Source organism: Thalia democratica, chromosome 4, assembly GCF_965202585.1.
Source record: "Thalia democratica chromosome 4, ktThaDemo2.hap1.1, whole genome shotgun sequence".
Taxonomy (NCBI): domain Eukaryota; kingdom Metazoa; phylum Chordata; class Thaliacea; order Salpida; family Salpidae; genus Thalia; species Thalia democratica.
Window position 1 is genome coordinate 71,272,540 of NC_139168.1, and position 72,089 is coordinate 71,344,628.

Consider the following 72,089-nt stretch of genomic DNA (forward strand, 5'->3'; position numbering starts at 1 on the left):
TTACATTCACAAAGCTTCAGAAAGCATTTTTAGTTTTACATTAATTATTTTCTTCTGTATAAATATAAAATAAACTAAATAAATGAATATAGATATGAATAGCATTAACACAGATATATGAAGTCTATTGTAAACTTAACGTAATGCTTAAAGGTTTAACTTAATCTATGTGTATTTAGATTTAAGTTTTAATTTATTATTTATTTAACAAACCGACTGACAAACTACCATGTTCAGTGGTTCAACATTCTTGCATTTTTATTTTTAGTAAGGTAGGTCGGGATGAGACTTTATGAGTATCTCGTGTTACGATTTACTAGATTTGTCTGATAAGAAAGTAATACAACATTAGAAACTAAAACGGTACACTTAAGTAAAACCATGCTATAAAGCTCGTATACATTTAGTAGATCAGTATGATTTGCATATTTACTGAGTTAGCAATAAAAGAAATTCAGTTTTTTTTACTTTTAATAATTAAAGCTTAGTTTTTCTATTAAGTTTTAATATGACTAAGCTAGTTTGGTTAAAAGTAAACTGTACAAAAAAAAAAACTTTTTAGAAGTTTGCTGACTCAGCAAACAAGCAAATCAGAGAACCATTTAAGTATACTTTTAATGGTTTATTAATTTTACGACATTGAAACCTGTTGATGACAATCAGAGTAAAAAAGTGTTATGAATCTAAATCATTAAAACACCTGCATATAACGCGAAAAAAGGTTTAACTTAACTGATTAATATACTTTATTTAACCTACACCAAATTTATCAAGTTATTAAAAACATTGGGAGTGTATAACAATTTTTTTAATAATTTTATTTTCAACTTACGTTAATACATCGATATTATAACCCGTGTAGGTACGCACTTAATCTTAAAAGTTAGTGAAATAAATAAAAAACTTTGAATTTTTTTATAAAAGAAATAAATCAAATGAACAAAACATTATCTTTATATAACTAAAGCAAATAGTCTTTTTAGATTTTCGTTTACCAAAAAATAAGCATATATTAACTATTTTTTTATATAAAAACTATATATCAAGTATCCTAAAACATAGGGATTTTAGTCCTGGTTTTGAACGCGAAAACCGATGTCCCTAACTCCCTACTGTAATAATTAACTTCAAAAATATTCATTATAAAAACTATAATAATTAATTTTACTGCCAATATTTTACATAGGTTTTGATAAAGGCCCATTTTGTATGTCAGTTTTTATTCAAGTTTTTTTGTTATCGTCCTACTTACTGTATATAAAACTAATATTGTACAAAATTATATTTTAATTAGCCAAAGTTTTGTTTCAAACTCATTGTTTATAAATTTTAATTAAATAATAACGTCTTTTTTGTAAAGGTAATGCTCTTATAGACATTACTGGAAAATTACGATCACAGATGATGTTAATTACAGTACTTTAACTACACTACGTTTATCAACGTTTTAGTTATATATTTTAAAATATCTTTAACAGTCAAAGTTTGGTAATTTAAGTTTTTTTAACTCCGTTGACTTTAATTTTATTTCAAGTTTCTGGTTTTAAACTATAGACAAAAATAAACGTTATTAATTTTAATAATTTTCTAGGTTTTTAAGTTACACGTTAAAAAAAATCTATATACGTTAAATTTACAATTTTTTTGAACTAAAAAAATGTTAAGTAATTTATAGACTATAAACAAAAAGAAACTGTATTTAAACTGTGAGCTTTACTTATAATTTCTTTAATTATGTCTTAGTATAAAAACTCTTAGACTCTTAAATGATTCTTAAATAATAAGGTAAAGTATTTATTGTTATATTATTAATAAGTATATGCAAGAATACAATAAAAATATTACAAATTTTTAAATACTTCGTACTTAACATCATTTTATTTTGCGTTCAAATCTAGACTTTTATTTGATATTTTGATTTCTTTATATTTATAAATTAAGTACCACAGTTATATAAAAAAAAACTATAAATTCAGACAAAGACTTGTTTTAGTTTTACAATTACTTTCAATTACAGTTTTAGTTATTCTTATTTAAACGAGTTGCAAGTAAAAGTTTTACAAACAAACTTTAAGTTAGTAGAGTGGTTTTAACATAAAAAGGCTTATGTTTGAAAATTTATATTAAAATAAACTACAATAAATTTGCTTGAAAAAAAAATAATAATTTACAAAGTAGTATCTTCTAAAGAGATTATACAAAAGCAATATACTGTTGATTAATATTGTTTTATTCAACAGTGTTTTCTAAAGGTTACATTTAGTTTTAAATTTCAATGAAGTATTTAAACAAAACTACATTTTTATCATTAAAAATATACATTTTCTATTATGAAATCATCTTTTACTTTTATCAAAGTGTGTTTGCAAAGTTTAAAAATTAAACATAAGTAATAGTAAATATCTAACTTAGTAAAAGTTTGCTTGATAGTTTATTGTGCGAAAGTTTAACTTTTGTTGATTTATAACGTTTTAAAATTTATTGTGCAAAAGTTTAATTTTTATTGATTGATTGTTATATTTCACATAATTCCTGCAGATACTTGACCAAATATTTTAGCGTCATTTTTAGTATTCACTAAACTAGACAGTTAAGAAATAAACTAGAAAGTTGTTTGACATAGTTTTAACTAATGTTTTTGTTCAAACAATAATATTTCTGTATATATGTTGCAAAATATTTTCTTAAGTTTTTATCTGTAGATTGAATGAATACCTTTAGTTAAACTCTTGATGATAACAAATAAATCACATATAAAATGTGATAATCAGAGTTTCTCTAACTTTTTCATAAGCCCCCTTGAAATAAAACTGAAAAAGCAATGACCCCTTCAAGTAGATTTCTATAAAAACTACCATGAGACTTTTATTTTTTTCTTCAACACCAGCTCAAAAATATCTAGTGTTAGTTTAAAATTATAACCCTCTATGGCCCCTTTTTTAGCCTACAGCTATCTAACTTCTGAAACTGTCCATCCAAAGAACCACTTTGTATTTTTATTACATTTCATATGATTTTGAAGCAGGATTTCGCAAAGTCATTTCGGTAATAGCTATTTTGGGTAAAAATTAAAAAACAGTTGCCCAATTTTCTTATAAATCAACCATTCAATAATTTTTTTTTCTTGGTTTTTATCTTCCCTTACTATTAAAAACCCATAGTAGCACAGATTATCCCTAAATAGAAAATTTTACAACCTAAAAAAACAGTTTTAAATTAATTTTTACTCATATTCTAAATACTTTACAATAAGGTTTAAATGATTATTTTATATTAAGGTAAAAATTTAACTTTGGATGGTTTACAGCATAATTTGTAAGGTGGATAACAAATAGTCACTAGCAGAAAACATTTAGTCTACTAAAAATAAAGTGCAAGAATTTTCAATAACTCATCCGAACTACAAAGATTTTCCTATGAGTTTATAGGAAAGGAAGAAGAAAAAATAAAAAAGGAAACAGAGAGAGATGATGTTAGTGACATTGCTGAAGAAATTGAAAACTTTTTATCTATGACGTTGTGAGCTTTAAAAAGTTTGTCATACCTGATTCTAAATACAAATTGGAATCTTTAGACAGTAAAGATTTTGATTACAAAGTTTTAGAAACAGCGATTACTTCAAATGATGACAAACAAAATATATATTTGCCCTCGGTTATTAAATCTTTACGAAACAAAACAAGTGTAAATTTGAAAATATACAGAGTCGTTTCAAATGACAATGTTTTAACGAAATCAAGTGCTTCTGATTGCTCTAAAGTTCTTTTGCTTCATGGAACCAAAGCACCCAACGTAAAAGGTATCTTGAAAACAAGATTCAAACTTTCAGAAAAGGGATCGTACGGGTGTGGTGTCTACCATACAAACAGTGTTAGTTATGCTTCTAAATACAGTTCATTCTTTGCTCAGGAAGAAGGAATCATAAAGAAATTCAGTTACATTTTTGTAAACGAACGGTCGGGATTCACTCATGAAGTAACCAAAGAACAATTGCAAAACGGCATAGAACTGGGTCTTAGCCGCACTACATCCCAACGACAGATTTCCGCAGGTTTAAGCTACTGCAAAACAGACTATAAAGTCAAAAAGCTGTCTTTTGTGTTTTTCGCAATTGTGTAAAAAAGCGTTCGATATTGAAGCGAAAGACTAAATTGACCAGTGAAGATCAGTGAAGATTGCAGAGGAAGCTTTTTTGAAACGTTCCCGTTAAACGGTAGCTATTTCAATGCGGAACGTTCTGTACCCGCATGTTTGGTCGTGTTTGAAGTTGAAGAAGAAGTAAGTAAAATAAACTAGTGATTTTTATGTTTTTACCTGTTATGTCTTGCATTACTATTTTATTTTGTACAATTATAAGTTATATACGTTGTGTTCTTATAGTTGATTTGCATTTAGTTTTCTCCCTTAGTTTATAAATAAACAATGACAAAATACATATGCAACATTATATTTTTGTCTATGTTTTAATGAATGAGTAAGTTTTATATTTCTTGCAAAATAAAAAACTTAGAGTCTTATTTTTTAATTTTTTGACAAAGTCGGATTTTTTCCATTTGAAATCGGCAAACAAATTAAATGGTTAGTTTCCATTTTTATAATGTTTAAGTATAAGTATATTGATAAAAGCACTTGTGCTTAACTACACACAACTAAAGGTTCCTCTTAATTGACAAAAAAATATTTATAAAATAAGGTTTTTTTAATGTTTTCATAGCAGTTTGATAATTTTTTTACATTTATATATTGAATAAAAGCGAAAAATTTCAACTTTTTTTGGTTCAAGTACTGTGATACGTAAAAAGACCTCTCGGTCTTCATACTCAACTTAATCAAAATTTAATTGAGCTACAATTAAAATTAAATAAAAAATTTACACTCTATATGTTCATGCTCTTTAAATTAAAACAAAAAGTTTTAATAAATTTCATTAAGCACAAACAAGTTTTCGGGCGTTGACTTATCTTAGCTCTTCATTATAAAAACTTAGTGGATAAAGTGTACTATTTGTTAAATGGCTTCCATTCAAGAACTTTTGTTTTGGTATGACGTTCCAATTTTAAGATGTAAGTTATAGTTAATTATGGAAAAATCTTTAAGATGTTACGAAATCTACGTCATGTTTTAAAAATCTTGTAAATATATTTTAGTTAAATTTATTATTTTAAGATTGCAGAGTTAATTTTAAAATGTTTAAGTTAAAAGGAAGTATTTTTAAAATACTAAATTAAAAAAATGCATTGGATTACCTATTCAAGTTCTTTAATACCCAGTAATTAAAGTTAATTGTAATTTCTAATAAAATCACCTAATACTTATATATTTATTTCATTTTGTAGCTTCTAAAAAAAAACAAATATGTTTTCACAATAAACTAAGGAAATAATACTTTTGTGTAAACAAAATAAGTAATAAAATTTTTAGGAAATATACTTTGCTCAAATATTGTAGTATATATCTATATCATATATGTATATAGTTTCTAAAACAACAATTTGTATAAAAAAGCTGAGTATTTACTTTGCAAAGATAATTTTCAAAATGTGAACATATAATATTTTATAGTTTTAGATCAATCACAAAAATATAAACAGAAAAAACTATTTAAGAATTAAAAAATAATTGAAATGTAAAGATTCTGAAACCTAAGAATTTGAAAACCAAATGAAAATGAATTGTTAAAACTTATACCCATAAACGTTTGCCTTGTATAAGTTGGAACTTTATTAAAATTACTTAACATTGTATTGCAGAGATTAGAGTAGAAAAATGAAATAAAACTAAAATAAAAAATAAACTATTTTAATATCAAAGGGAGTTACAAGCAATCCCCAAACAACTTATATTTATATAGTTACTTTTTTGGTTATTTATTATTTAATCTGTACTTTTTTTTTTGTTTTAAATATTAGCAATAAAATAATTTATATGATAAAAATATAGCTACTAAATTAATAGCTGAGTATATATATTTAAAAGATTGAAATTTTGCATTCAGTTATTTCTAATATCTCTAAACTACAAGGGTTGTTTAAGCCTTAAACACAGAATTTTTATAAGAAATTAAAATTTAGTTAAGGGTTTTAAGGGACACCTTTTTATAGTTTATTGAATAAAAAAAAGTGCTCAAAATATTTGGTCCTAAGACCTGGTGCCCAAAAAACCTTTTGGTTGTAGAGTCACACCTCATGGAAACCTTTTAATATCTTGTCCAGGACACCTCAGTATACTACTTGAATTACTTCTCTAGTTATGATTTCTTTTTCAAACACTTACATTGTAAAAATGTTGAAAATGAAACTTAAAATAATTATTTTAAACTGATAAATATTTTTTAAATAATAACTTAGCCCTAACTATTAAAGGATCAGTTTGTAGGAACACTCTGTAGCAAACATAACACTTAAAAACTATTTCACATAAAACCACAACTTTTGTACAAATAATAAATTTATTTATAGGGTGGCCACTGGTTTTTTTATAATTTGCTTGAGGTTTTATAGCATTAGTTTTACTGTATTTTTGAGAAGAAATTAAAATGAAGGTGAAGAGTTTTTTAATTGCATAAAATTATTGTTTTGAGAAAATTCTTATTTTCAGTTTTTTAACGGTATATAAAGAATATTTATCATTTAATATAAATTTCCTCATATCAAAATTCAGGATTTCAGAACTTTTGTTCAAAGTTCCACAGATTGTTCTGATAAAACAGCCTGGGCGACCAAAACCTAGCATGAGTTCGATTTAGTTTTTAAAATAATTGTTAAGAAAAATTAACAATAGTCTAAAACTGAATACATATTCCATAAGTAAAGCATAAGTACCCAAAACTACTAAAATAATAACACAAGGACTTATAAAACTACATTTTTTTTATCTCAGGCTAGTTTGTATTTTTAAAACTATTTTTCTAATTAATTGAGATTTTATAAAGTTCTTTTTTTAAGGCCATAGGGGGAAAAATATAATTTTGCAAAAAAAAAAGTTGCTGCCCAAAAGCTGTAAAATATGTGATTTTTGGGGTTGAAATCAGTTTTTTGGGCAGCAATTTTTTTTTTGCAAAATTATATATTTTTCTTGGTTTTTTAACTAAGAAAAAACACATCCGAGTCATATTTACTAATTTTAAGTTTACAATATGACCAAAAAAAATGTGCTGTATTCCCTACCCCTACATTTTACATTCAAATATTGCACATCTAGGGTGATTATGACAAAATAATTCATCAAAAGCAGGTGATATGTCTTTAAATATATGTCAATAAGTATAAGCTTTCATTTAAAACATAAATTATAAGTCTAGGACATGTATAAGTGGTTTTATTACTGTTTAAGTCAACAAATCAAAAAGTATGTGAATTTTGAAGTTGAAATTAGTTTTTTTGGGCTGCAAGCATACTTTTTTTTGAATTTATTTTTTTAAGATGCTTCTTAATCAAGCAAAAACACATCCAAATCATATGGAATTGAATAGATATTACAATATGACCAAAAAATATGCTGTACTCCCTACCCCTAAAATATAATAAGTAATTAATTAAATAATGCCATAGGGGGTTTTAAAATTGTATCTTCAGATAAATTAGTTTTAGACCTTATACAAAAGCCCAAATTTTACGCTATTACATACTTTTGAAAGAATAAAAATTATTTTATAAGTATTGAGATATTTTCAGTTGTGTAAAAAATTTTTATACAAATGTATGGTGGAAATATTTATCATTGCTGACTTTCTCTGAATTTTGGAAAAATACTAAAAGTCTATCTTTTCCTTCATTTTTGATTAATTAACCTAAAGTTTTCAGGAAATGCTCTTTGCATTAATCTTAAAACTATTATTGTAACAATTAACATGAATAAAAAATAGATTCAGACAAAAATAAATAAAATAATCACTTTTTACTAATGCAAGACTTTAAAAAAAGTTACAAAATAAATGTTTTTTATTTACTTAAGATTAATGTAAGAAAGTTTCACAACAACAGCTTGAAAATTGTAGGAAAAGATAAATTTTTAATGAGTATTTATTGTCTATTAATTTTGGTCCTCCCTTGAGGAACCTATTGAGCTCTCCTATTTGTTCTCATATATCAAAAACTAGTTTGAATATAGAAAAATGGTAAAAAGCAACTTCTAGCTAAATTAAAGATCTTTAAGTATGTTCAAAATAAAAATTGACTTTCTTCCTATGGCTTTGGCAAAATTGATGCAAAGTTTTTACAAAGTATAAATGTAAATTATTTATTACATATGTTTTTGCTAAATTTTAGGGTTACCCTTAAGTACAAGTTAAAGATGTTTGTTTATAAAAGTTTATAAACTTTAAAACATTGTGTTCGATTAATTTATTTACCAAGACTTTTTGATGCTTAAATAAAATTAAATTAAACATATGATTAGCAAAGCTATTTTAATTAAACGTCATAATCCAATTTTGAACAAACAACTAACTAAACCGGTATTACCCACACACTAAGAATTTTTGACTAGTTATTTATATTTTTTCTTTTAACAGTTTATAAAAACTTATATAATTGATAATTGTACTGTTATCTTTTAATTTTTAATTTTGTTATATAATTGGTAGATATATAATTTATTAATTTAGTTTTCTTGTACATTTAGTTTTAACTTTAATTTTTAGTTACTAAAAACATGTGGTTTGATATGTATGAAAATGTTTGGGTTAGGGATAAGTCTACAAAATATTTTTTAAACTTTAAATAACTTAATTGCATTACATTACTTGAATATATTAGGTAAATGAGTTTCTAAGTAAACATGGTTAGTAAAGTGAACAGTTATGTAAACAAAATTTTAATTAAACTGAAAATTTTGGTTAAAAGTTCTTATGAAAGCAATTAAATCCCAAAATCACTTAAGGATGACTGAATTTTGTAAATTGTTGTTTTAAAATATTTTCGAAACTTATACAAACAAAGATGTTTTTTTAAAATTTGTTATTTGAAAAAGCATAAAACTTTTAGAAATTTAGAATTTATTTTTCCATTTCTTTTTTAAAATATTTATTTCAAGATTTACTGCAAATATCTCATGGTACATCTACAACATTTAAGTGTTTTGAAACACATAATTATGCTTAGTAATTTAAAGACACAAAAGATTGTTCTAACATGTTTTACTATTAGTAATGTTTGCTCTAGAACAGGGGTTGGCAAACTTTGCTGGCCAATCACGGCCCTCAAAGCTAAAATCTGCGGCCCGCAAGGTACTTTTTAGCTAAAAACATACTTTTATAAAAACATAAAAATAAAACATTTTGTGGTACAAACTTACAATTAGGCTGTTAATTCTACAAATATTCTGTCCTTTTCCTATCATATTTATGGTTTAAATTAGTATTTTAATACTGATTGTTACATTTATTTTATAATAATTGCAGCCCTCAAATACTTTTTTCTTACTAGTGTGGCCCCCAAGTTACAAAAGGCTTCCAACCCCTGCTCTAGAATGAAACTTTTAAGAAAACTAAATAGTAAAAAGAGTTAGTTTCTATAAAAAATATTTCCTTTTAACATGTAGTCAAGGTTTTCTATAAAAACTATTTTATATAAACCTGTAAACTGCAATTTTTTGTTTTCAAATTTCTAAAATTAGGAAATTAATAAAATCTTACTGATTTTTTTGATTAAAGACCTTAATGTTTCTTTCTATGTATAGAAAAATTAGTCAGAAAGTTCTTAAGTAGAAAAATAAAAATTATATGATCATAAAATAAAAAAAGTTTGTTATAAACTGATTAAAAATTAAATATTCCTTCTAACAATATTTTAGTTAACTTCATAAAAAAAAAGACTGAGAAAGATTTCTGAGCCAACTTAAACAAAAACAACAAATAAAAGTGTCTCCCATATTTGACTATTGTTTGGAATGATATTTAGAATGTAGAATCAGTCATAATAAATTGTTTGTACAGAGCTTTAAACTTTCCTAATTAAAATAAAAACAAATAAAAATGGCTGACATTTTCGGAGACGAACCAGTGCAGTTAGAGGAGCCAGTAGCCACAACTGCTGATGATCAGTTGTTCGAAGCTGAAGCGCTTAAGGGTCAGGAGGCAGTTGATCCTGCTGCGGAGTTCCTTGCTCAGCAGCAAGACGATTTGCAAGGTATGCAGTTATACATGTTTGAAATAAGATTTTACCAAGATATTTTACTTTTTCCTTATATATTATATAAGGCCTTTACAGTATATAATCAAATAAAAATTTCCAAGGCATATAGTTTTATAATTTTCCAAATAGCTTATGTTCATGTATGGAAGGTTAGATTTCAATAATTTTTTAGCATACTTTAACATGCAGTTGCATTTAATGACCCAAGGTGATTGATTTAAAATTATAAACTTTATTTAGCATTAACTTACAACAACAAGTTACATTTTCAGTTGAGATTAAATTGTCTCTAAATGATTAATTTTCTTTCATAGCAAAATTGTAGGGATATGTTTGTGTAAAATTAAAGCAAAAATGATTTTGATAATATTTAATAAAACAGAGTTAGAGTTTATTAATAAACTTTTAAGAATAGATTTTTACAAGATATATGTTCATTTTGATAATTGAGTGGTAACACAAAAGTTTATTTGTTTTTCCATACAACTTTGTGACTATACACAAGGTTTAAGATAATAAAAATAGTTTTATTAAGTTTTTGAATGTTATGGCCATGTAAGTTATGGTTTGTAAAATCAATGTGACCAGTACTAACTGTGGTATTTGAAACTATGATTTTACAAAAAGGTATTTAATTATTTATTATAAAAATATAGATATAATAGAAAATCAGGAAGAAATGCAAGGTTTGTTCGTATTTTCTGCTTACATTCACAAAAAATTACGTTCAAAATAATTACAATAATTATTTGTTCAACATCAAAAGTGTTTTGTTTTCTGTTTGGATTAATCAAAAAATTTAATTTATAATTTTAATACTACTACATTTTTTTATAAGTTGTTCTCATAAAATAAATTTTTGGCTAGGTTTCAACTAATCAAAAAAAAAGCAAAATTAATTTGTTATTTATATACAAAAACTAATTTTGAACGGTTGTTTTATTATTTTTGATGCAATAATATATTAAGAATACAGAAAAAAATTGTGTTTTATTAATTTTTGTGGATTAAATTTTTTATAAAAGTTTAACCTCTTCAAAATTTGTTGATTCACATTAGTTTTTCAATTTCATTTATTTATAACAATGACTTTCAACGTTATCACATTGGTTAAAATCACTTTTAGTTCAATTTTCAATAAAAACTATACTAAATTACTAAACACCAACACATTAAGTTTTCATTGAAATTCTATTCATATAACACAGTTTGTATTTTTTAGAACTGTTTTCTAATTAGGTGAATTAAAAAATATTTGTTGGTTTTAAAGTATTTAAAACCATTCTTTTGTATAGCTAGGAACTAGTTTTATTATCGGAAAGCTTTTATTAAAGGCATTTTAATCAACAAGTATAATGTTATGCTTTGGGTTGTAAGGAAAAAGACTAAAATAAGCTTGCAGCTTAAATAAACTTTCTATTTTTGAAATAGCAAAAGTTTTGTAATACATTTTTTCAAAGTACATGATATTTTTTTTACAATATAAACTTAATATCTACTTTTACCTAAAACTGTAACAAACATTACTGAAAGTATTATCATGTTTTTATACTGTTATGTGTGTTTTGACCTGATTTTAAATAATTGAACATATTGAATTAGCATTTAATGAGCATAGTATGGTGTTTTAAAGATATTAACAATATATAATATTTTACAAGTTTATTATAAATATATTTGTTTGGAAACTTTAAAATCTAATAATCTGTTTAAAAATATGATACAATAATAACAATTTTATAAGTCTAATATAAAGTATTGTTAAAACAAAACAATATGCAGGGGTGCCATAAAACCTTGAAAACTGTAAAAAACTTGAATTTGATAATTTTGGAAAAAAAAAGCTGGAAAACCTTATTATTTTAGAACGAAAACTACTATAAAACTTGGAAAACTTAGAATGAAAAAAAAATACATGTAAAATATTAAATTTGCTTTTATTTGCTTAAAAAATCTTTGATATCCAATAAAATTTTCTCTGTGTCATTTAGAGATCTATTTTTTATAATACTTTTTAAGTGGTTTTACTGTACCTCTTCAATATTTTTAAACCATTAAAAAAATTTTATAATTTTAATAAAATTTAGTTTGTACTTGTTGGACCAAAAAGTTATACTCTCAAAAGCTGAAAAAAATCAAACAAATTGCAAAATTTTTCAAAAAATCCTATGGCAACCCTGAATATGTCTTATTTGTTACTTATGTTATTAAACATTAACACTAGTTCTGTGTAGAAATTGAAGTGCAGATTATGCTATAATTGATATGAAATAAACATACTAGGTGCTTCTTTAAGCATTTTTTTATTAATTTCTTTTCAATGTCTAGTATAGTTTTTAACTTTTATACAATTCATCAGAACTTAACAGCTAAATTTTTAATATTTATAATTTATTTCTATGATATATCTAATGTTGTCCGTGTATTTATGATGTTAACAATATATACAGGGTGGCCAAAAAACCTGGAAAACCTGGAATTCGGTAATTTAGGTTAAAAAACCTAGAAAAACCTAGAATTTTGAACAAAAATCACTAAAAACCTGGATTTTTAAACAATTTTTATATGTTAACAGTGAAATTTTGATTAAAAAAAAAATCTATCATATAAATAAAAGTTATTGACATCATCAAAATGTCTATTATTAAAAAACGCATTTAAAGTAGCTTTACAGTATCTTTTCAATATTGTTATAATATTTAACACAGTTTTTCACCTTAAGCTTAGTTTTAAACTTAAAATAAGCCCAAAAACTTGTACTTTAAAAAACCCGAAAAAAACTCTTAAAACCTTAAAGATGTTTCTCAAAAACAGTTGGTGACCCTATATATATATATCAATATTTCAAAAACTGTATTGTATTATCATTAGGTTTGAAATGCAACTATATTTTTTATAAATTTTATTCTCATGTATTTGATTATTTATATATATTTTTAGACTTGGAAAACGAGCTCGGTGGTGAAGTTGTGCAGAATGGAGTTGAAAATCATGAGGGAGGAGGTAAGTAGAAAATCAATTATTAATAGTATACTGAATAAAAATATAAAGTTAGTTTTTAAATAATAAGTAATAAAGTCTATACATAGAAAAATGACTAGGAATGAAATTAAGTGTAAAATGAAAATCAAAGCAGAGATAAATGTTTAATAAAATAAAATTATAATATCAAAAGAATAAAATAGTTAAAAAATACAATTATCAAAAATTAAGAAGTAAATAAATAGAAAAATAACTAACAATATAATTAGTATTATTAATATTCTAAAATAACTGACAATAAATAAACCAAAATTAAAAAAAAAATCTATTGTGCTATGTTTATGTTGTCCTGGTTTTTCGAAGTTAGATGCATCTTAAATATATATTTACAATTGAATAACAAAGTTATTAGTTATGTTTATTATGACTTGGTTTTATATATAATAGTTCAACAAATTAAAAGTTCTTGAATTTTTTTGAAGTTTAAGGTAAAATAAAATTTGTATTAGGTTTAAATTTTGAAGAATGTTTTTGTTTTAACTCATCTATATATTTTGTAAGCTTCATTCTTTATTTATAAATACTAAATAAAAATAAATATTATTGAAATAAATGTTTAATAGTTTTATTCATCTTTAAATTCAGCGAGTTTAGTTGAGAATGTGTTACAACATTATTATTTGTTGAATATGTCCATTTAAGTTCCACTGTACTTTAAACAATTTGTTATTTTAGGTACTTAAACTTTTGAAATGTCAAGTGTTGAATTACCAATTGTTTTGTTTTCATATGGTGTGTAATTACGTAATGTATATTTTTAAACTTTGATTAAGTTAGTTTTCAACTATAAACACTAAGTATATTGATTGTTGAATATTTAACACTCTTACATACTGGTAACTTTCATACTCTTTTAAAAATCAAGTAGTTTTTTTTAGTCTGTTTTAAAGTGTTTCTTATTTTTGACTTAATTTGAATAGAAGGTTATTCAAATACAGAATTTGAATGTCTTATAAGTCAATATATCAAAAAAAGAAATTATTTTTTCTTCTTTTATCTGTAAAACATTTCTTTACTCTTGATATTTTAAAGAATTTCTAAGTTTATAAGTAGAAGTATTTGTTAGGTTTACTTATTTATAAAAATTGATATTAGTTATACTATCTATTGATTACAAATAAGTGGCATAACTATTTAAAAATGAAATGCATGCAACCTTGGTAAATTTGTCATGTTCCTTAAATAAGACAATTTTTTTTGCAGCTAATTTACATAAAATTATTCAAAGTCTGCCTTTTTACTACCAGACATCTTTATAAGCTCTTATTGTTGTGCATACATAACTTAATTGTGACTTGAAAGTCCTGTAAATCCTTTAATCTAAATTTAATTTTCGAATGTATTATCTGATTGGATATTAAACGAATAATTTCAAGCTATAATATCACTAACTACCACATACAGTAGTTTTATTTATATAAACCTTTAGTTTTATTTATATAAACATTTTCACAAAATGCTCATAGACTGTTTGTGCCTGTTGTTAGAAATTACTAAGTCAGAGTTTCACAATTGCATTGCACATAATAAAGTACCTTAATTTTTTTTGCACTTATGGTTTTTAACAAACCACAACCAATTTTTTTATTTAATTTCAGACTTCCTGAACGGTGGCATGGAAATAGCAACCGATATGAACGGCGACATCCAGCAGCCGGACGAGCCACTTGAAGGCGCTAATGAGGTTGTCGATGAGATGGATCCCTCGCAGGCGTATGCTGCGATCGCTGCTGCAGACGCCAGGTTGGTTTTGAAATAACAATGAAAAATATATAACAAATATCATTAACCAAACTAGATAGAACAGTTAAAATTTGGTAAGCTGCCGCAGATGGCAGATTCTAAAGAAGTTTAAAACATTTTGATCAGTAGTACAAATAATATTTAAATATAACAACATTGCGTATTTGTAATAAAAAAAAATAAGATTACTGCAATTTCAATGCAAAGTTTGAACAATATTATAAGTAGTAGATACTTATGTTTTGAGAGTTTGCAGCAACCAGATTCAGCAGTGTTGTATATATTGTGATGTATATAACTACGTCATAACATATGTAACAATTTAAAACTCTAAATTTCTGAAAAACATGTTTGATAAATTAAAGCTTTACTCTGGAATATATGAGATAGAAATGTCTCATATATGAAACAGCTGTATAAAACCATTGTTTATTATATGATTAAATATACAGTATTATGTATCAATTATACAAATTATTAAAATTTTATTAGATAATAAAAATGGCTATTTTAAAAGGTTGGAACAGTTGAAGCTGGAACCTGAAAAGATCAGAATTTGGAGAGAAGAGAACAACAAGAGACTTGCTGAGAAAGGTAAATAAATAATTATGAAAATATATATAAAAAAAGTAGCATAATGATAACATGCATGTAACTAGATAAAACAACAATAGTTTGGCTGAAAAAGGTATTTAAAAAATTTTATCTTATAAAAGCCATAGTGTATTTTAACAAAATCAGTATCTAAATACGTTCCAAAACAACTAATAATGTAAAATGTTTAAGTTCCTTTATATATTAGTAATAAAAAAGTCATTGTTTAATTATGTCAATGAAAAAATATAAGTGTTGAAAGAAAAAAAAACAGCTGCTCTTAAATTATTAATAAACCTTAAACGAAATCAATACTAATTAATTAGGTCAGTTTCAATTATATTAAATTGGCTGTATATTGATACTTTGGATGCTAATTTACCCATAGTAAACTAGAAAGATGGCTTCTCCTTTCACTATAGTTATATTACGCTTCGAAAAATATTTTGTCCTTTAAGTCTTAACCAGTTAATTGAATAAATAGAAATCTTATATCCAGGTATTAACTTACATTCCTTTAAAGTTTCATTACAGAAAGCTGAGAAAGTTTCAAACTACTTCAGTTCATATGTATGTTTATTTTAAAACTCATGAAGAGAAATAAATTTATAAGTAGGAACTAATTGCGCACACACCTAAAGCTATTTTACGCTTTTATCATTTAAAAAGAAGTTTTATTACTGTCATGAATTATTGATTAAATCATCAGATCACCTTTTGTACTTATTTCAATAGTAATTATTAACTTTAATCTCATTGGAGTAAGGCAAAACAAAATACTTTGTTTACAACTATAACTAAATAAGCTATTCCTTTATTCTTAATGGCTGTTTAAACCTTATATATTTATTGATATTGAAAATGCTTGTTAATGTTGGACAATGTATAAATCTTTGTAATTTGAATAAGTAGTAGTTTGTATGGTTTTAGCTATATTTAAAATGTTATGTTGTGTCAGCTCTTTATACTATTTAATTAATACTAGATAAAAGCCTAAAAAATATAAATAAAAGGATAAAATTATTTGAAAAAAGGTAAATCCATACCAAATTAAACTTGTACTTTAATTTAAGCTTCTCAAACTTGACCACTATAAAAAAATTGAACAAAAACTAATAAATATGTTTTATGCTATAATATATAACTAAATCTATACTTTTAAAAATGTTTAAAAAATAAAATTTAAAACTTACTTAAAAACTAATAAGACCTGTTTTTAGTATTAAGTTTAATTGTTAAGATATAGTTTTGTAATGAGTTTTAATTAAAGTAAATACTAGAATACATTAAAATTCTAAACTTTATTATTAACCACTTGAACATGACAATTGTTATATTGTTTGTAAATTTTTTTATTTAAACTAATTTGAATTGTGGGTACTACTTATATTCATATTAATTACAAAATAATGATTATGTATATTCAACTAGAACAGTTAATGTTCCGGTAAATATTTTTGCACTTCATGCAAATATTTCTGAATGTTACTTCATTTAAGTAACAATCAACCTTTTTGTAACATGAAACAACAATTTGTTTTGCTTTTTGTATTTTGAAATTTTTTTTCAGTACTGAAATGCCTTGTTTTCTTAAAATTTTAAAAAAGGAACTGTTTACACAAAACTTAACTAGCCCCATTTTGAATTAAAAAAGTATTGAAGTGTGCAAACAGTTAGCTAAAAATATATTACAAGACATATTTTAAACAACGCAAGAAGTTTTTTATAGAATTTATTATCAAAAAAAGATTTCAATAAACCTCATTAGCCAACATAGTTTTTCGTAATTTGTTGGTTTTTAAAATGTTAATAAAAAAAGAAACATAAATAAAATTTAGATCAGTTTCACTGTGCTACAACTAAACAAGTGTTTCCATTGTTTGTTGAAAATTAAGACTGTATGACGTCACAATTGTAACACAGACTAGGTAGCGGAAAAGGAGAAAGGGGAATGGCTGGCACGAGCCTATATATTTAATTAACGATACTTAATAATAACTAAATTTATTTAATTAGTCTGTAAATAATTGTTACTTAAAATTTTCAGACGAGGAATATGAAAGAACATACATGAATATCATTTAATGATTTAAATTGTGTTGAAATTTATGTAATACAAACTAGTTAATTATTTTTTTAAGACGAAGCTGCAAAGAAGGAGAAAGAAGAATATACATAAATTACATTTATATTCTAAAATGTGTTAACGTTTATATTATACATTTTAAATAAATTGTTTTTTTTATAGATGAGGCAGCAGAGAAAGAGAAAGAAGAATGGCTGGCACAAGCCAAGAAGGAACTGGAAGATTGGGACAAAAGCAGGCAGGAACAACTTGCTAAAACTAAAGAAGCTAACAGGTTGGTTAATTAGAAAAATATTATGTAAATTGAAAAAGTTTATTTGTAGCGTATCTGTGATATAAAACAATTTGTTTTAAAATAAAAAAATATATTTATAGGGTGTCTGTATTCAAGTTGTATATTTCGAAGTGTATTTTTTCTGTTATTGTAAAATTATCTATAATATAGGGAAAAAAGAATTGAAAAAAAAAAACTAAAATGTAATAAAATGCTAATTACAAATGAACCAAGTTGTTGTATTCTGTATACTTAAAAAATCACATAATTTTTGTTGATTTATTTTTTTCTTAATTTTTAAACTGAATTATTCAGTCAAAATGTAAGTGTCTAGTTTTAAAATTCAGTTTACATTGTTTATTGTTAAACTTAATATTATCCTTGATAGTTTGAAATTATAAAAATACAGACCTTAACTTTTGTAACCACAATCAAAATAAATTCTCATATAAAAATAAAAAGTAGTTTAATTGTTACTAAAACTGTTCCATCATATTGAATTAATATATACATTATACATTTATATTAATCGTGCACTTATTTATGAACATTTTAAAGAAACCAATTTTATTGAAAAGAGATCTAACTACCTTATCTACAGAGGAAACAAATCTTTATAGATAAAAGTTTATAAAACCCTTTGGGCTTTGCTGCCGCCATATAAATATTACTAGTGCTTACAATTGAGACTAATTTTCTAGGTATGAATATTTAATATTTAATATATTTAATATAAAATATTTTGATATAATAAATATTATAAATAAATAATTTAATATAAATATTTAAATCATTTATACTAGAAAATTGGCTGGCTAATTTGTTTCTAGAATCTTCTGTAATAAACAAGTAAAAACCTTCGCCTATAAAAGTCAATAAGTTGTAATTTAATTTTTTTACTGAACCCAGTATAAATTTTCATAGCAACAGCTTTTTGTCGATTTTACAGTTATAAATTTTGTTCAAAACATTAAAGTTATTTTATTGATCAGTACAATTTTTTTTTTGGGTTTTAAACATATTTTTTGTCACTATGCATAGCTGCAACTTGACCACAATTTTCAATTTTAACAGAATCACCCATTACAAATATTTTAGAGTCAAACCATTTAAATTCCTGCAACGCATTAGTACAAATGTTTATTGATTTTCAACTTGGTAACTGCGAGCAATGCATTATTGAAAAGTCCCCTTGAGAGTTTAAATCGATTAGTCTAGTGTCTAGATCAAAAGCACAGCTAAATTTAACAATTTTTTGCACAAATCAAAAAGACCAACTAAGTAAAAGTTAACGAAACTTATAGTATTGACATAAAATCAAAAGCAGCTATGTTAAACAACAATACTTTACTTGATCACAGATTAAAAATAGCTAAAGTTCTCAATATTTTGTTCAAATTAAGAGCTAAAATTTAAGATTTACAAAACCTAAAATAATTGATATAAATCTTTAACAAAAACTAAGTTTAGCAACAATTAATTTGGCAGAGATCAAACACTGATAAAAATTTGAAATTTAAGTTTATTAAACAATTATATTTTTATTCATTTTAGCTTTTTGATAATTGTAAGAATATTTTAAGGTAACAAAATATATCATTCACTTTATTAAACAGCCAAGTGTTAGTATTAAAGTAAAAAGAATAGGTTTCAACAATAAAACTTGAGTGTTCACAATACTTCTGTTTGTAGGGATTAAAACCAGCAACTGAACGTTTTATTCTTTAACAACACTTAACTTTTCCATTTACATTCAGAGATGAATAGCTATTGATGTTTTAATTTACTAATTGAAGCCAATGCACAGACGGATATTTGATTAATTAAACTAAGTCGTACTTTTGATGTGGTTACTTTAATGTAGTTTGTGACAAATGTACATTTGAAAATTTAACATTTTAAATGTTAACAATAATTTAAGTATCTGCTTTTGTTTATAAGTACTTTTACTGGTATATATTGATGTTAAATGACTTATTAGGTTTCAACTATTTACCAAAAAGATATTTTATACCTATATACATAATAAAGCTTTAATTTAACAGTTGTATCCTGCACTTTAAATGTTCAAACTAAACAAAAATGTTAATACTACAGGTTTACTTAGTATGCAACAAAATGTTCTCTACTATTACAGATTCAAAGTTTTAATTCAAACAAGACACAATTTTTTCCTCGAATATTTATCAATAACTGTAAAAAAATTATCTTAACAATTTTATAAAACAAATTACACATTTGTAACACGAAAATACTGTGTTAAAAAATTTCCTTTAACGAAATACTAATTCCTAACATTAATCATTGTCGTAAAATGCAACAAAATATTCACTACTGTTACAGATTCAAAATTTTAATACATACAAATTGTTTTTTCTAACAAGACACAATTGTTTCCCCTTGAATATTCATCAATAGCTGTAAAAATTTTCCCTGAAAGTTTTTATAAAATAAATTATGTAAAGTACGTTTGTAACACGAATATACTGTGTACAAAATTTCCTTCTACAAAATACTCTTCCTAAACATTCATCATTGTCGTAATACTCACGTTTTGTAAAAACTACGTGCTTAACAATTTAACAAACTGTTTATTGATGTTATAGTGTGACTCATCTTAATTTTATTATGAACTGCAGTTAGTTCTACGAATTCTACTATAAAAAATTTATAGTTTTTGTTGCTGCTTATTTATATTTTTGATAATTTCGCTATATTTGTAAATAAAAAACAAATACTTATGCTTATTTATTTTTTTGTTAATATTTATTTCTTAGTGTCTGTGTTTTTGTTCTTTTTCATTTTGTGTTTTTAACTTCAATAACTGGACATATTAAAAAAAAATTAGTCTACCTTCTAAATACATTATTTAAAAAATATTAGTATTTGATACAGATTTAGCCTTGTTGATGACTGATTAATTATACTGTCAAACCATTTATTAGTTGAACCCAGTTTAAAGGTGTGAGTTAAATGATCTGTGTGTGTAACTAAATGTAATACTCTTATAAATATAAAAATAAAATATGTTATAAATTCTATTAATATTCTATTGGATTTGTATTTTTTTACTGGAAGATATAAAATGATAAGTGTGTAAAAAATAGTTGTCAATAAATCTGTATAAAAATATTTGAGTTCTAGAAATATTTTAATACCATATTATTTTGTACGGATTCTACCTTAATTAAGAATTAAAAAATGAAAGTAATATTTTAGTATGTAAGTACCGTATGGTTTTTAGTGTATTTACATTGTACAGTTGTTATTATTATATAAAAAAAAAGGTTGGAAAATGAGATAATAGTGAAAAACTTGGAACAATCTTCAGTTGGATACACTAATGAGTATGTTAAGTAGTGTAGAGTGACACATACGTTTGATGTGTTACATAGTCACGCATATTTGTGGATGTGCACAAGTGTTTGATAAGTGTGTGTATCATGTTTACATGCATTTTTGATTGTAGGTGTTTTTTCGGTGTTTTTTGTGGTGACGGTGTAATCACTTACAACAACCTAGTTTAGAACTTAGTAGCTTTTCAATTATTTCCATGGTTTAATTTAGATTCCAGTAAAATCTTAGCTAAAGTTATTTTTAGTCATATCTAGCTTTCTATTAGTTAGCTTTTAGCTTTACTACACATGTGTGTAAATAGTCATACACTCATACATATACGCTTGTATATTGGTAATATAGAGTTGCATTTGTGTGTAGTCATCACACATGCACATCAAATATTAGTTAATATGTGTGTGAATTATTACATATAAGCATAGTTGTGTATCATATGAACTTGTTTGTAGTGATGGTGTTATCACTAACTTAGAGTTTTATGATTTTCCCGTTATAATTGAGATATATGTAGGAGCTTTGGAAGCTATCTGGTGTATAGTTTTGTGTAGTTATAAATAGTTGGCTACTTAGACAACTTGTAAGTAACTTAGATACAAACACATAGGTGTTAGGTATGTACTTTAAGTTCTAGTAAAATGTATATGTGATTAAATATTTATTGTTTTTATTTATTTTTTGGTGTTAATTTTTTGGTAATAGAAAATAATGGTGTTCCTAATCACTTACTAATTTTTTTACTTTTATAAAATAGTATTATTTCTTTTCATACCCTATACTACATATGTTAGTACTAGAATTTTATAGAAATAAGTTTATATACGTAACAAAAACTTATTATATTTATCAACTTGTAAGCTTAAATTTATATGAATTAATAAAAATACAAAGATACTTGCAAGATTTTTATAATGGTAACTTATTATTATATTAATCACTCATACTCTTTTTTATAGTGGTTTTACATTGTTACATAGGTAAGTTAAAATAAGCATTTGATTAGTAAATATCCTATAAATAATAGTAGCCTGTGCTATATAAAAGTTAGTTCTATAAATAATTGGCTTTGATTCAATTTAAAGTTAGCTTTAGATTAGTGTAATATAGATTTTGCATAGTGTATAGTTTATTAGTTAGTGAAATAGCATTATGATTTTTAACTTTAGAATAATTTAAAACAGCTACTTACTTTCAAGTACTAAAAAGCTCTTAACTAGTTAACTAAGTTTTTAGGTTATTTTACGTTGAGAAATTCAATCATTTTTTTTTCATTGCCTTTATACTGTTAACTGATTCTAGCTGCAAATATGGCGTCTTGAATAAAAGTTATTTTTCTTGAGTCTAAACTTGATTAGGTGATAAAATCTACTAAATTTAATAAGTAGTATTCCTAATTTTGTGCTATTTAGAGAAGTAATGCTTTTATAGTTCTGTTTAGTAATTTATTTAATACTTTTTAAGAAATACCTATTTAAGTTTATTGTTGTATTGATTGGTTTAAGTTATTTATTAAGATTTAGCATTTTCAAGAAAGACAAATCAAACGATAAGTGGAAAATAGTTGTGAAAAACTTAATTTGTATATAAACTTTACATTTTCCACAAAAAAAAAGTTAAAAATAAGTTTAAGTAAAAAGAAGTACTAAAAAAAGGTTTAAAACTAGTCAGAAGGTTAATCACTTTCCCAGTTGAGCTAATTACATACACGTCAAGACAATTAAGCAATTAAAAACTGATTTGAAACAAAACCAATCAGTCAAAATAAAAGTGTGTCTAAAGTTTAAGTTTTATCATTATAATGTTTTACACGCACTAAAAGCTAAGATAAAATGATAAAATATTTTCACAAAAATTTCCCAAACAATTTTCAATGCACTTTTTTCAACTTACGCAATTTTGCCTTAGGCTATTTCAACGTTCAATATGCAAAGTTGAGTAGCTTTTAAAGTGTTTCAAATTGAAACTTGAAAAAAAAAATATCAAGTAAATATATTTAAATTTGAATACATGGCAAGTACACAGTATTAAAATACATTTTTGAAAATTTTTGTTTTTTTTATAGTTATTGTAAAAATTAAAACAGTAAAAGGTAGTTGTGAAGTTTAAATACATGAAATATAAACAAAAATAAGTTTATATACAAAACATATCTTATCTTAACATAACATTTATATCTTTTTGTAAAACTAGTGTTGAACCATTTATTATAAAGCTTGTTATATACTTTTGTATTTAAAAGCATATCATGTTTCATTTGTTTTTATGATGTTTTATATGGAATGTTAAAATATTTTTATTTTAAAAATAGTCACTAAATTTCAATATCATGTAGTGACTATTAAAATGACTTCTAAAGTATAAAGAACTAAAAAGTTTTTAAAAAATTATTATTCGTCATATTAAATTAATTATATAAATTAAAACATTTAAAGGTAAGTTGTCAAACTTTAACAGATCTTAAAATACTTTTATGTTAGAAATAACAGTACAAAAATAAATCCAACTGTGATTAAAAGAGCTGCATATGTTGACTTTGTATTCATAGCTGAGTAGGATTAATAAACTTACAAAAAAAACTTAACTAAAGTTTAAACTAGTACAAAAAGCTGCTAGTAAATATTGAAAAGTATAACTAATTTCCACCTACTCAATATAAAAGAGGATTTTTTGTAAAACTAGTATACATCCTAACCATAAGGCATTTTGTCAACTTTTTTTGGTCATTTTTGTATAAAAAAGCAAATTAGAGTTTCTTTGTTTTTATAAACTACTGTTTATATATTTTTTTGTTGATTTTGTTTTTAACTTAATCATTTCTATCATTTAAATGTTAAATTTTTCACAAAGTTTGATACTTGCTTCTAAATTGTTAAAAAATTCATTATGTGTTAAACAAATCATGTTTTTATTATGTTTTGAATGTTTGTTATATAAAGTTGCAATATTTTTTGTATATGTGTTGTTATATTCACTAAGTCATACCAATTGATTATTTTGCAGAATTTTTACAATCAGCTATGTATCAACGTTATTTACTTTTGAGTAAAATCATTATGTGTCAAAAATATCATACTTGTCTGTTTTTTTTTCATTTATCATGTTTTATTTATAGTTTACTACACTGGTAAATCTTTTTCTGTTGTTAGTAGAAAGTAGTTATATGTTTTGCTGCTCAAACCATGTTTTTAATTACATAGAGTAACGAATTAATTTTAATGTTAAACTTATTTTGAATTCCTTTTCTGTTTATAAACAAAACTCAAGTGGTTTTAATGAATTTATTAAAAACTTGGTTGAAAATTGTTTTATGTAAAATAAAAGTTTCTGTGTTTGAAATAACTACTCTTTGCTTATGTAACTTGTGTATTATTCTAGCTTCGATCTATTTAGTTCATTAAAAAAAAGTTGAAGTGTATTATTTTATGATAAAAAAACATCTTGTTTTTGTTCTTAACAGTTACTTAAAAGTTTAATCAATCAATTTTATGTCATACTAAATTTAATTCTTTAACTAATAAGTTAAACTAATATTGAAACATGAGTATACATAAACATTCCAACACAACTAGTTTTGTTTTCAGTAAAATATGTTTTGCTTGATTAGCAATAAAAACACGCTCAACCAATTCCAACGTAAAAAGTTTTTCCGAGCGAAAAAAAATGAGCAAAGTAAATTGACCAACAAATAAAATAACAACCAAAAATTTTCGTTTTATTTGTTTACCAAGCCCAATCTATTTCAACAGTTTGAATTTCTCATTAGCTTAACTCTCTCATATTTGTTGGTTTTTTTCTTATTCTCTCGTTTTTTAAAAGTTGTAGTTTGACTGCTCGAAAGTTATTTTTGTCACTTTTCTGGTTATTTTACGTGGCTCTAATGCTTAAAAAGTGTGGTTCTCTGGTTAATTAATTTTTAATGTTTTTGAAGCTGAAATTTAAGACACAAAAAAATGATTTAAAAAACGTGTATGCATCTCAGTCTTTAATTTTAGTAGTTTTATTTTAAACATCAATATTTAGTTGAAAATAAAAAAAATAAAAAAGTTTATTAAATCAGCATAATTTTAAAGCTCAACTTTAAATTCTTAACTGAAGAAAAAAAAAGCTTTTTAATGAAAAAATTAGGCTTGAGTATAGAAAATTGTGGTTAAATATTTATAAAAAGTTGAAAAAGTTTCATTTTCCCTTCAGCGCCTAAAAGTGTTGAAATTCACTTTTTTTTTATTGATTATTTTTCTTTCATTTTTTCCGCTGCTTACAGCGCACAGTGGTACCGATTACAAAGCGAATGAGCATAAAAAGTTTGATGTAATATATTTCTTTTAGAAACATTTTTGCTATTTCACATGTTGTACTTATGAAAGTTATGAAGAGTATGACCAAAATAAATTAACTATTTAAATTTACTTATCAATATCCTTATTACTTATATCAATATTTATTGATTTTGTTTATAACAACATATTTCGTTCTTGAACACTTGATTACTCTTTGCTAGTTTGTTTCTAAGCTGTAAAAAAAAATATTTTTAGACAAATTGTTGAACATACACTACTTTTTAAGCAATTAAAGTTTAGAATTTATTTTGCCTTACATGCAAATAGTTCCGTTTTGCTTGTCCAATTTTAAATCAATCAAGTTTAGCAGTTTTATTTTGAAGTTACATGCAAATAAGACCAGGTTTTTTTTTTCCTTTCTACCAGTATAGTTCTAAAAAAGATAATATAACAGTAGTTTAATTTCACATCTTTCCTATTAAAGTTTATTTAGTTTATAACTCAGATTTTTAAAATAAATCCTGTTTTCAACTGCCAATAAATTAAGCGGTAATATCTTTTAGATTCAATTAGTTAAACTAAATATAGCTGAAGGCATAAAATTTAAGTTATATATTGTTTGTTTAAAATTTTATGTAAAAGTTAAAAGTAGAGATGCTGTTCAACATTTTCATAAAATAAAAATATTTCTAAAATATCTCAATTTATATTTTTTTTTCGTTTCTTAACACAAACTTTATGTATTTTTGAAATGCATGAAGAACATCACACGGTTTTCAAATATATTGATTTTTTTGATAAAAGTTCATCATATTGTTGTTGTTGTTCTAAATGTCGTTGAGTTTCAATAATAAAGTTTTTTTTTGTTTTTTTGTTGAACTACCACCAAATTAAACTATTAGCTGCAATTTTTGATCTCAAATTTGTAGATTTAAATAGAGTAGAAGTAATTTTAAGTAGAGCTAGTTATTTCAGATTATAAATTCTGTATTTTTTAAAGTTTTTTGATTTAATTTTGGTGACTCAAATTGTGGTGAGCTACTTGATTTACTAATAAGGGTAATTTATTTTGTGAATTTTTAAAAACTTAATAACTAACAATGTTAATCAATTAAAAATAAAAGTTTGAAACTACTTGAAAAAAAAAAACTGGTTAATATATTAAATTACGTTGTTTTTATAAAGTTTTAAACTTTTAAAAAGTTCTCGCACTATTAAAAAATTAAGTTCATATTTTTAATGATAAACAACTACGACTTTAATACTTTCTGTATATCAAAAGTTTTCTAAATTAAAAAAATAAAAAATACTTGATTTTGTAAAGTTTTGTCACTTTCATTAGTGTTATTGTTACGTCACACAGATCGGCTGAAGATGAGTTCGTGAAAGACAGGGACAACGTCGTGCCAGGGTCTGAGTGGGAGAGAGTCACTAAACTTTGCGATTTCAATCCCAAAGCTACTAAAGGAGGTTTGTATATTGAATATTAGTTAATAAATTTATTTATTGAAAGAGTCACTAAACTTTGCGATTTCAATCCAAAAGCTACTAAAGGAGGTTTGTATATTGAATATTAGTTAATAAATTTATTTATTGAAAGAGTCACTAAACTTTGCGATTTCAATCCAAAAGATACTAAAGGACGTTTGTAATATTATATATTAGTTAATATATTTAATTATTAATTGAGAGAGTCACTAAACTTTGCGATTTCAATCCTAAGGCTACTAAGGAGGTTTGTGTATTATATATTAGTTAATAAATTTATTTAATAATTGAGAGAGTAACCAAACTTTCAAATCAAAAGCTATTAAGGGAGGTTAGAATAAGAAATATTTGTTGAGAAAGTTACTAAATTGTGTGATTTCAACCCAAAAGCTGTAAAAAATGTTTAGCACAAAAAAAGGGACTTCCCCCAATTAAAGGCCGTACCTACTCCAGGCCTAGGAATACAAAGCTACTCAAGAGAAAGATATAAGAATGTTTTAATTTATTCAGTTTTGTTCTTGGATTCTTATAGAAAAATTAATAAATCTGTGTAAGTACTAACAAAAGTGTTTACTCGTTATTAATTTGAGAAATCATTCATTTTAACAGTCAATATTTTATTTCCTATACCAGTCCAAAGTTTACTAAGAAAACATTTTAAAATTGTTATTTAATCCAAAGGGATGTTTTATGTTAAATATATATCGTGGTAAAATAAGTTATTAGGAGTTTTTTATCTTTTTAACCAATCCAAAAAGTACTAAGAAAGACAATTTTGTATGAAATTTTAGTAAATGCTCAGCATTTAGTGAATATAATTTAACTTTAAATAAAAATAAAATCAATGATGGCAAACAAACTTACTTGCGTTCTTAAAATGATTTTAAAAGGTTTTAACTTGACATTAAGTTTGAATTTGAGAATAAGTTATTTACAAATAGGATGAAGTGTTATTTTGTTTTGAACAGTTCATTATGGTTATAATTATCATGATATTGATATAACTAAATGTAAAATAGTTTTTATGAAAGTTTATGTTATAATATGTTTTTCTTAATTATAAAAATAGGTGCATCTGCTAAATAAAGCAAAATTGAAAAGTTTTTTTTAACATTTCAAATGGTAAGGTTATATCCTAACATTTGCATGCAAAAAGAAATGTATAAGATAATTTTACCATGAAATATCACTTGTGTTAAGTGACAACTTTTCAAAATTTTTAAATAATAGTTTTATCTAAAAACAATTCTTGTATTTTTACTTACATATTTATAGTATAACACGCATTTCAAGTTATTTTATATGCTAATTAATTTAACTTGATAAATTATATAAAAAGTCAAAATATTAGTGTATTAAAGGTATGCTTTTCACTAAACTTTGCAAAAAATTGTTTTTTTGCAATTATTTAAGTTCTTAAGACATATGAATTTAAATTTGAATACTTTAATTCTTATCAATACCTCATCATATCATGGTTGCTTTTTATTTTATAGTTGTTTTAGAAATTTTAAAGCACTTCTAAAATCTAAAAATTGTAGTTTTTGAATCTATTAAAATAGCTCTGATAGTAGTATGAGAATCAGACAGTTTTGTTATTTGGCCACTATAACATTGTTAAGTATAACTTGTTTTTAAAGCGATTGTAAATAAATATTAACAGTTCTAATTGTATATAAATATATTTAAGGTATATGTTTTTTTAATTATATAACTAACTGTAGTCTTACACAGCCGTTTCGTATAAGAGATATTTCTATCTCATATATTCCTCAGCAAAGGTGAAGTTTAATATAAAACGGCTGTATAGTATAAAACTGTAGTTTGTTATAAAATTAGATATGTGTTTAGCTCCAATTTAACTTGTCGAGCACTATTAACCAAAACTTTCTAGAAGCTATTAGTGTTTTAGATATATATACGTATAATTACTATACTTATTCAAAATTAACAAATTGTGGTAAAAGTAAAAACTCAAGCAATTATAAATGCTAGATTTAAATAAAAATATTCAGACAAACTTATGACAAGTCTATTCTTATTCATGTAGTTCTGTTTAAAAGTCTAACATTTTACTTTAACACCCTAAATTTACTGATACCGAATAGTTTTCACAACCTCTATCTTGTCTGCATCTTGTAATTCTACTATAAAAATCAAAAACAACATTTAGTATATTAAATTTACTGATGCCTAAAAGTTTACTCTATCCTGTGTGCTGTTTTATATATCTGCATGTTATCGCTTATCTTTTAAAATAATTTTTATACTTTTCAACAGGCAAGGACTTGTCCCGCATGCGCCAGTGTCTTCTCTTCTTGAAGCAGAACCCCCGACCCATCGCCAACTCCCTCCCACAGTAATTGTGACGTCATAGCAACATCTCTTCCTTCAGTCGTGATGTCACCTTCTACAAAAGTGACGTCATCAACTTCACGCTGATTTTCAAGTCAGGAAAATTTCACCGACCCTTGGCAAAGTAGTTAAAACGTTTCTATGTTCAAATATATACTTCATGGTTGTTTTAGAAAATTCCGTTGTTTTAAGAAAATATAACTATTTTCCTCATAAAAAGTTTTAATATACCTTCTTTCTGTTTAAAAAACTTTTCTTCCTCTAAAATCCCCCTTCCTTTTTCTGTCGTCGAAAGTAGATTAGTTTTGGTCATTGTTTCGTCATGAAAAATAATTGTTGCGTCATGATTAATATTTTTGTTGTTACGTCACGAAACGTTTAACTTCTACATCACAGTGCAATTTTCCTGCATTTTGAGTGAAAAAATAATGAAATTAAAAAGGTAAAAATTTAAATAGCGAAACGTTTAGCTTTTTGAACTAAAACAACGGACCAATTTTAGTTAAAAATAAAAAGTATATGAATATGTATGTTTTTTATGGCTACTTTTCATCATTTTATGTGTATCGTAATGTTTCTTTGCTTCTTTTTTGCAAAGGTTTTTATTTTTCTGAGAAACAGAGCAATTAATGCTGCGATGATAAAAATAAAATAATGATGATTTGAAAAAAATTCTTTTTATTTTCTGTTAGTACGTTTTCACACTTTACATATTATTATAATCTTTACATATTTATTTCTCTATTTTTGTATATTTATATAACTAGATCCGTTCTTTTTAAATTTGTTTTATTAATTTAACTTAACTAATTTAATTCCATTTTGTTTTAGATCATTTCAGGCTATTTCTATTTTCACAACTACTATACTTTTGCTAGTAAAAAGTTTTATTTTTCTCATAAAATTATTAAATTTTTATAAAAGCTCGTTTTTTATGAGGAGCTTTTTTCTTATCATTGCGTTTAAAATTGCTGAAAAAATCTCTGGTGGTTTGAAAGTAATAATTGTAAAATAAACATTATTTTGATATCGAATATTGTGTTTTTCGTTAAGTATAAGTACAATATTGTATAGTATGTTATAATTTTATATTGACTTATTACAAAAAGTATAATATATTGTCTTCAAAAAGCCATGTCAGTAGTTATTTTAAAACTTACCAACTAATTTCATAATAATTCATGAACCCTTGTATCTAAGATTTAACATTTAATAGTTATATTATGAAGCTAGTAGATTTAAAAAAAAAATTTGATTTTAGACCAGTTTTTAAAGGATATCGCAAATTTCACAGAGATATAACAAAGTCTACCTTTTATTTTGAAAAACGGTATGTAGTTTTCATTGTAATACGAACCGGCTAAAACATTATTGCTGTATGTCATATTGGCAAAGTAAACAGAGTTTTGTTTGTTTTACTCTTATTGTATTTATGGAAAAGGTAGTTATACCTTCTATATTTTATAAAGTTCAGTTGATTTAAATGCTTTTGAGATTGTATCAAGTTCTATAACTGATTTTCTTGGTTTTATATTTCAAAGTAATAAGAAAACTTTGATCTATTAACCACATACACATTGTTATTATTGTTAGACGTTATATTCTTGTTTTTAACATAATCAGTGCAAATGTGTTTTATGATCGAAATAAGGTACTTATGTAGGTTTAACTAAAACCTTAATAAACTTGACCTACATAAGCGAAATGTTAAACCTTATAACTTTGTTCTAATATCATCAAGATGACTTTTTGAAATTGCAAACTGTCAAACCCACAATTTCACAAATAACTTGATACAACCAAACACTGTATGCATCAGTTAATATTTGATTAAATGTTTGCACAAAAATTATTATCATTTTCACTAACGGCCTTCAATACAATATTACGTGCACAAATGTTCTGTTGTTTACATGAGTATTTGTTTGTGTAAACTGAAAATTTGAAAGAAGTTTTGTGATGTGCGTTATTTTATTTAGGTTAATATTTTTATTTTAATTATAAGCATTTTCATTGTGTTGGTCTGTAGAATTAGTTTAAGATCTGCACTAAACATACTGAATAATTGTTTTAAAGCTTCACTAAAATATTCATTTCCTGGCCTTATATTTAGAAATGATTTTACCAATCAGATGGAATAAGTTTTCCTACTTTTTTTAGTTTCAAATGAATAATAGTTTCTAAAAATACATTGAAGTACATTTAAAATTTGTACATTATATTCAACATGAAAAACATTAAAAATGTTTTTTAATTTGCATATATCTGCAGTAGAGTTTAATAATCAGTAGAGATACATTAAAAAGTTGAAATACGAATGTCGTGGAAAATTCATTGCTTTTAACAGCTAATCGCACAGTGCAAATACTTGGACCTGGATAAATAATGAATATCTAAGAAAAAATAATAGTTAGTGTGAAAGTTACAGTTATATAGTCCTGTCCTGTAAAGTTCTGTCTTATTTTATACAAAATGTGCTTCTACCATTATTATTTCAAAAATTTAAGGAAAGTCAACTTTTCTAAGCTCTAAAATTTTTTTTACAAAAACTTACATGAAATACCTTAAATATTCACTCACAACATATTTGTTGGAGAGTTTGAAACAGCTTTAAATTTAACTCGTTATTATACTCACCGCCTCTGTAGAAACTTAAAAGTAATTGAATCTATTTATTAGATATGACTCCTGCGCTACTTAAACTATTTCTACTACTTAATATATTTTTCGTCTCCTTTTAATCAAAGCCCCCTGGTAGAACGTGTCTGATTAGCCAAGTTATTTGGTTTTCATAAAGTTTTATATAAAACAAAAATTTATTCACGAAGAGAATTTATGTAATAATATAAAAACAAAATAAGCAGCATGATTTACTTCACCTAAAAACATATTTTAAAACTTATATTTCAAATAGTTTAAACTATTTCTTATAATATTAGAACTTGAGCTAAAAATTACTTCCGAGCCAGAAACTTGCACTTTGAAAACGCAGTTTTTCGACTCTTGTTTTGTAACAGCCACTCTTCAAAATTTGCAATATCAACTTGCTTATTAAAATTGCACAGTTTTGTCACATCCTGAAAATAAAAAATCTTTAAAAATTTGCATGTGATCTGCATAGTGACGTATTCACAAAAAAAGTTGCAAACGTTTTGTAGAGTTTTATAAATTCAAACAAGTTGCCAGTTAACAATTCAACATCAACATTTGAGCATCATTATATGTAGGTCAACAAATTGTTGACTATTAACTGTATACTCTAATATTTAATTCTGAAGCAATCATTTTTATTCGGACTTCAATAGAACTTAACTTCAATTAATAAATAACTTACGTAATAACATTATTACTTGATGTAGATCAAAAATATAAACATTTTACCAAAAACCTTACCTTTGAAATGAATGGAAAAGTTAGTTTCGTGCGAACTTATTTAGGTTGAACAATTTTGTTTGGTGAACGAAAAGTAATTAAACAGCAATGTAACTAGAAATGAAATTGAAACTTTTATAGCTTAATAACTTTAGATAAAAACTGACTATTTTTTTCGTTATGTGTAAGAATTAAGACTGTTTTAAACTGCATGTGTTTGTAAATATCAACTATTGTATTACAATAATAATATAGAACAATTATAATAGTAACATAAGTATATAGTACTAAGTTTAATCTTATAAATAAACGTACATTTTAATAATTTAGTAAAACTGTTTACATATTCAGAAATAGCAACTTTATTTTCACTTGCTTTCTGAGGACTGTTTTAAAAATACTTTAAGGAATAATAACGAATTTAAAATAAAAGCTTAGTTGCTTTTTTAAGTATGATTCTTAATATATTAAATATTATCGACATAAAAAACAAATAACGGTTAACATGCCAGGTGGATAATTTGTAAAACTTAAATAGTTCTATATTATTACTGTAATACAATAGTTGATATTCACAAATACATACAGTTTAAAACAGTCTTAATTCTCACACGTAATGAAAAAAAACAGTCAGTTTTTATCTAAAGACATTTAGCTATAAAAGTTTGAATTTCATTTCTAGTTACGTTGTTATTCAATTACTATTCGTTTACCAAACGAAATTGTTCAACCTAAATAAGTTCGCACCAAACTAATTTTTCCATTAATTTCAAAGGTAAAATGTTTATATTTTTGATCTACATCAAATAATAATGTTATTACATAAATTATTGATTAATTGAAACAAACTTCTATTAAAGTCCGAATAAATGTGATTGTTTAAGTACTAATATTGGATTATACAGTTAATAGTCAACAATATGTTGACTTACAAATAATGATGCTCAAATGTTGATGTTTTGTTCTGATCTGGCAACTTGTTTGAATTTATACAATTCTACAAAACATTTGTAACTTTTTTTGTGAATACGTCACTATGCAGGTCACATGCAATCGTATTTTGATTATAAATCAAATTTTTAATGATTTTCTATTTTTAAAATGTGATTAATTTTTTACTTCTGTCTACATGCGTTAAATTTGTACATTAGATTCAACATGAAATGCATAAAAAATGTTTTTTAATTCGCATATATCTGCAGCAGAGTATAATAATCAGTAGAGATACATTAAAAAGTTGAAATACAAATGTTGTGAAAAATTTATTACTTTCAACAGCTAATCATACAATGTATATATGTAGTTGGACCTGGTAGTTAAGAACTAATGAACATTTAACAACAAATAGTAATTAGTGTGAAAAGTGCAGTTATATAGTTTTGTTTTTAACAAAAAAGCTCTTAAAAGTTCTGTCTTTATTTTATACAAAATGTGCTTCTACCATTATTGCTCCAAAACTTTAAAGGAAAGTCAACTTTTCTAAAATCTAAAATTTTTCTTTACAAAAACTTGCATGAAATAACTTAAATATTCACTCATAACGTATTTTTTTGGAGAGTTTGAAACAGCTTTAACCTTAACTCGTTTTTACACTCACCGCCTTTGTAGAAATTTAAAATGATCAATTTATTAGATATGACTCCTGCGCTACTTAAATTATTTTTACTACTTAATATATTTTTTGTCTCCTTTCTAATCAAAGCCACCTGGTAGAACGTATCTGATTAGCCAAGTTATGTAGTTTTTATAAAGTTTCATATAAAGCAAAAGTTTATTCACGAAGAGAATTTATGTAATAATATAAAAACAAAATAAGCAGCATGATTTACTTCACCTAAGAAAAACGTATTTTGCAATTTATATTTTGAATAACTTAAAAACTATTTTTTCTATAATATTAGAACGTAAGCTAAAAATAACTTCAAAGCCAGAAACTTGTACTTTGAGAACGCAGTTTTTCGACTCTTGTTTCATAACAGCCGTTCTTTAAATTTGTTATAAAAAATGCTCGTTAAAACTGTACAGTTTTGTCACATTTTGAATTAGAAAAAATTAAAAGTTTGACATATTTTCAAAATACGAAGATGTTCATGTGATCTGCATAGTGACGTATTCACAAAAAATAGTTGCAATTTTTTTTTGTTGAGTTGTATAAATTTACACAAGTTGCTAGATCACAACTCAACATCAACATTTTAGCATCATTATTTGTAAGTCAACATATTGTTGACTAATAACTGTTTATTCTAATATTTAGTTCTAAAGCAATCTCTCTTATTCGGAATTCAATAGAACTTAACTTAAATTAATCAATATCTTATGTAATAACAATATTATTTGATGTAGATCAAAAATATAAACATTTTACCAAACATCTTACCTTTGAAATTAATGGAAAAATTAGTTTGGTGCGAACTTAATTATGTTGAACAATTTCGTTTGGTAAACCAATAGTAATAAATAACGATGAAACTAGAAATGAAACTCAAACTTTCATAGCTAAATAACTTTAGATAAAAACTGACTATTTTTTGTTGTGTATAAGAATTAAGACTGTTTTAAACCGCTTGTGTTTATAAATATCAACTATTGTATTACAGTAATAATATAGAACTATTTAAGTTTTACAAATTATCCACCTAGCAGGTTAACCGTTATTATTTTTTGTCGGTAAAATTTAATATATAAAGAATCATACTCAAAAAAACAACTAAGCTTTTATTTTGAAATCCTTATTATTTCTTTAAGTACTTTTAAAACAGTCCTCTGAAAGCAAGTAAAAATAAAGTTGCGAAATTTCTAGATATGTAAACAGTTTTACTAAAATGTACATTTATTTATTAGCGTTGTAGTATTTAAACTAATACAATATCTATGTTTGTAATAATTAAAATGTATATTCATACACTTTGCTATTTAAAATTCTAAAAACAAGAAAAATGTAGTATAGAGTTACAAAAAAAAAAACATGAAAAAAGAGAGAAATTTTCAATAAAAAATTCATGTTATTATTATATTGTTTATTGTGCAATGTTGGTTAAATTCAGGGATCAAAACCGGAGCCTCTTAAACAGGAATTTCAGAAAAAAAAAAACAATAATATAACTAGCCTTTAACAATATAACCTCAAAGTTAAACAAGCTCAAGAAAAAAGGCTTTATAAAGTGATTATTATTTAAGTACTAATTAAGATAAATTCACAAGCCTGCTTAAATTTTAACATGAACTGTAGTTTTTGTGATTACATAAAATATTCTAAGAGATGTCGGCTAGTTAAGACAAGCAGAGATACTTGTTGAACTCATTTGCAAAAAAGCTTGTGCAAAACAAGCAAATTTAGGCTGTTTATATTAAATACTTGCTCTTTATTTGATTGCAAGTAAACAACAGTTTTTATATATTTTTATATTATCAGTTTTGCTATACAACTAGTTTATATATTCTTGTAGTGCGAACTTTTCAAACTGTAGTCAACGAAAAATATTTTCCTAAATATTCCTTCTCTTAAAAGATACTTTCTAGTAAATTGTTGTGGTTGTTTACAAAAAAAAACGACTCCTTGTAAAAATGTTCTTTTTTCAAGCTTATAGAGTTTTTTTGTAATTAGATTAATCAATGCCAAAAATTATGTACCATTTTCAAATTTTTTTAGCAGTTTTGTTTTAATTTTTCAGAAATATACTGTTCTTAAAATTTGGTAAATAAATGAGTTGAAGTTTATTATTTGTAATTATAAATAGCTGATATTTATAAGTTAGTGAAATTTAATAAAATCTTAACTTTTACAAACCACCAAAAGTAAGTTAATTTTTTATTGTAGATTGTGTACAGATAAATAGAGAGAAAAATACTTAAGTACATACTTGATAATTAAATGAGTCAAAATATTTTTTAAAGATTTATTTGTAAAATAATAATAGAACTGAGTAGTAGGTTTGTACTTGTACATTAGAATACAAAGTAAAAAAAAACTAATATATGTTAAAAGCTAAAAATGACTTTCAATTATTAAATAATAAAAATCTTAAACAAGTATTTGAAAAAATTTATGTAGCATATAAACTTTAACATTTAAAAATATTGATTAATTTGTACTTCTACATACAATTTTACTCCGTTTATATTAAAATCTGCATTAAAGTATAAACCTATTGAACAAAACTTAAGTTAATATCACAAAAAGATGCTACTTAGAGTGCATTAGCAAGGTTAGCTTTATATAGTAATACTTAGTTGATTTAATGAGAATTCAGGTCTTCTAACACTATAACCAATATAACTATTGTTACTTAAAGAGCTCTGAAAAACCTTTTAAGAAAATTAGTATTAGCTTAAGCAACAACCGTTTGAAACATAAATGTTTTAAAAATTAAGCTCTTATACATTTAGCACTCTTTTTGTTACATTTTTATAACTTATGTAACAGTTTAACCTAAAACTTGTAAAAAATTCTAAAAAAAAATATCTACCACCTATAAGTCTAAAAATACTTATAAGTGTTGCCTGCAACACTAAGAAGTCTAAAACTACTGTTTTGGTGTAGTTGTATCGCGGATAATAACTGTGATGCAGTAGTTGTATTGTTTCTGTCTACTGTGATGTGAAATTTGTATCATTTCGATCTACTGTGATGTGATAGTTGTATTGTTGCAATCTACTGTGATGTGATAGTTGTAACATTGCGGTCTACAGTGATGTGATAGTTGTATCGTTGCAATCTACTGTGAAGTGAAAGTTTTATTATAATGATCTACTGTGATGTGATAGTTGTATGGTTGCGGTCTACTGTGATGTGATAGTTTTATTGTTGCGATCTACTACGATGTGATAGTTGTATCATTTTGATCTACTGTGGTGTGGTAGTTGTATTGTTGCAATCTACTGTGATGTGATAGTTGTATAGTTGCGGTCTAATGTGATGTGATAGTTGTAACATTGCGGTCTACTGTGATGTGACAGTTGTATTGTCGCGGTCTACTGTGATGTGATAGTTGTATCGTTGCAATCTACTGTGAAGTGAAAGTTTTATTATATCGATCTACTGTGATGTGATAGTTGTATTGTTGCAATTTACTGCGATTTGATAGTTGTATTGTTGCGGTCTACTGTGATGTGATAGTTGTAACATTGCGGTCTTCTAAGATGTAATAAATGTATCATTGCGGTTTACTGTAATGTTTTAGTTGTATTGTTGCGGTTTACTATGAACTGAAAGTTGTATCATTTCGACTTAATTAATGTGATAGTTGTATTGTTGCTATTTACTGTGATGTGATAGTTGTATTGTTGCAATCTACTGTGATGTGATAGTTGTATTGTTTTGGTCTACTGTGATGTGAAAGTTGTATTGTTGCTATCTACTGTGATGTTATAGTTGTATTGCTGCAATCTACTGTGATGTGATAGTTGTATTGTTGCGGTCTACTGTGATGTGATACTTATATTGTTGCTATCTACTGTGATGTTATAGTTGTATTGTTGCAAACTACTGTGATGTTATAATTGTATTGTTCCTATCTACTGTAATGTAATAGTTGTATTGTTGCGATTTACTGTATTGTGGTAGTTGTATCATTTCGATCTACTGTTATGTGATAATTGTAATATTGCTATCTACTTTGATGTAATAGTTGTAACGTTGCAATCTACTGTGATTTTATAGTTGTAATGTTGATATCTACTGTCATAGTTCTATTGTCATCTATATTGTGATGTATTAGTTGTATTGTTGCGATATACTGTGATGTAATAGCTTTTATGCTGATATATACTGTAATGTTTAAATTGTAGCGTTACGATCTACCTTAATGTGATAGTTATATTGTTTGTGACAATTAGAGAACTGCTATCTTATGTATGAAGATAGTTTTAATGTTGAGATATACTGTGATGGGGAATTGTATTGTTGCTACTTACTGTGATGTGATAGTTGAATCGTTGCAATCTACTGTGATGTGATAGTTGTATTATTGAGATCTACTCCGATGTGATTATTGTATTGTTGAGATATACTGTTAATACTGTGATCTACATTGCATACATTGTTTTATATTTAATAATTTTAAATAAAAAATCTACGAAATATTCAGACTATGAATATTTTTAAGTTAATAATTTTGACTATAGTTGTATGACAGTTTTACAACCGTTCTTAACTTAGTTTAAAAAATCCGCGTTAGATTAGAATAAGCAATTTTTGTATTCTTAACTTAATAAATAAATTAAAAAGTAAAACATTTTAAAGCATTTAAACTATTATTTATCACTAGAAACGTCCCTGTTTTTAGTATTAGTGAATTGCCGTCTTATTTTGACGTTGAATGTTTTAATATTTATTGCTATTGTTTGACTTTTAAAAGACAAATTTTATGGATATATTTGTTAAATATTTTTATTTGTTGTTTTTTAAGTACCCTTTAAGGCTAAATAACACTTTTTTGTCAATAATTTTTTATAATAGTGATATTGGTTTCAAGTAATACGTTAAATAAAAGATATTCGAATCATTCAAGAAAGAGAATTAAATTAAATTAAGATCTTTTTGATAGCTTTCAATAACATTTAATTTTAAATTGTAATGAAATAAAAGCTACGTGTTTTTTAAGTCTATCAGTAAAAACAACAAATTATAGGAATTCATAGCAGTAACCAAAGTTTATTCTTGGTTTTTTTCAATTTAAATTTAACATGATGTTTAGAATATATATATAAAGTCATAATTTCAAACATAGTAAATTGTTCTCCATCAACTTATACTGAAAAAAAATAAAAGTTTTAACCAACTAAGTGAAAAGTAATCATTACAGCTCACTCACATACATTGTTAAAATAAAATAAAATTTAATTCGTTAATTTTTTTAAAAGTTGCCTAAAAATACAATTTTATCAAAGTTGGTATAAACATGCTACGAAAATATTATGATCTTTCAAAACTTTTTTGAAGGTAAACTTGTTGTTGCTGTAGGCTGTTCAAGATCTATTAAACGTCAGTTAAAATTAGCAGAAGCATACGATTACTGCGTCAACATTTTACCTGATATGATTGAGAAAAGACATTTTCATGCTTCAGTTAGCATGGGTGATAAAATGTTTGTTATTGGTGAAAATTTGACTTTATGTTGAGAAGTTTTTGACAGTCATTCTAGAGTATTCACAGCTATTAAGTCAGAGAAAAAATTGTCAGCTAAGGACTTAAACATTTTCAATATAAAATTGCCATTTAAGGACTTAAACATTTTCGATGCATCTTATACGGGTTAGAACATTGTAGTATTTCATCAACACCTTTATAGTGGCGAAACAATTGTTTGGATGTATGAAGTTGACAAATAAAGATGGTCAAAGCTCATTTGTTCTTTTATGAAAAATTATATTATTTCCTCCTACGTAAAGTGTTCGAAACTATGGCAAAGTTTTTGCTGAAAGAACAAAGTTGTATCTGTTATGAAAGTTTTGTGTTTAATTTCCATTAAACAGTTGAAAGCATTGGTATGAAACTTAAGTCTATGTTTTTAAAGGATTTCAGATACTTTAACTATCTTTTCGTTGGTTGTTTACGTAACATTGTTTAAAAGCCTACTTTTTATTATTCTTTATTGTTAATATCTATTAGTTAGGAAAAATTTTAAGAGTTAGAATTAAAAATAATCGTAGTTACATACTATTTCTGTCTGCTAGATGTACTTATTTCAAAAAAGATTCGTAAACAAAAAGTTTATCTTACTTACAAACATACAAAAATTTTTTTTTACAAACTAATGGTATTCAAATAAAAAAAAAGAAATTTTGTTATACTTTTAAAATAAAATTAATTTTTGTTAAATAAAAGGTAACTTAATTTATTAAAACCACCATTAATTTTATTCTAATTAGTTTACAACATTGTACCTAGAGAGATTAAAACTAAAACCTAGCTATTAGTTTAGAGCACCTGTTTAGCCTCCAACGGCATATACATACTTCAAGATTTGTTTTTGACAAAAATAGCATGATAATAAAATTATTGACCATTACAGTAAAAAAACAAGCTTGATTAAGTATTTACAGACAATTATTTAGAGGCGGTGTAAGGCCGTCTGTTATAATTATTCGAATCTTTAAAATATTTTGGTGTGTAGCTATTATTACAATAAGTCATTTAACAGCGAATCACTATTTTTAAGCCTTGTAGATTATTAAAAAACATCGTAAATTGCGCCAGAACCTTCCTGATGATTTCGCCGAAACACCTTGAGTGCAAACTCAACAGGAAGTGCAAATTCATGATATATTTCAAAAGTTGAATCTTCAACATATTTAACACCAACATATAGTTTTAAGAAGTTTGTGCTGACGGCTTTACAGCTGCCTTGCAAAATCATAAAAAATGTGATAAAAAATGAGATATTAACTTGTTTTGAATATTATTATTATTATTATTATTATTATTATTATTATTATTATTATTATTATTATTATTATTATTATTATTATTATTATTATTATTATTATTATTATTATTATTATTATTATTATTATTATTATTATTATTATTATTATTATTATTATTATTATTATTATTATTATTATTATTATTATTATTATTATTATTATTATTATTATTATTATTATTATTATTATTATTATTATTATTATTATTATTATTATTATTATTATTATTATTATTATTATTATTATTATTATTATTATTATTATTATTATTATTATTATTATTATTATTATTATTATTATTATTATTATTATTATTATTATTATTATTATTATTATTATTATTATTATTATTATTATTATTATTATTATTATTATTATTATTATTATTATTATTATTATTATTATTATTATTATTATTATTATTATTATTATTATTATTATTATTATTATTATTATTATTATTATTATTATTATTATTATTATTATTATTATTATTATTATTATTATTATTATTATTATTATTATTATTATTATTATTATTATTATTATTATTATTATTATTATTATTATTATTATTATTATTATTATTATTATTATTATTATTATTATTATTATTATTATTATTATTATTATTATTATTATTATTATTATTATTATTATTATTATTATTATTATTATTATTATTATTATTATTATTATTATTATTATTATTATTATTATTATTATTATTATTATTATTATTATTATTATTATTATTATTATTATTATTATTATTATTATTATTATTATTATTATTATTATTATTATTATTATTATTATTATTATTATTATTATTATTATTATTATTATTATTATTATTATTATTATTATTATTATTATTATTATTATTATTATTATTATTATTATTATTATTATTATTATTATTATTATTATTATTATTATTATTATTATTATTATTATTATTATTATTATTATTATTATTATTATTATTATTATTATTATTATTATTATTATTATTATTATTATTATTATTATTATTATTATTATTATTATTATTATTATTATTATTATTATTATTATTATTATTATTATTATTATTATTATTATTATTATTATTATTATTATTATTATTATTATTATTATTATTATTATTATTATTATTATTATTATTATTATTATTATTATTATTATTATTATTATTATTATTATTATTATTATTATTATTATTATTATTATTATTATTATTATTATTATTATTATTATTATTATTATTATTATTATTATTATTATTATTGTTATTATTGTTATTATTGTTATTATTGTTATTATTGTTATTATTGTTATTATTGTTATTATTGTTATTATTGTTATTATTGTTATTATTGTTATTATTGTTATTATTGTTATTATTGTTATTATTGTTATTATTGTTATTATTGTTATTATTGTTATTATTGTTATTATTGTTATTATTGTTATTATTGTTATTATTGTTATTATTGTTATTATTGTTATTATTGTTATTATTGTTATTATTGTTATTATTGTTATTATTGTTATTATTGTTATTATTGTTATTATTGTTATTATTGTTATTATTGTTATTATTGTTATTATTGTTATTATTGTTATTATTGTTATTATTGTTATTATTGTTATTATTGTTATTATTGTTATTATTGTTATTATTACTATTATTGTTATTATTGTTATTATTACTATTATTATTATTATTATTATTATTATTATTATTATTATTATTATTATTATTATTATTATTATTATTATTATTATTATTATTATTATTATTATTATTATTATTATTATTATTATTATTATTATTATTATTATTATTATTATTATTATTATTATTATTATTATTATTATTATTATTATTATTATTATTATTATTATTATTATTATTATTATTATTATTATTATTATTATTATTATTATTATTATTATTATTATTATTATTATTATTATTATTATTATTATTATTATTATTATTATTATTATTATTATTATTATTATTATTATTATTATTATTATTATTATTATTATTATTATTATTATTATTATTATTATTATTATTATTATTATTATTATTATTATTATTATTATTATTATTATTATTATTATTATTATTATTATTATTATTATTATTATTATTATTATTATTATTATTATTATTATTATTATTATTATTATTATTATTATTATTATTATTATTATTATTATTATTATTATTATTATTATTATTATTATTATTATTATTATTATTATTATTATTATTATTATTATTATTATTATTATTATTATTATTATTATTATTATTATTATTATTATTATTATTATTATTATTATTATTATTATTATTATTATTATTATTATTATTATTATTATTATTATTATTATTATTATTATTATTATTATTATTATTATTATTATTATTATTATTATTATTATTATTATTATTATTATTATTATTATTATTATTATTATTATTATTATTATTATTATTATTATTATTATTACTATTACTATTACTATTACTATTACTATTACTATTACTATTACTATTACTATTACTATTACTATTACTATTACTATTATTATTATTATTATTATTATTATTATTATTATTATTATTATTATTATTATTATTATTATTATTATTATTATTATTATTATTATTATTATTATTATTATTATTATTATTATTATTATTATTATTATTATTATTATTATTATTATTATTATTATTATTATTATTATTATTATTATTATTATTATTATTATTATTATTATTATTATTATTATTATTATTATTATTATTATTATTATTATTATTATTATTATTATTATTATTATTATTATTATTATTATTATTATTATTATTATTATTATTATTATTATTATTATTATTTATTATTATTATTATTATTATTATTATTATTATTATTATTATTATTATTATTATTATTATTATTATTATTATTATTATTATTATTATTATTATTATTATTATTATTATTATTATTATTATTATTATTATTATTATTATTATTATTATTATTATTATTATTATTATTATTATTATTATTATTATTATTATTATTATTATTATTATTATTATTATTATTATTATTATTATTATTATTATTATTATTATTATTATTATTATTATTATTATTATTATTATTATTATTATTATTATTATTATTATTATTATTATTATTATTATTATTATTATTATTATTATTATTATTATTATTATTATTATTATTATTATTATTATTTATTATTATTATTATTATTATTATTATTATTATTATTATTATTATTATTATTATTATTATTATTATTATTATTATTATTATTATTATTATTATTATTATTATTATTATTATTATTATTATTATTATTATTATTATTATTATTATTATTATTATTATTATTATTATTATTATTATTATTATTATTATTATTATTATTATTATTATTATTATTATTATTATTATTATTATTATTATTATTATTATTATTATTATTATTATTATTATTATTATTATTATTATTATTATTATTATTATTATTATTATTATTATTATTATTATTATTATTATTATTATTATTATTATTATTATTATTATTATTATTATTATTATTATTATTATTATTATTATTATTATTATTATTATTATTATTATTATTATTATTATTATTATTATTATTATTATTATTATTATTATTATTATTATTATTATTATTATTATTATTATTATTATTATTATTATTATTATTATTATTATTATTATTATTATTATTATTATTATTATTATTATTATTATTATTATTATTATTATTATTATTATTATTATTATTATTATTATTATTATTATTATTATTATTATTATTATTATTATTATTATTATTATTATTATTATTATTATTATTATTATTATTATTATTATTATTATTATTATTATTATTATTATTATTATTATTATTATTATTATTATTATTATTATTATTATTATTATTATTATTATTATTATTATTATTATTATTATTATTATTATTATTATTATTATTATTATTATTATTATTATTATTATTATTATTATTATTATTATTATTATTATTATTATTATTATTATTATTATTATTATTATTATTATTATTATTATTATTATTATTATTATTATTATTATTATTATTATTATTATTATTATTATTATTATTATTATTATTATTATTATTATTATTATTATTATTATTATTATTATTATTATTATTATTATTATTATTATTATTATTATTATTATTATTATTATTATTATTATTACTATTATTATTATTATTATTATTATTATTATTATTATTATTATTATTATTATTATTATTATTATTATTATTATTATTATTATTATTATTACTATTATTATTATTATTATTATTATTATTATTATTATTATTATTATTATTATTATTATTATTATTATTATTATTATTATTTTGTTTATTGTGCAATGTTGGACTCAGGCATCAAAACCTGAGCCACTTAAACAGGACACACAAAAAGAGAAAAAGAAAATAAACTTATATTCAAAACTTTAAGATAAATTATATATATATATATATACTAACAGAATTTAAATGAAAACAAAAAGTTAAACACAATATGATAAACAAATGAACTAAATTAAAAATTCAATTCAAAAATTCAAACTTATATATTACTTAGTACACACAGTAAAGAAGTTTGTCTAAAATCATGGCTTATAAAACAAAATTCATAACTACAAAATATATAAGTAAGCTAATAGTTTGTTGGGGGGAGGCGTAGGGAAACGAATATTTTTTCTTTTGTTTACAGTGAAAAATTAGTGAATTTTACTGGTATTTATCGTATTTAAATCAAATCTTTTTAGCTTTAAACGAAATTGTTCTACCCTCTTACAAGATACTATATCCTGAGGTAGTCTGTTCCACATAGCTTTTGCTCTGTGAAAAAATGCGCCTTGCCACTGACTGTTTTGAAAATCATGTTTACATTTTATTTTCAAACTATTTCCTCTTAGTTGATATTTATTTTGGGAAAAATTAAAAAACTGGTTAAAAAAATTTTTATATTTGCCATTGATAATTTTGTAAAGAGTTAATAAATCAAATTCCCATCTTCTATATTCCAGTGATTTCAAGCCAAATTTAATCATTCTATCATTATATGACGTGTAAGATATGTTGCAACGACTACAAATATGACGGGTAAAACTCCTTTGCACAGATTCAATTTTGTTAATATCCTTTTTTAAATGGGGTGACCAAATTTGGGTACTAAACTCAAGTTTGGGGCGAACGTATGTTTTAAATAGTTTTGTCAGAATTGAAGCAGAATTAGTTTTAAAACTTTTTAATATTGATAACATGTAGTTTTTGCAATCTTATATAAATAGTTGATATGTTCATTCCATTTCAAATCTTTTGAAATATAAATTCCTAAATCTTTAAAAACTTTAATTTCTGGTAACTTGATGTTATTGATTAAGAGGTCAGTTGGAGAAGATTCTTTTTTGTTAATGGTTAGAATTTTACATTTGCTAGGATTTAAGTTTAGTTTTCTTGTTTTTAACCATATGTAAATATTATCTAAAGATAGTTGTAATGAAGTATTTGACTGACTAAAGATTTTGGCATCATCTGCAAATAAGCTTAACTTTTAATATCAATGTTTGAACAAATATCATTAATATAAATTAAAAAGAGAAGGGGGCCAACTACACCACCTTGTGGTACTCCACTGTAGATTGTTAAAGAGTCAGAAAGCGTATTATTAGTATGCTATTTTTGTCAAAAACAAATCTTGAAGTATGTATATGCCGTTGGAGGCTAAACAGGTGCTCTAAACTAATAGCTAGGTTTTAGTTTTAATCTTTCTAGGTACAATGTTGTAAACTAATTAGAATAAAATAAATGGTGGTTTTAATAAATTAAGTTACCTTTTATTTAACAAAAGTTAATTTTATTTTAAAAGTATAACAAAATTTCTTTTTTTTATTTGAATACCATTAGTTTGTAAAAAAAATTTTTTGTATGTTTGTAAGTAAGATAAACTTTTTGTTTACGAATCTTTTTTGAAATAAGTACATCTAGCAGACAGAAATAGTATGTATTTACGATTATTTTTAATTCTAACTCTTAAAATTTTTCCTAACTAATAGATATTAACAATAAAGAATAATAAAAAGAAAGCTTTTAAACAATGTTACGTAAACAACCAACGAAAAGATAGTTAAAGTATCAGAAATCCTTTAAAAACATAGACTTAAGTTTCATACCAATGCTTTCAACTGTTTAATCGAAATTAAACATAAAACTTTCATAACAGATACAACTTTGTTCTTTCAGCAAAAACTTTGCCATTGTATCTAACACTATACGTAGGAGGAAATAATATAATTTTTCATAAAAGAACAAATGACCTGTGACCATCTTAATTTGTTAACGTGATACACCCAAACAATTGCCACTCTGAAGGTGTTGATGAATACAATGTTGTAACCAGTATAAGATGCATTGAAAGTGTTTAAGTTCTTAAATGGCAATTTTATATTGAAAATGTTTAAGTTCTTAAATGGCAATTTTATATTGAAAATGTTTAAGTCTTTAAATAAAAATTTTATATTCAAAATATTTAAGTCCTTAGCTGACAGTTTTATCTCTGACTTAAAAGCTGTGAATTTTCTAGAATGACTGTCAAATACTTCTCAACATAAAGTCAAATTTCCAACAATAACAAACATTTTATCACCCATGTTAACTGAAGCATGAAAATGTCTTTTTTCAATCATATTAGGTAAAATTTTGACGTTGTAATCGTATGCTTCTGCTGATTTTAACTGACGTTTAATAGATCTTGAACAGCCTACAGCAACAACAAGTTTATCTTCAAAAACGTTTCGAGAGATTATAATATTTTCGTAGTATTTGCCATATACCAACTTTGATAAAATTGTATTTTTAGGCAACTTAAAAAAAAACTAACGTATTCAAGATGATTTTATTTTAATAATGTAGGTGAGTGAGCTGTAATGATTACTTTTCACTTAGTTGGTTAAAACTTTTATTTTTTTTCAGTATAAGTTCATGGAGCACAATTTACGATGTTTAAAACTATGACTTTATATACATATTCTAAACACCATGTTAAATTTAAATTGAACAAACCAATAATAAACTTTGGTTACTGCTAAAAATTCCTATGATTTGTTGTTTTTACTGATAGACTTAAAAACACGTAGCTTTTTTTTATTACATTTTTAATTAAATGTTATTTAAAGCTGTTAAAATAAGCTTAACAATTTAAGTCTCAATTTTTAATGATTCGGCTATCTTTTTTTTAAGGTATTACTTGAAACCATTATAACTATTTTAAAAAGTTAATGTTCAAAAAGTGTTGTTTAGCCTTAAAGGGTACTTAAAAAACAACAAATAAAAGTACTTGACAAATATATCCATAACATTTGTCTTTTGATAGTCAAACAATAATGGCAATAAATATTAAAACATTCAACGTCAAATTAAGACGGCTATTCATTAAAACTAAAAAAAGGACGTTACAAGTGATAAATAGTAGTTCAAATGCTTGAGATTGTTATACTTTTAAATTTATTTATTAGGTAATACAATACTAAAATTGCGTATTCCATTTTAACGCGGAATTTTTAAACTAAGTTAAGGGCGCTTGTAAAACTGTAATACAACTATACTAAAAGCTATTAACTTTAACTATTTCATAGTCTGAATATTTCGTAATGCTTATAATTAAAAAAATTAAAAATAAAATAATGAATGCAACGTAGATCACAGTAACAACAGTAGATCTCAATAATGCAACTATCACATCACAGTAGATTATAACGATACAACTATCACATCACAGTATATCTCAACAATAAAACTATCACATCACATTTAGATAGCAATTCTCTAGTTTTCACAACACAGTATAACTCAACTGTACAACTATCACATTGAGGTAGATCGAAATAATACAACTTTTACATTACAGTATATATCAACAGTACAACTATCACAGCACAGTATATCGCAACAATAATACTATCAAATCACATGTATATCGACTATACAACTATCATATCACAGTAGATCGTAACACTACAGCTATAACATCACAGTGTATTTAAATAATACAATTAATACATCACATTAAACCGCAACGATACAACTGCTAACATTACAGTAAATCGCAAAAACACAACTACCACATCACAGTAGATTTCAACACTACAATCATCATATCACATTAGATCGCTTCAATACAACTAACACATCGAAATAGATCGGATCGATACAACTATCACAACACAGTAGATCGAAACAGTACAGCTAGTACATCACAATATATATAAACAATACAACTATGACAGTAGATCTCAATCTTACAACTACAAAATCACAGTAGATTGCAATTGTACAACTATCACATAACAGTAGATTGAAATGATACAACTACACATTACAGTAATCGAAACAATACAACTATCACATCACAGTAGATAGCAACATTACAACTACTTCATTACAGTTAATCGCCGCGATACAACTACCACAAAATGTAGTATTAGACTCCAAAATGTTGCAGGTAACACTTATAAGTATTTTTAGACTTATATGTGGTAATTGTTTATTTTAGAATTTTTTACAAGTTTTAGTTTAAACTCTTACATAAGTTATAAAAACGTTCGAAAAAGAGTGCTAAATGTGAAAAAACTTAATTGTTAAAATATTTTTGGTTTAAACGATTGTTGCTTTAGCTAATACTGATTTTCTTAAAAGGTTCTTCAGATCTCTTTAATTAACAATAGTTATGTTGGTTAAAAGTTAAAAGACCTGAAATCTCATTTAATAAACTTAGTATTACTATATAAAACTAACCTTGCTAATGCATTTAAGTAGTATCTTTTTGTGATAATAACTTAAGTTGTGTTAAAAACACAACTTTAATTAACTTTAATACACATTTCAATATAAACGGAGTAAATGAACATTGTGTAAACTGCATGTAGAACTACAAATAAATCATTATTAACAAATATTAAAGTTTATATGCTACATGAAATTTTTCAAATACTTATTTAAGATTTTTAGATTTTCCTTCTGTACTAAATTCAATTTATTTTAAAGTTCACTTTGGATTATGTAATAACATTTGTTAAGATCTAAATCAATGCAACGTCTTTTATAGATAAGCGTCAAAGTTTGTTTAAATTATAAAACATCTTTGATGTGATAGTTGTATTGTTGCGATTTACTGTAATGTGATATTTGTATTGTTGCGATCAAATGTGATGTGATAGTTGTATCGTTGAGATCTACTATGATGTCATATTTTCATTGTAGATACGTACTGTGATGTGATATTTTTAGTGTTGTGATATACTGTAATGTGCTAGTTGCAATGTTGAGATTTACTGTGATGTGATAGTTGTAGTGTAAGTGGTCTACTGTGATGTGGTAGTTGTATTATTTAGATCTACTGTGATGCGATAATTGTATTGTAGTGGTCTACTGTGATGATTAAACATTTTTGTGTATTAATTTAAAAAATGTGAGACTGGTTTTATTATGTGAGCATAAGATCAAAGAATTTTAACGAATTTTGAAGCAAAAAAATATCAATAGCAACTATTTTAGTACTAAACAAAAAATACATTTCCTAATCTTTTTTTACCTAGATTAATTTAAAAAATTAAGTTTAGAAAAAAAAAGGAAAAGTATCTAAAAACTAAAAAAAAAAATTACGAACGACGGTTTTGTATAGTTTAGAAAATTGTTTAAAAAAAATTTAAAAATAATTTTCAACGTTAATTAAAAATCATTGTGTATAAAAAACAAAAATTTTGTTGTAATATAAAACAATAAAAAAATAATTTATATGCAGTTTGCCTCTTGTGTTTAAAATAAATATTTTTTCTACTTTTCTTAATTTTTTAGTTTTTATATTGAGTAAAATTTTGTTTAAATATTATTTTACAGCACAATAATTTTTTAATCAAGTTTTTAGACTGTTGTAAAAACGTCAATAAATTTTGTAAAATTAAAAAAAAGTTACTTTATGTTAGATAAATTTTTTGATTTGTGTTATACGTAATATCGTTTTAACGCTGTCAACGCGAAAAACTGCTGTTTCATTGAACTATGTATGGGTTCAAACTCCATCTGTGTTATATTTTAATATTAATTGACATTTGTAAAAAGTAAGAGTAAATTTAGTTAAACGATTGTTTTATTTAGTCGAGTAATTTTGAGTTACATAAGTCAGATAATCTCAAATGTTTTGTTAAAAACCACTGTTGCTTTTTAATATATAAGTTGTAATTATCATCGCTGTTTAAAGCAAGTGATCATTACCACTTTGGTTAAAACACGATTTTAGATAACTTTCATTATTTGATACGATATATCAGCTTAAATTTCAACTTTATATTTATAATAAAATTAATTTGTACATGAATAAGTTCTTGAGAGTAAAAAGCCATAGAATTTTTTTTTGATTACAAAATAATTAAACCCAAAGATAAAAAGTTTGCTAATAAGCTTTAAAATGAACGTATAAAATTAAATAGTCTATCTCTATCAGCTACAATTTTAACTATTATGTAACTAACAACATAATGTTATATCGCTAATGAACATATTCTATTATATTTTATGAAGTTTTTTTTTTTAATCGGACTGATAAAATTAAAATTTTGATTTTACTTCTAACTTTAATTTTTAAGTAATAAAGTTTATACACGTATAAAAATTATAAGCTTTATTTAGTTGTGTATCTAGTTATATGGGTAACAAACAAATTTAAGTTTTTAAATTTTTGAATGTAAATGAAATAGTTTCTATTAGATATATTTCAAAATATAATTTGAATTAAACACATTTAAATATTATATTTAATCTAAGAAATCTATTTAAATATAAAAAATGAAGCTTTAGTTTTAAATTGGTTAAAATTATAGTACATATTATATTAAAAACCCATATATAATAAATTTCTTTTTCTTGCTTTCAATTAAACTGAGAAACAAAATAAATAGAAAAATGACAGTGTATATATAGATTATTATAGAAATTATTAAAAAAAGTAATAAAATGAGTAAATATATAAATACACAAAAAAATCTAAATCTAGATTATAAGAGTTTTTTATGTCGTTAAAAAATCTTTAAGATTATAAGGTATATTTTGTATATAAGTCATTAAATATAGTATATTTATACAAAAAAATCATAGTTTAAGTAAATAAAACAAACAACTCTTACTAACTTTTATTAAAGTTTTCTAAATTTTTAAGAACGTGTAAAGGCATACTATATTTGTCTTAATTCTAGTTAATATCAATTTGAGTTTATACATGATTTAACAAAATTATTCATTAGTTATAGTGATAAAACTTAAGATTATAAAACAAATTAATTTAGCTCACTTTAGGTTCAATATGAGTTCAAAAATTCAGTTGTATTCTACAAGTGTACCAAAAGTTTTGTATGAAAACAGATATTGTGATCAAGAAGAATTCAGTATATTGGTTTGTGGAGGAATAGACAAAAGCTTTAAGCGTATGAATCAAGTTTTGAAAATCAAAGTTCCTAGTTTTGAAGTTACTGAGTTTCCATCTATGGAAAATTACCATGATATGCTTAAATTAGCCACTATTAATTCAGACATTTGTGCTATTGTTGACAGTGTAGACACATATGAGCTTCACAAAAAAACTTGTACATCTGTTGAAATTTGCTTTGATGAAACTAAAACTTGGAGGCACTGTTTTTTTGAACTTGAGGTACATTATTTTTACAGCTTTTGTTCGTTCATGAACGAGTTGTACGTGATCGGAGGATGGAATAAAAGCGATAATGAAAGTCTTTGTTCGTGTTATAACTACAATGTCATTAATAATAAAAATAATAACGTGGCAGATTTAAATCAAGCAAGGTACGGTGCACCTTGTACATTTTTTGAAGGTAAAATTGTTGTTGCTGGAGGCTTTTTAGCAGCTGAAAATTGTGACTTGAAATCAGTAGAAGCATATGATTTCAATGAAAATACTTATTTACCTGATATGCTTGAAGAAAGATGCAATCATGCTTCAGTTAGCATGGGTAACAAAATGTTCGTTGTTGGTGGAACTACAAGTGCTTGTTGTGAAGTATTTGACAGTCATTCTAGAAAAATTACAGTAATTAATTCAGAGATAAAAATATTAGCTGCGGATGAAACCTGTTTTGATGCGTTTTGTATTGGTTACAATGTTGTAGTGTTTCAACATTACATTTAGAAAAGCGAAAGAGTTATTCACATGTACGATGTCAACAAATCAAGGTGGTCACAGAGTGATTGTTGTTTTCTGAGAAACTATTTTTTGTCATCTTACGTAAAGTATTAGCTACAATGGCAAAATTTTTTTTGAAAGAATTAAATTGTATTTAATATGAAAGTTTTTTATTTAATTTCATTCTGAAACTTGAAAGATAACTTAAAAGCAGCAATGGTAAAAAGTTTCAGTCTTTATAATTTCAGGACGTTTGATACTATAATCAGCTTTTCGTTGGTTGTTTATGTTATATAGTTTAAAAAAACTATTTTATATTTTTGTTATGGTTTATAGCTATAATCTTAGTTTAGTAAACATTTTATGAGTTGTAACAAAACTGATTTGTAGTTAAATACTGTTTCTGACTGTTAGATATCCTTAAACCAAGAAAAAATTATAAACAAAAAGTAACTTAAAATAAATTTATGATACTTCTTAATTACAAGTATACCAAGAAATATAGAAATTAATAAACTAGTCTAACAATAGGAAACGCTTGTTTGTAGTAAATGTTAAAAGATAGATTGAAAATATTTTTCTTTTTAATTTTCTAGACAGCTTAAGCAGTGATTATAACTATATTAAAGTGTATGTATTTACAGTAGATTACCGCTTAAGTACGCAAATTGAACCAGACCAAAAAGTGCGTACTTAGCACGGGTAGTGCGTACTTTTTGACGACATAGTATAATATGAAATTTAGTTGTTTGTTTTCTTTTTTACAACTAGCCACCAAATAATTAAGCCAAATAAACAAGTCTTTTTATTTAAATAACATTTAATACATTATTTTAATCTGCAAAATTTTTAATTGTTTTTATGTGGTTTATTTTTTCTATAAAAAGTTTCTACATAATTGTTACATACATTTAATATAGAAAGTCAATGTCAGTCAATGATATAAAAAGCTCTATAATAAAATCTCTAGTGAAGCAGCACTTGGTATAGCTCCTGAGCTCTATCACAAGCTTAAAAGCACCCATGTAAAATATCAACGTTTGCTAAACAAAGCAGCCTAATCTGAGCAGGAAGAAAACCAAACAGCTCACACTTTTTGACATGATGAAGTAGAGCCAAGATTTTTTTTTATTCTGAATAGATTGCTATTCAAGCCAATTTTAGTTTATTTATTACTTCAAACCATTTTTCTGGTATTTGCTAAATTGTTTCGGTTTAGAATAAACCAATTTTTTCATTTTCTATTAGTTTTTTTAATGCTATTTTTTTTTGTCTTCTGGATAAGTGCGTACTTAAGGCGAGGTGCGTACCAAAAAAAGTGCGTACTTAAGCGGTAGTCTACTGTACTATATAACTGTTTAGTGGTTAGGTATTTAATCCGATGAGCGTAAATAAAAAAATAGTCTAAACAAAATGAATAAAAGTGTATATATAAATTTATTACTAGTTAATTTTTATTATCTAATAAAGAAAACGTTCTCACACCACGTGTATTTTTGACATTTAAAGAAACAAATCTCAGTCCATATATAAAATGGGAACGGGTGAAATTGCATTAAAGGACAATTTTACACGAAGAATAACTTTTTTACGAAGACACTTTTGCATGAGGGTTTACTTTTGCACGAGGGTCATATTGCACGCTAGTAAAAATTAGTAACTAAAGTAAAAATGAAAAAATACAATTCTAAACAAAAATATAAACTAAAAAACTACAAAACAAAAAAAAAACGTTACAAACTGAAGGCAACGATTAAATTTAAAAATAAAACTTTTAGTTTTTTCATTATTGGACAAATAAGGTTTATTATATATTTTGATTTAAAATATGTTTTTAATTGCTGACTAACCTTTCTATATCTTTAAACTTTGTAAACTTATGTTCCTTAACTAATTAAAAAAATATTTAGTTATACCTCAGTATATCAGACATTTTGATAACAATCAGAGATTAAATTAAAATTCTAAAAGAAATATGACTGTGTGAAGAAATTCATTACAGCATCAAATGCATATTTTTGTAAAAGGCTAGAGAAAGAAAATTTAATATAGACACCACAGCATTTCTTAACTGTAAACAAACGCTTAATTATAAATTGAATTTGCTAAGTAGTATAGAATATAAATGATAAGTATCAAATAAGTCACATATAAAATAAAGATAAAATTAACTTATTATTAAAATTAGTAAAATTTTTCTACAACTATTATTATTTGATATAAATTTAAATCTTATTTAATTAACTATAACTAATATATTATAACTCTTTTGATACATGTATAGTAATATCTTTTATTTTAATATTTATAAAGAAAATAAACAAATTGTTAAAACTGGAAAAGTCCCTAGTCTGCTTTTAACTAGAAGCAATATCAAAAAACAGCCTTTAAAGTAGATACATTTGGTACCTCTCGTATATTTACGATCTCTCATATCTTCACGCATTTTTTCTGCGGACTCAATGTGCATAAATAAGCGAGAGGTTACTGTAATAATATATTACACGTATTATATTAATTATATATTAACAATATATTATGTATTAATATATTATTATGTAATTTATATATTTACGTCACAAAACTGCTCATGAATCCGTAAACTTATTTATTTAAAAATAAGTCAAAACTGTTGTTTTGCTTAGAGCTTTTTAGTTGAATAAAGTTTAGAAATTAAAATAAAAGAGTTACTTTTTTATGCAAAGTTTTTATCTAAATATAGGTTAAACCTTGAACTTTATTTCTAAAGTAGCAGTCGAATCAATATTTTTATTTTAAAAACTTACTATGAAACACTTATGGCTATATTGTCGTTAAAAGTTCTTTAAACTCGAAGAACAAACATAATTCATGCAACAGCTTGAGGTAAACAAAATGTGTATTAACTAGTTAAACAAAAAGTAAAAAAAAAAGAATTATTGTATATTATAAAGTAAAACATTGCAAAACAGTTTTAGTGAAAACTTCTATTCGAAAATAATAACTTTTAATTAGTAGTAACCTGTTTATAATCAAGAAGAGTAAAGTATAGTTTAAACTTCACTAGAAAGCATTATAATTGATAAAAATTAGACAACATAACATGTAATTTTAGTTTAAACATATGTCTAATTATAATTAATATACAAACTACTGATGAAAATAAAAATAAAAATAAATAAAGGTTAAACATTTAGTCAACATGTTGTTGACTTTGAAACTAATTTATCTTTCGTATACTTAACTGGACAAAATAAAACATATAATAAAATTATGTTTGTTAGTAGGTTTTTGCGTCTTTTATAATGTTACGTCACTAAGTACTTTGAAAAAAGAAAAGTACTCTTGTGGATAGTAATTAATGTGCCTATATATATCACATTAATAGTATCTTTACAAATAACTATCTATGTATATGTTGCTTGCTTATATCATTTCTAATTTAAATTACCGAAAAATAGACAATATTTAAACTTTAAGGGAGTTAAATTTGGAAAATTACCTATACTTTCGTTTTTTTTTGTTTTAATTTATTATATAAATTATACTGTTTACTGTTTTAAAAATTCCTTAGTTATATTTGTTGTTATAACTTCGTTTGTTTTATACAAAATACTTTGCAAAATGCTTTTTTACGTAGTTTTTAGCATGTTTTTCAGTTTTTAACTGTGTAACCGTGATGGTTATTAATTAAACTAAATTAAAAAACTATACAAAATAGTCATCCTTATACTCAACTTATATGATTTTAAATCTTTTGAGACGTTGCAAAAAAAAATTGTTTTTCACTACAGAATAACTCAAAAGAAAGTTGCTAAAATCATCAACAATTTTTAATAAGCTTTTGTATATAGTAAAAACCTTATATAGAAAAAAAAATGTTTTATTAAAATGTTTTTATGTAGTTTTTTTGGATGAAATTTTAAATGAGAATAGATGAAACTAATGATGTTTTCAAAGTTGATTCTATGTGTTTATAAGCTATATTAGATAAAGTTAACTTTACTAATATTTATAAAGTAAAACTTATTATGATAAAATATTTTTTTTTAAATTGATACAATTTTTATTCTGCATATTCGCTATTTTATGTCTGATATTCATTAGAACAACCTAAAAATGTTTTTTAATAGCTTATTTAATAAATTTAACGAGATATATATTGTATTTAAAGGAAGTATCGATGCAAATTGAAAGTCTACAACAAATTGACTAGTTTTAATCAATAACTATATAACGCAACACATTTTATATGCAATTTAGGTTCACAAGCTATAAATGTTTAATTAACGAAACTAAATGACTTTACTTACGTTTGTAAATAAAATAACAAATATTAAATTAGACTCAAAATATATAAAGTGGAAAAAAGAATCTTTAATTAAAATTAGAGGCTTACTGGTGTATTTTAACAAAAATCTAAAAATTTTATAACTATTTTACTATAAATACTTTATTTTTTATCCATTTATGAACTGTTGCAATTATCTTAAGGTATTTCAGTTTCCCTAGTTCTAGGAGTATTTTTTCGAAATGAAAAATGATGCTAAAAAGCTGTAAGTTTACAACATTCTGACTTGTTTTAAGAAACATATATGACTTCATATATTTGCAAAGAAGCTACAAGTGCAACAGTTTTTTGATAAATGCTAGTATTGATTTTACTAATGTTCATATTAAAAAAATAACCAATGTAACTATAGATTAAAAATGAAATAAACCGTATATTTTCTGAATTAAATTTAGCATTATAATGATGTAACTAAGTAAAAACCACAACAATTATTAACAAGTTTGTTTATATAAAGTTCCCTTAATTTTTCAAGCTAACTGCGAGTCACTTTGTTATTTTAAGTCAATAAAATATTGATTATTCTTTTATTTCTGATCTGTAACACGATTTTCGCTAAAAGATAAAAATTTGCTATAAGTACTTTAAAGAATGTTAGTTTTCATAATGAATATTTAACCTTCTTTTTTTTTTGTTGTAGAATGAAACTACTTTCACGTTATTACGTTGCCTTTATGATTAATTTAAAATTTACAACTTTATAAAGATCATATAAAAACCGATAACATTATAATAAAAAAATTTCAGCAAAAAACGTATAATAGATTATGTTTAGATGCTTTACTTTTGTGACGCTTTTTATTTTCTACTGATTAGAGTTGTTTTACAAAAAAAAAGTAGTTATGTAACAAAAAAAAATAAATTTTCTAACACATAAACTTCCACAATATTTTTAAAAGTTTATTTTTAAGAAACAAACTAATATTTAAATCTATGTATTGAACTTGCTTTAACTTTGTTATACTTTTTTATTCATTTTTTTACTTTACTAAATTTCAATTAGTTATTAATTAAATTTTGACGTCATCATATTTAAAAACCAAATTCATAGTTATAACTTTAGCATAAATAACAAAACAATACTATAAAACGAATTGCAAGACATAAAGCTACTTTATAAGTTAACTTAATGTTGACTACTATATGTGACTATCTTTGAAAGCTTTTATATTTTAAATCATTTCAAAATATTTTGTTTTGAGTTAACTGTTATTTTACTTAATTAGCGCTGTATATTTTTTTTCTTTTCTGGTTTTTTTTTCGCTAAAAACTTTCATCAAAAATATTTTTTGATTAGTCATTGTAGTTTTTGTTTACGTATTTAAACTTTCCTGCGAAGTAATATGTTTATGTTTATTTTTTTTGTGTTTCTTTTAAATACACATTATACATTATAAAATATACAATTTGAAAAGTTTTCAATTTGCTTTTATTTTCTGTTACGATTTTTGATATTTTTGTTGTTAATTTTTAAATACAATTTTATAACTCCCTTAAGCTTGATTTAAAACTACTAAGTTGTATATTAGATAGTTGTTACCGAACATTACAACTGTTATCAAAGAACATTTATCAATATAAATACCGAACAATGTACCTAAACCTTTATTTTAACAACGGCATAATAATTGAACAAACATTATTAAAACTTTGCTTTTTATATTATTCAACAGTAAATTTATGTTTGTAATTCTTAGATCAGGGTTTCCCAAAGTGGGCGATATCGCCCCCCTGGGGGCGATTTTAGTATTTTGGGGGGCGATAATTAGTAAGGGGGCGAAAGGGTGGGCGATAACTAGTAAGGGGGCGAAAAGGGGGCGATTTTAAAATTTGGGTTGTCATAAGATTTTTACTTTTTTTCTTGCTATTTTACTGTTTTTGGCTTGCTATTAATTATTTGACCCTGAGGTAAAACTTAAACAAAAAAGTTTATTTTACTTATGGAAAAAAAGAAAAAAAATCTTGTGCTTATGACTCCTACTTTATAGTAAATATTATATTTTCATTTATATATTTCCATTTTTAACAATTACATATATCATAGACGATTGGAATCCCTCTCACTATTTTATAACCTGACATATATGTTATTTGGGGTTATAAATTGTTTGTAAAAATCTATGTTATTTTTTACTAACTATCACCTCATGATATTTCCAGTTGCTTTTTGAAAAGTCACTAAGTTAGACTAAGAAATAAAACTATACAGGGTTGCCAATTTACCTAGAAACCTAGAAAAACCTAGAATTTGACAATTTAAGCAAAAAAAAACTGGAAAAAATCTGGAATTTTTAACAATTTTAACATATTAAATAGTAAAATTTAGATTTGACACATAAAAGCTATCATATAGATAAAAGTATGGATCCCTTCGAGGTAAATACTTTTGAAGTATACGACTTACAGCAAACCTTCTCAGACTTACAAACTGACCTTGAACTTAAAGTAAATTCTTCCAAAAAACGATATGAAAGCTTTTGGACTCAACAAAAACTAAGGCAAAAGTATCCAATCATTTTAGAGGAATTTAGATTGTTGTTTATAGCTTTTCCTTCTAGCTATGTTGTTGAGAAAGCTTTCAGTTCAGTTATCAACATCTTGAGCAAAAGGTCTATTCTAGATATTTATAAAGGAGGTGACTTAAGGCTCTATTTTACTTATTCAGAATCAGGTTAGAAAAACTTGCAAGCAGTCATATTCCTCATTCTTCACATTATATTAGACTTCAGTAGCAGACATTATTTTATAAAAGTTTTTTAATTTTATTTGATCTTTTGAATTATTTCTTATTTAACCTGGTTTGTATTGTGTTTAAGTAGTCTTTTTATAATAACAACTTTATTAAGCTATTTATTCTACAACAGGTTTGCATAATGCCTAATAAATATTATTTACGGTAGACTTCCTCTTGAGTTCGCACTTTTTACCCAAAAAAAAGTGCAAATTTATATTTTCTTAAATTTAACTAAAGTAAAGTCTATTACTAACTAAATATTAATAAAACAAAACATATATAATATTTAATAGCTTATATAGATCTTTTTTTTTAATGAAAGTTTGTTTTATGTTTTAGTGGATTTCATGTTTATTCATAACATCATTGAGTACAACATATTGAAATTTGTCATTTTGTAAAATAAAATATGGTAATAAATTTCTTATATTTTTTTAAAAGTGCGAACTCAAGCGGTTTATTAAATAGTTTATGTTTTAAAGATTTTAATAATTTTATTTTGACCTGGTTAATTTTGTAGTTGATGTTCGTTGTTTTACATTACACTAAAAGTTTTTATAGCATAGTGATTAAAATATTTGTTTGAAAGACCTTTATTTGACAGGTTTTTGTTATTACTAGTTTAATCTGTGTACAACTTATATCACTATAAAACTATTATCTGATTGTAATATTTTGACAACCATTAAAGTTTTTATTTCTAAAAAGATTTTTTTAGGTTTTAAAAGAGTATAAATTTGAGGTTTCTATTTGAAATGACTTCTACTTTTTCATTTAAAAGTTTCTTAAACACAATTTTATTTTCTAACTTGATTTATTATTGTTCAAAAGTTTATTATAATATAAGGAGTTTTAAACTATTAATACAAGCTTTTTGTATTAATAAAACTTTTTGTTTTATCTGAATTCAATATATATTAGCAATTAGAATATACTTAGTTTATTTTAATACTTCAACACTAGCTTTTAGTTTTTCACTATTTTCCTCTATTAAATTATTGTAGGCTAATAGCTAGAAAAAAAAACTTTTTAAACAGAATTAAATGAGCCATCAAAAAGACTGCTACAGTTACAAAACAAAACTTAAACCTAGTTAAAAGTTTTTTTTAATTGATTACTTTCTGTTCACAGAATTCACTGTAAAACATTTGATTTTTTTTTTTCGAATTTAAATAAAGAAAAAAAAATGTTAGAATTAAGGTTTAGTTCTCTAAAGATTATTCCAAGTCAAATGCTATTTCATGGTATTCTACTACAAAACAAATAGTTTAAAAAGTTAGAAATTAAATTTTTAACTTTACAACTAACTTGCTTACAATATATCTTAGCATTGAAATTAGTAAATTTACTGCATTAACTGAAGCTGTTGATGAAACCACTTTTCATGTGAGATAATCAACCAGTCGGTCAAACTTCCTTTAACTAGATCAGAAAAAATATTTTAATATATATTTCATTATGTGTAAAATAAACTGTTAATTCTTTTATAGTTTTTTAATCTCTGGTATAGAACTTTAAAAAAGCCTATTTATAAAGTAATTTAAGTATTTTGTGCGGCTTAAATAAGTTACTTAGTATTAACTTCTAAATGTCCGAAATTTGTTATATGAGATATTATTAAAATGTCAGGTTTAAGTTAAGATTTCAGGTGGGTAGTGACGGCTCAGATCCAGTCGCAGATCCAGTCGAATTTCGACCCGCTAAGTAAATTGAAAACTACTTGTGCAAAATAAATAAAATTTAGTTTTTGATATCTAATATTTTGATATACGCTTTTATTTCGTTTTCAGTTCACAAAAGTATTTCCTAGATCACAATAATACTAAATCATTTTATTACAATTTTGCTCGAGTTTTTTAATTTTCTTATTTGTAATTTTTCTAAATCATGCAGCCCGCAATTACATTTTCTAACGAGTTGAAAATAGAAAATATTTTTTATTAAATATGAATTGCTGACTACAAAAGTTGTCCACCACTGACCTAAAAGTTTCAATAGTTTCAGAACAGATCATATTTAAACAGGATTGATTACAGATTACTCAAGGCTTTTTAATAATTAAGTATTTTAATACACTTTACTGGGCTTCTAAGAAAAAAACTGTAAATTATTTTCTTAAGCCCTGTAAACTACTTTGAACACAAAAGTGCGTGCATAAGAAGTACAAGACTAAATTACATTTCGAACACAACTTTTTTTAGCTCAAAAGTTTGTACTGAAAAGAAAAACTACTTTGTAAAATCGTGGGGGGCGATTTTTTTTAAGTTACTGAAAAGGGGGCGATTTAGTAAATGAGTTTGGGAAACCCTGTCTTAGATGTATATGTGCAAAACTTACTAACCGGTTTAACAAAACGAAAATGACTTTAAGTAATTTGTTATGACCAAGTTAATTAATTCATATAAGTTTGATTTATATGAGTTTGATTTGAAAGATGAACATCTTAAAAGTTAGATGCCAACCTGTCAATTGACATCTTAAATGGAAACTTTATAGTACAAGTTTAGTACATAATATACAATTTTGACAAACTAATAAAATATCAACGAAAACTGTATGAATAACATTTTAACAAAAATACAGTACAACTCTTAATTTTTTTTTAAATATTGTAAAGATACATCTTATACCGAATTAGAGCAAACCTCATATATTTAGCTATCTCTTTTATGTCATATTTTACTTTTTTCAAACTTAAGTTCAATTTTTCTAAAGTCAGTTTTCATATTTAGCAACTTATTTTTCTTATGTTTTTATTTCAATAAATATATCATACTATTTGATCATTTTTGTAACATTGTTTAAAAACTAGTTTATTATTCTGTTTCATATATGTATTCAACATTAAAATAAAGTGAGTTTAATTTTTTTTTAAACTCCAAGTAAAAAACAACTTTCTGTTTTTTTTTTTTGAAAACACTTGTAAAAAAAATGTATTAACTCATAATCATAACCGATATTTATAAGATTTTATATGCAAATACTTGTTTTTATCAGTTTGTATGATTCAGCTTCTAAAATAAGTTTATTTTTTTAGCAATTAAAAAAAATAGTTCAATTATAACAAGGTGTAACATCAGGTTGTACTACACATATATTTAAAAAAATAACTAATACCGGTTATTCTCATTTTAAAATATTGTTATGAAAGAACTTTATGGAATCTATTTTACAAAATTGAATAAGTTTTTTGTATACCTTTTTCGAAAAGGCTTTAAATAAAGTTTACATAAGTTTAATCAACAATGATTAAAAAATATAACTCAAAGCTGTCTTAAATTTCGCTTTTGCTGAATAACTACACGTTTTTATCCGAAATATATCATAGGCTGCTGAATTATATAAACAAAGTTTTTATTTTTATTTAATATTTTTCGAATTGTTATGTTTATAACTCGTTTTCAAAAAATTTAGTCAAAATAATTATGCCAAAAAAAATAGTTTTTGCTAGTATATTTAAAAAAAAATATTGTAAATAAAATTATGTTTTAATTAATAGTTTGTAATAAATACAAGTATCTAATGTTTTTTTTTTCCATTGATATAAAATATGTTTTTACACATAGTTACGTTACTATGCAAAAAGCGCAAAAAATTAATTACAAGTTAAAAAAGTCTCAATTATTTTATAATGAACAATTTGTAATTGTGTAAATTTCAAAGTTAAATACATTTTTGTTTATACTTACCATATTATCAATTTTTATAGCAGTAGTGATACAAAATTTTAATATTTTAACAAGATGCAATAGTTTTGTACTATCGGTCAAAGTTTTTCATAAGATTAGTCTAATATTTTTTTAATTAAGTTTCTCTGAAAAAGACTTGTATTAAATTCATTTTATTTTAACATTTAAAAAACTTTAATTAGTTACAAAAATACTTACTTATATATATATATATATATATATATATCTACATATATATATCAATTTCTTAACTAAAAGTATTTAAGTATAGTTTGGTAATACAAGTACAGGTAATACTTATTTGCAAACTTTTACTTCTTAGCTAGTTTGAAATTACGAAATGACTTTTACAAAGTGTACCAACTAAGTAATCAACTTTATAAACAAATCTCGAAAAAATATTTCTTGAATCCAGATTAAAAACAAAAATTAATAGTTTGTTCTGATGTTTTCATTTCTAATAAGAAATACTATATATTATTCTACTTATAATATAATACTTTTAAACTTTTCACCACTAAAGTTAATGATTAATAGTTTAAAGTATTATATTTCTTTTTTATACGTTTAAGTTTGGCACGTCCGAATACTTATACGTTTATTTTATTCGTTGTCAAGGTTTTGCATCAGTAGGAATTCTTTTTCGTCTGGTTGCTTGTTTGATGGTTTTTAATTCAGTTACATATACTATTTATCATATTTTATCATTCTGTTAAATAGTTACCGCTTTATTCTATACATATGGACTTTTATGTTTTAAATACTATAATTATTATAGTTAGGTTCATTGTAAAATATTTTTTAGCTAGTGACAATCACTTCCTACTTAAAGATAACAATAAAACAAAAATAAAAATTATACCTTTTGAAGAATGCTCTTTACAACTTTGAAGACATACTATAGCCATCCTAGTAATCCAAAGTATGACTTTTAAAGAAATTAGTAACCTAGTTACAGTTCGTTTAATTGTTAATTTCAAAAAAATTTTTTGAAAGAACAAGTGTTAACACATTTTTAACTTGTTTATTAGTAAAATTAAATTATGAAGTTAAGGAATTTTTGATCAATTTATGACAAAATGTTTTGCTTTTAAAATATTTTTTTTAAAAGTGATAATATTTAACAAACAGCTTTTTGTTGTCTACCTAAAAGTTTTGTAGAAATACTAGTAACCTTAAAGAAATGCCTAAAAGTTTGTTGTTTATTAAAATTTTAGTTTATTAAACCAAGTTTGTAGTTTTTATTTGGTATTTTTATAGTATTATTAATATGATTACATAAAAATTGTGCACAGATTTATTTAAATATATTTAATATATTTAATTCTAATAAATAGAAATCTGCTAAAGTTCAAATCTTATTGGGCATAATTTATTATTGAGTTGCCTGTTTACTGTTTCATTTCACTTGTTTTATGAGTGAAATTTTCTAGGTTAATGCATAGATACTGCTTCAAACTCTTATAAAAATCTAAATAAATAGTGAATTCTATTCTTTACTATTTGTAACAACTAAACTATACAAAGTTATAGACTAAATTTTCATATTTTGGATAAAACTACATAAATTTATCAAAAATAGTATGAAGTGATATCACTAGTTAGACACATCTAATTTGTACAGGTACAAATCTTTATTTTTGATCAAGTTAATTTCAATACTTAAATGGGCTTCATGTAACAAAATGGCTTACATAAAAATCTGTGTAACAAACTAACTAACTTGTATATATAATTTTTGAAAATTAAAAATAATAAAAGTTGTTTCTGGTTTTATGGACTAAGGGCTGGTAGCCTACGGCCGTCCAAGTACGAAAATAATGTATTCTGAAAATATTTATAATAATTGTGCCTTTTACTAAAATAAAATCTAATTTGTAAGTTGTAGTTTACAAAGCATTATTTTAAACTGTTTTGTTAGATAAAAGCCCTACAAAATACTTTAAAAATATTTTTTTTTAAACCTTTAAATTAATAAATATTAAATAATGTTTATGTTAAACTTTTAATTGTAATACATTTAATTTATCGAGACTTATTTTATCAAGTATTTGTTACGTAAACACATTTTATGACGTTTACACATACAAACTGCAAATACTTGATAACATATATGAAATTATTAACAAACAAACTTTTGATAGTTCTACATAGGCATCATAATAAGCAGTTTTTAAGTCAAGAAGTTTTGACTGTTTATTCACCTTACATAAGTAGATTTAGCTGTAGTCTAATTTAATTGTATTGAGTTTTTATAAAATTTGCTGATACCTGAAAAACATATCTATTTCGGGAAGAATATTATTATTGCAAGTTTATAAAAAATAACTATAAGTTTTAAATATGTAAGAGTGGTAGATTGTTACTGACATATATTTTAGTATGCCTACCAAAACATTATTTTATATAATAAGTAATATTTAAAACTTTTTGAATTTTAAGCAAAATAAAAAAGAAACTTGAAAACAGTAAAATGCTTATACTTTATTATTAAACACTTAACTAATAGCATATATATGATTAACTCAATAGTGATAGCAGTAAATTCGGCTTTAATTATAAATAAAGAAAATTATTTAGATTTATAAGTTTATAGTACAAAATAAAAGAATATAGTGCTTTTGCTTTCAATACTTAGACTAAGGTATATATAAAATTCAACAAAAAGTATATTTTTAGAACATTTCGGTCAAAGTCATAAGTAATTAATGAATAAGTATACTTAGCTTGATAACAGTTGAAAAAGATAGCCTATTTCTATTGTTTTGAAATTAAAAAAGTTACTAAATTGATATTAAGAAAAATAAAGTGTCATGTTTTCTAAAAAGGTTTGTTACTTTTTAAAAATAAAATAAATTGATATTTAATAGAAAAGTAGTGTAATTAGTTAACTTATTTATTTTTGATATTTTTAGTAAGTTGAAGAGAAAACTACTATTACAATCAACTTTATTTTAATAAAATTTTAAATTCATTGTAAGACATTATAGAAAAAAAACATTTATTTATTTAAAAAACAAAAAAATCAAGACTGATTTTATTATCTACTGTTCCTGGCTACATAAATTTTAAGTCTGTATATAAGAGACTATTTTTTATATAACAGTAAATAAAAATTTTTGCTTTTTGGAGCAAAAAGGTATTTCTTTTATTAATTTATATTTCAACTCTATATTTCTTTTCTTTACTTTATTTTAACTATTTTGTAGAGACTTACATTGTGTTTTTAAATAAAATGGTACACCTATTATAATAGTTATTTTCTTGTAAAGTAACCTATTAATCTGTTATTTAGATAATTTTTAACAAAAAAAAACTATTTTTTTAAGTTGGTGTCACTGTATTCGAATAGTTATTTTGATGTTTTTATTTAACCAAAGAACTGAAATCAGTTAAAGTTTAAAAAGTTTCCAAAGCCCAGGGACGTATCTAGCTCGAAAACCATACGAATTTGCAAAAAATAAAACACCTGAAATGACGCGTGATAACTTTCTAACGGAAACAGAGCAATTTAAAATGCCTCTAATGTTATTGAGTTTAAAATGAAAATATGCAGATATGTTAAAACTTCAAAACGGAATATTGAAGTATGAGTATACACAGCTGTATATATGACTACTGTGTTGCATCACACCCCCTATGACTCTTTAAGTGATGCCATTTGTGTAAACTCATAAAAATTTCATTGCAAACAAGTATAAAAAAATCACTTTTTAACTCAAAAACAGCTATATTGTAACTTTCGAAGTTTTGTGGAAGTTTTCAAAATTGAACACTTTCTTTAGTCTTTAGAAACAACACTAATTTAAATAAATATATGTAACATAACATTGGATAACTTTAAATTTTTAAGAAGAATCTAGTTTTACAATATATAGTTTTTTGACAAATGAAATCCGAACTAGCTAAATTTATTCAATTAAGATATATTTAATTGTTCAAACTTTACGACACTAGAAATGCTAATGAACATATCTAATTATCTCTCAGGAGTGCAAAAGTGCAAGACTAATTATTATTGTATACTAAAAGCTAAAAAAGCAGGGCCTTTTTAAGCTGATGCGTTGAAACAGAAAACAAGTTTTTTAGCACAACAGTAAGCGTTTTTGTAGATTTGCAGAAACGTACAAAGCTACTTGCTTGCTACAACCTTTTTAACAGTGTAACACGGGAAAGTATTTTGCAAACGATTCGTTTCTATATACAAAAATTATATCTGTTTTTAAAAATTACTGACGACTTGACCTTACACTTTTTATTAGCTTTATATATTGGTTTAAATACTTTTAGTATTTAATAAAATAAGTAAGAAAATAATCATATATAAAAAAAATTGTGCATTTGAATACAAATATAAAAAATATTTTAAATTAATTTAAAAATACTTGTACAAATTATTTCATGGTTTAAATAACTCCTTTTAACTTAATGCCTTAAACTTTAAAGCTAATAACAAAATAGGGTAAACAATTTATACTAATTTATCAATAATTTAATTAAATAGTTGAGAATAAATTTAATAAAATTTAATTCTTAAACTTTTTCTGTTTATACCATTTAATTGTTATCTTAAAATCTTGTATACGCATAAATATTTTTTACTATTGACTAAGTGTACTTCTCATTTTTTCAACTGGTTAGTGACGTAAAAGTATAAAAGAACTATAAAGTTACTTAGAAACTTATATAGTTTTTTAAGTACTGAAATTAGTTTTATTTAAATAATGGGTAAAAAGGCTAGTTTCAATGTCAACAACATGTTTATAATTATTTTATCTTAAGAATATTTTATTCTAATTCTGTTATCAGTAGCTTAGATATTTTGTTATAACTTGACATTTATTTTATCTTAATTTATATGTTCTCTAACTTAATCAAAGCAATCCCGACTTCTAAAGTTTAAACTAGCTTTTAATATTTAAAGTTATTAACAAGTTACTACTTTAAAAAAACTAGTTATAGTTGAATAAAAGTGTCTACATAAGCTGTTTGGTATTGTCGTTTTGTAATAATCAATAACTATTTGTTGACATAATGTTTAACTACTTAGGGAATACTTTTTATTACCGTGCCAAAATTAGTTTTGTTTTCTTGATTTAACTAATTATGAGAAAATTTTAGCAGTAAATATTTAGTAACTTATTAATTATCTATCTCCTCTATAAATATTTAAATAGTGATATTCTAATAATAGAAATTTAAAATAATTTTTAAAACACGTTAGGAAAATAGTTTCTCAAAGTTAGGCATTTTTGTCATGTAAATAGGTAAATGTAAATTAACAGCAAACACTTGATAACAACTTTATTATATAAAAACACAAGTTTCATCAAATTTTTCTCATCATTGTATAACAATTTGTAAGTCACTAAAATGTCTTTAAAGAAATCTTTTGTAAGAACTAATTTATTATGTTTAGAAGTTCAAAACTAGCTTTATCTCGTAAATCTATAACGACAGCAAACATTTCTTATGATTTTTAAAATAAAAACATTAAGTTCAATAAAGTTCGCTAATGTTATTTTAAAGTAATTTGTAAGTTAACAAAAAAATGACTATTTATTCTTAAAGACAAAATTATGTAGTTTGAACAGTAGAAGCGTAATTAGAGATAGGTTTAAAAATACAGTTTTTAGATATTCTTGGTTTGACTAATGAATTTGTAATTTCTTAAAGTCGTATTGTAAATCAAAACAAAAGTTTTAATTATTTTTCACAAAAGAATTTATATGTAGATTTGTTATTTCAAATGGTTTCAAATTAAGAAAAAGTGATAATTAACATTCTATTTAGAGATATGTTGGGCTACAATATGATGACCTGTATTGTTTTAAAAAGATTACTATTAATACAGATAAGCTTCTTTTAAGAAATTAAACTATACAAACTAATAAAAAGAAAAGTTTTCGTATAAAAGATTATTAAATGCCTTGTAATAATTAAATTTTTTTTTGTTAGTCTTATTAATTGTTATACTTACTTTCCTCTATAAAGTATACAAGTATTTGAAAAACTGATTGGTTTTTGAAAAAAAGTTTTGGTTTTTAAAAGTTTTTTAGAAACATTTCAGACTTATTCTACTGTAATGTTAAAGATTTGCAAGAGCATTTGCAAGATTTATAAAAACACGCAAGTAACCAAGTAGATAAACTAAATGATAAAAACATATATATTAGTTAATTAGAAAAAATATCCTAACACATTACTAACATGATTCGATAAATATGAATTAGTGTCTAGATACCTTGTCTGAAATTTAGCAATATAAACAGTTTTTAACCAAGCATTTTGAATAAATATAAAGATATTTAAATGTTTATTTACTTTTAAAAATATTAGTATTTATCATCATATGTTTATATTTAAGTTTATTTTTGATCAATTACCTTAGTACAAAGTAAAAATATATTTAAATTAATAAATGTTTTTCAAATTAATCTTTTTGTCAGGTTTTATAAAAAAAAAATTATAAACGAAATAAAAGAATATAATTTTAACACTATTGAACGAAAAACCATAGTATTAAGAAATAAATCGAATTTAAAACTATCTAATTCAATACTAAAAAAACAAAATAAGTCATTGTTATTTTACTTAAGTGCAGTAAGATTTTTCTAAATGCAAACAATACATTTATATTGTTTTATAAGCTACTTTGTAAAACATATTAGCATAAATGCTTTTTATAAGTAAGTTATAATGATTTTTATTAAATTATAACATACAAAATCGTTAGTAAAAGCAAGTTGATCATCTCTAAAATCGATAAATTATTTATTGATAACTTAGTTTAATACCCAAGTCATATGCTAACTTAAAGTAAAAATTGTTAAATTTTGATTAGAAGTTAAAGTATGGTTTGGAATTTAATTTTTATCTTGAAAATAAATTGAACAAAACAACGAAATATCAAGTTTTGAGGGTGTAAGTACGGTTTACTTGATAAAAAAAAGTTTCTTTGAAAACATTTTATTATTTTTTTTTAGTCATTACTCAACTGAGTTAAAAGTAAATAGAAAACTAGTCAAAAATTTCATTGACTTACAAATAAAGTTGAAAACGCAATAGTTCACTGTGCAAAACATGTTTATAAATATTATAAAATGTTTTACAAGTACTTGCTGTGGTATACAACACTTCACTAAAAATTTTTCCAATATAAAAACAATCTTATACTTAGTTGAAATTCAAAATTTTATATCAGTATAAATTTTTTTTACTGGCTTTAAGTGCTTAACCGAAGTTAATAAAATAGATTTAAAATTGTATAAATATTAACTGTTAAAAGTATTCTTTCATAAAAAATTTAAAGTATTAAAACAAAAAGAAAACATTAAAATATTATTAATAGTATTAAGATATTAATTTTTGATTTTATGTATTTTTTCATAAAAAAAGACAACGAAAAAAAGTATTTCAAAAGTAAAGAAAAAAAGATAATATTTTTAGCTAGAAGTTATTGAAACACCTATATTACTTTATGGTTTGATTAGAAACCTGTTTTTATAATTATTTTGAAGTGTAAGTTAACAGTACAATATATTTTTATTTAATTAAATATTTTTTTATTTTTATACGTGTTTTTTAAAACACAAAAAAAATATTCGAAAAATAGAGCTTTAATAGTACTAGTCTAGCACTACTGACTTAATTTCATAAGTCGATATACAATAGATTATTTTTATCTTCCCTTTTTGAATCAGTTAAAATTAACTTATTAAAATTGTTCTTAAAGATAAAAGGAACTAGTTTTTATTTATAATCAATAGCTTTAATTCTTCAGAAAATTTGGTAAAAGCTTACTTTTGTTTTATATCAAAGTAGTAAATT

The 72,089-nt window shown here is 23.0% G+C and overlaps 1 protein-coding gene across 3 annotated transcripts; it reads left to right on the forward strand.

Moving 5' to 3' along the window:
• The first annotated feature begins 9,938 nt into the window (after positions 1–9,938).
• Positions 9,939–30,300, forward strand: LOC145833906 (clathrin light chain B-like). 3 transcript variants are annotated; one of them, XM_082941159.1, is made up of 9 exons: positions 9,939–10,127; positions 10,790–10,819; positions 13,074–13,136; positions 14,774–14,918; positions 15,436–15,512; positions 17,761–17,872; positions 21,160–21,219; positions 26,867–26,973; positions 29,272–30,300. In XM_082941159.1, the coding sequence occupies exons 1-9, from the start codon at positions 9,974–9,976 to the stop codon at positions 29,352–29,354; spliced, it is 831 nt and encodes a 276-aa protein (XP_082797285.1). In that variant the 5' UTR covers positions 9,939–9,973; the 3' UTR covers positions 29,355–30,300. The 3 variants fall into 3 exon arrangements, with proteins under 3 accessions (XP_082797285.1, XP_082797288.1, XP_082797286.1); XM_082941162.1 differs by lacking the exon at positions 21,160–21,219; XM_082941160.1 differs by lacking the exon at positions 10,790–10,819.
• Positions 30,301–72,089: the final 41,789 nt, after the last annotated feature.

Coding starts and splice junctions, on each gene's coding strand:
- LOC145833906 (XM_082941159.1), top strand. CDS start 9,974: ATGGCTGACATTTTCGGAGACGAACCAGTGCAGTTAGAGGAGCCAGTA. Junction 10,820..13,073: donor AAATCAGGAAGAAATGCAAG/GTTTGTTCGTAT, acceptor ATATATTTTTAG/ACTTGGAAAACGAGCTCGGT. Junction 14,919..15,435: donor ATCGCTGCTGCAGACGCCAG/GTTGGTTTTGAA, acceptor CTATTTTAAAAG/GTTGGAACAGTTGAAGCTGG.